This window comes from Cervus elaphus, chromosome 18, assembly GCF_910594005.1.
Source record: "Cervus elaphus chromosome 18, mCerEla1.1, whole genome shotgun sequence".
Classification (NCBI taxonomy): Eukaryota; Metazoa; Chordata; class Mammalia; order Artiodactyla; family Cervidae; genus Cervus; species Cervus elaphus.
In genome coordinates, this window is record NC_057832.1 from 104,494,237 (window position 1) to 104,566,325 (window position 72,089).

A 72,089-nucleotide genomic window follows, 5' to 3' on the forward strand; every position below is an offset into this window, starting at 1 on the left:
GATAGAACCAGGACTGGAATCCAGGCAGACTGACCCTAAAGCCCACACTCTTACCCACTGTGCTACTGAATTTTCTTTGATCCTCCAAATCATGTTTTCCCCCTGCTGGACAACAACAAATCCCTAGGAACACACTTATGTTAGAGATTTAGTCTGGGAATTATGAAAATTGGATCCATCTTCTGCGCTTTAACCACCTGCAAAGAAAGAGCATGCTAGGTAGGGAAAATGCTTGTGCAAAGTTCTAATGGCCATAGGGGAGAAGAAAGGCCAGTAATAGGGGCAGTGGGAAGCCGCTGTGGCGTTTAAAGCTGGGGGAAGGAGGGGATTAGCTGTACCACAATGACAAAGCTCATCCTGTCTTGCTAAAAGGGAGCAAAAATGGATTCCGGGAGATTTGTTACTGATCAAATCCAGCCATGAGGTGATGGTAGCTTCAGTTAGGGTATTGCTATAGTGTGTGTGGCGCCGGGAGATTTGTTACTGATCAAATCCAGCCATGAGGTGATGGTAGCTTCGGTTAGGGTATTGCTATAGTGTGTGTGGCGGGGGTGGGGGTGGGAGGGCAAAAAGCTATCTTTTTTAAAAAAAAAAAAAAGGTATTTATTTGGCTGCACAGGGACAGCTTGCAGGATCTTTAGTGCAGTATTTGAACTCTCAGTTGAGGCATGTAGGACCAAGTTCCCTGACCAAGGACTGAACCTGGGCCCTCTGCATTGGGAGCACGGAGTACTAGCCAGTGGACCACCAGGGAAGTCCCCCAAAAGTTATCTTCCTGGTTAAAACTGTGATTTGATGATGCATACAGCCTTTAACAAAACATTCCAGAAGTTACACTTCCAAATATGTGTTACTGCCTTCAAAGTGTCATATTGGGAGGTGATACACCCATTTTAATGATGCTGCATGGCTCTAAACAATTTTGTAAAGCCTTTTAGAACTTCCTTCAGAACCAGTTTATAACCAAACCAGAGAAAAAGACATTACTCTCTATACTATACAGTCATACTTCATAACTCCCCAAAGCTAAGGGAACTATGTAACATTGTTAAACTGATGCAGCTTAAAAGAACTTCCCTTTATGAGTCTGACTTCCCAAAATATAGAGTGAGAACACTTTAGTAAGAAAACAAGCAAATATATGGGGGGGGTGGTGAAGCTAAGTTGTCTGATTCTTCATCAAAGAATGAGGATACATTCTTGAGGCAAAGAAGGAGCCAACTTGGGAAACTCAGAGGCAGAAGAAATTCTTGGACAGTCAGGAGGATATTTTTTTTTAAAGGGAGCAGATAACCAATAAATCTTAGGAGACTGACAACATATTTCTCACAGGGAAAAAAAAGAAAGAATGAAGTTATAGCCATCAGTTTTTAGAAGTAGGAGCATGGTGGGGAAGAGTTCAAATTTCAGAACCAAGTCTAGGAGTCAAACTCAGATGCTCTAATTAGCAGGTTTGCATAGATTCTCTCTGTGCCCTACTTTCCCCATCTGTAAAATGAAGACACATATGTCAGGAGTTGTGTAAGGTTTTATTAGTGGAGCCCAAGTCAACCACTCCCCCAATTTCTCTCATCTCAACACCTTTTCTTCAGGTTAAAGAATAGGAAACTGGAGAGAGGGAGGCAGGGGTGAAGGGGCAACCCTCTAGGAACTTTCAGGCTTCTCTGGCTTCAGCCTTCTTAGCTCTGCAGTGCCAGGGAACAGAGGGAAAAATGCCTGGCAGCTTTACCAGCCTCTTTTCAACAGACATTCCCAGAGCACCCTGTTATTTAAGGAAAGCAGCAGCCCGTTTAAATCCCTGAAACTTTGAAAGTAACTGAAACAACCTCAACGCACAAGAGTAGGAGACTGGTTGAATTGTGAGACGTAATACCCAAAGGTAGTCACATGACGGAATTGTAATTGGAGACTATTAAATGACATGGGGAGATGTTCATAATGAATTAAGTAAATACTGCCATGAAACAGTATATATACTACAGATTCCCACCTTTTTAAAATAATTGGTTTATAGGGGAAAAATTAGAAGGAAATAAGAATTGTTAACAATTTTACAAATGTCAAATGTAAAGAATTTTAACAAATTCTAAGTGGTAGGAATAAGGATGTTCAAAACTTTTTCCTTTATAAGCCTTGTACAATGAACATAATATTTTTAACATACAGTATTATATGTAAATCTGACATGGCATTTGAAAAATAACTCCACAGGGAGAAATTATGACCACTTTGTTCACCCTACGACGCTCCATGTTGAGACATATAGTTCAGACTTCCTAATACCACAGCCACACAGTGGGTTTATACCCTCTTCAGCATTCACATCTTGACAGTCACCTCTCTGGTTTGCAGCAAGATTAACAAAGGAAATTCCTGTCCTATAGCCTCTGCAGCAGGCCAGATCTCCACTTAAGTAGACAGTGGGAAAGGGGAGGAAAGCATATGGCCCAGACTTTCTTGAGTTTGTAAAACAGGAGTATAGTGTGAGTAGTTAATAGTGTGATACATTTTATCACTGCTGTAGCTGTTAAGAATAACTACCATTTACTGAACACTTCCTTTGTGCTGGATGCCTCCTGCATCATCTAATTTTCATGATGGCCAATTAAGTATTATCCCTATTTCACAGATAAAGACACAGATAAAGAGGTCAGACAATGTGCCTAAGTTCCCAGTGCGGGGAAGTGACAGACGTAAGGTGCTTCGGAGATTGCAAAACTGTTTCAAAATGGCCTCCATCATTCTTTGCACTACTCTGTGAGATGAGCATTCTATGATTTAACTTGAGAAATGGAAGGGACAGATGGCTTCAAAGGCCTTTCTGAGGTTCTTCGTGGCTGATCTCAAAGGCCATTTCCAGTTTTTGGCTTCAGTAGAGGAGTCGTGTACTGAATGGGTCAATGGTGAAGCCAAACATTTTGGGTATGTTACCCCAGATGATGAGAAGCAGATTTTAATCTGACCTTGAAGAAGGCAGTGTGTAGTGGGAGACCAGCAAACAACCAGATCATGGTGGTAAGATTGCTAAGGAGATAATCCTGTACAGAGGATATAGGACCAGCTACTTTAAAGCTTGCTGGTAGAAAGAAGAGAGCCAAGACAGAAGAGCTTAGGTTCTTGAATGATTGGTGCACCAGCTCAACCCTACCTGTAAAAGGTAGTGGCTCCATTCACATAGTGGTGAAATTATTTTGGCCCAGTGTGTAGGCTATCATAAAACTGTATTTTATTCAGGTCCTGAATAAGACACTCTGCTACTAATTCTTAAAGTACTATATATGCTAATATTTACTTTTTGATATACTCACATAACAGAAAGAAAGACAACATGGCTATAATAATTTAGTGCATTTTCATTTCTTATTTGGGACAACACCAAACATTGTTTGAAGTAGTGAACTGGGACATTAAGCTATTTGCATACTACGCTGCAGCCGCTGCTGCTAAGTCACTTCAGTCGTGTCCGACTCTGTGTGACCCCATAGACGGCAGCCCACCAGGCTCCCCCGTCCCTGGGATTCTCCAGGCAAGAACACTGGAGTGGGTTGCCATTTCCTTCTCCAATGCATGAAAGTGAAAAGTGAAAGTGAAGTCGTTCAGTTGTGTCCGACTCTTAGCAACCCCATGGACCGAAACCTACCAGGCTCCTCCGTCCATGGGATTTTCCAGGCAAGAGTACTGGAGTGGGGTGCCATTGCCTTCTCCGACTATCTATACTATTTGTTATATCAGAAGTAAATGCTCATGACTGGTCTTAATGGAAGTAAATTTTCAAAATTTTTGTTGTTTAGTTGCTAAGCTGTGTCCACTGTTTTGCAACCTCATGGACTGCAGCCTACCAGGCTCCTTGGTGCATAGGATTTCCCAGGAAGAATACTGAAGTAGGTTGCCATTTCCTTCTCTAGGAGATCTTCCCAACCCACGGATCGAACTCACATCTTCTGCGTTGGCAAGTGGGTTCTTTACCACTGAGTAACCAGGGAAGCCCCAAATTTTCAAATTAGTGATCTTGGCAAATTTTAAACTTAGTAATCTTGATTTTTTTTTTAAATTGCTTTGTGTGTGTGTGTGTTAGGAGAGAGGGAGAGGCAACAGAAGAGGAAGCATTTTCCAAGAATTATGATTAGCAGCCTTGGATCCTTGTCACTCCAGTATCCTTGCCCAGAAAATCCCCTGGACAGAGGAGCCTGGCGGGCTATAGTCCACGGAGTTGAGAAAAGTCGTGTTGGACTGAGCATGCACTTGCAGATCCTTGTCTAGGCTCTGCCCTCACCTAGCTAAGTAATTCCGAATAAACCTTTTAATCTTCAGATTACTCACCTGTACAATGAGATTCTAAAAGGCAGGTGATGTTTGATGTTGTTAATATTCTGTGTGACAAGCTAGCATTCCACAGGTATCCATAACAACAGTAAATAGACCTTAAGTCCAGAGTAAGTATCCCTAAATGTCAAATGCTATAAGACGGATATTTGTGAATGGCTGTCTTTATTCTCCAGGGTATGGATAGTGGGCACTCTAAGTAGAGAGCTTTGATGTCAACCTGTAGGAAAGTTTCCCCTCACTTTGTCCTCACCTGGTGTGGAGAAAAGGAAGAGGAAGTGGGTAAAAGTATAGGATTTGGAAGCTGCATTCTTGGGAGTCCAGACTGGAAGTTGCCTTCTCCAGTTGCTCAGACCTGACCTCTAGTTAATGACAAATACAAGCTGAATTCAACTATCCTTGGATGGTATCAACCCCTTGCTGGGATTTGTCAAGCCTTGGATTTGTGATCTTCCAGAAGCCGGGATGAATCTGTTCTTTGAGATCCTAGGAGAAACTGTTATGCTCTGAGGATAAATAAGATAATAGAACTAACTACAAATGCTTAGGTCTTAATTCAATACAGTGGATCACAGAGTTTAAAATGTAGAAATTACCTTTTCAAATGTATGTTTAATTATTCTGAGGATCTGGTTGCCTGTCAGATATCTACTGGACTTGTTATGAGGATGAAATAGGAAAAACTCAAAAAGAAGACACTAAACACTAGGAAGGACAGCTTTCAGAAATACGGGAAGGGAAATTTCCCATGTGGTCAGGCAAACACACCAATCCTTACTATCTTTCTTGCCCACCAAAGAGCTCTGACAGTAATGCTTCAAAGGCTTGTGTGGTGGTTCAAGCCTACTTAGAAGTTTACAGGGCCCTATGCTATGCTTCGGGTATCTTTATAGGTTCCTCTTGTTCAGTAATTGTGGCCTCCAAATTTATAATTCTCATTTCACTCCACACTCCCTTTATCTGTCCTCTAGGCTTTCAGTGCCTTCCACGAAACATTTTTCTACCTCCAACCAAAATAGCGTAAGAGGACTGCCTAAGTGAAAGTGATAGTCGCTCAGTCGTGTCCGACTCTTTGAGACCCTATGGACTGTCCATGGAATTCTCCAGGCCAGAATACTGGAGTGGGTTGCCATTCCCCTCTCCAGGGTATCGTCCCAACCCAGGGATGGAACCCAGGTCTCCTGCATTGCAGGCGGATTCTTTACCAGCTGAGCCACAAGGGAAGCCCCTGAGTGCCTAAGGGGAACCTATAAAAGTATTAGGAGAGAGTGAGGGCCAGTTACTGCTCATAAATCGGGCACTTTAAAGGCTTTTACTTTAATCACCGTTTAGGATTTAAAACACCAGGAAAGCGAGGAGTGCCCACCTTCATCCCCAAGCTGCAGTTTCCCATGAGTAAAGATAGGCATCACCTCATCACTTCAAGATTCCGTCGACACTTCTCTACGTTGGCAGATAGTTCCTCTTCGACGCGTAAGCGCTTTCAAGCACCTCAACCGCCTAAGAGCTCCTGAGGCTTACCTATTGCCCAGGCGACGCGCCGTGTTTTGTTTTTCTACGTCCCCGCCGGAACAGGCCCGCCCACTAGCGTCAGAGCTAGCTCTTCACTGGTGCGGAAGTGTGCTCGTCTCCTCAGAGAGCCAATCAGAGCCTCACTTTCTACTCAGGGGATTTGAAAAACGGAAAAGACCTTGACCTGTTCCTGGGAGTAGGGCGGGGGTGTGAATGATTGACAACTCGACTTTCCAATAATCAGAGCTCTAGGACCTGCCCCTTCTGGCTCCAGGGCTAGAAAAGAGAGTCGATGCCGGCCGCAGTGATGAGTTCTGGGAGGCCGTGGCTGCTCCGCGGTTCCGAGGAGCGGCTGCTACTGGTGGCCTTTTGGCAGGTGAGTGGCTGCTCTTGTTAATAGTGCTGTTGCGAAGGTTTTGCATTTGTCAGTGATGTGGTGGTTTATTTCGGCGCGCTGGAGGGCCAGTTTCTTTCCTCCCCAGGTTCAGTCTGTGGTGGGAGCCTGGCACTCGCACGCCCACCCCTCAAGCTCCGACCCTCACTTATCCCCTAGGTCCCGCTCAGCTGTCCCTTTCTCAGAATAAGCCTGTTTAGTTTGCTGACGGAAAGGAGGACCCCGCGTTGGTAGTGGTGTCTTGACGGCAAGAATAAACAGGGAGTCGAAGGGAGTGATAACTCCACTCCCCTGGACGTCTCAGGTACCGGGTGTCAGTCCTTCGTAGGACTCCCCCTGAAAGGGCGCTTCCCTATGTTCTCAGGGCCTTGGCGCTATATTGAGGGCGATGGCAGACTTGCCCCTTGAAGGCTCAGCAGATAGAAAAAACCTGAACGTCATGAAAGGAGAAAGGTAAATATCTGCAGTGGTTTCATGGAGGGTTCAAATCTGGAACTAAATCACAGGTTCTTTGAACCACTACAGATGAAAAAGTAAGTGTATTTCTTCTTCTTTCCAAGGGACGAGGGCCATGTTACTGGAGAAAGAGAACAGAAATGTGAATGGAAGTGAAATTCACAGTTGAGTTTTGAGGAGTAATTGTTTGTTGGCTGACTTACTATAGCTCTCATTACCTTACTGCCTCCCAAATTATGGAGGCTTAATGGCTTGTAAGTAGTACCAGAATGTTAACTGCCCACTTTGGGGGGAAAAAATCAGATGCAATCTTTCACCAGTAGTTTCTAGGGTTTTCTATAATGAAAGCAGAACACATGGCATTTTGTCTTTTAAAACTGTCTCCCCTGAGGCCAGGGGACTAGGTTTGTTCCATCCTTGTATTCCTATGCACTTCACATACCGCAGATGCAATACTCAATTGTGGTGGGGTTTAGAGAAGCATAATTCAATCAGATGGTGTTGTGGAAGGAGCTCTGAGTTGGCAGTCAAGACACCTGGTTTTAGTCTTGAAGTTGTGTGATCTCAGTGAAGTTAAAGTCACTCAGTCATGTCTGACTCTTTGCACCCCCATGGACCATACAGTCCATGGAATTCTCCAGGCCAGAATACTGGAGTGAGTAGCCTTTCCCTTCTCCAGGGCATCTTCCCAACCCAAGGATCGAACCCAGGTCTCCAATATTGCAGGGGGATTCTTTACCAGCTGAGCCACAAGGGAAGCCCAAGAATACTGGAGTGGGTAGCCTATCCCTTCTCCAGGGGATCTTCCTGACCCAGGAATCAAACCAGATTCTTCTGCATTGCAGGCATATTCTTTACCAACTGAGCTACCAGGTATAATCTTAAATCATTTCAACTCTCTGACTCTTAACTTCTGTCTCTTTAAAAAGTGAATGTTGCATTAGATTATTTCTGAGGTCCATGCCTGTGTTCAAAGTCTGTTTTAAACTAAAGATTCTTAAACATTTTCCACCACAAGTACATCAGCAAAATCTCATTACAGTAAATTCCTAACCAGTCTGTTAGCAAACGAAAGCTCCCAGCTACAAGGGTCATACCTGGTTCTTTTGTGTCCATATTTAAACCAAACCAAGTGGATCATTGTAGAACATTTGGTCATTGTCCAGAATGAACATTGTACAGAAGTAAAACATGGCAGAAAATGTCATCCTTTATTCCACTACTCAAAGACAGCTGCTGTTGGTGTCTGGGTAGATCTTTCAGTCTCTCTTCCTCTTTTGCCTTCTATGGTTGGTTGAAATTACGTGGCACATTTCATTTTAAATTAAGTAATTTAAGTAATGACATCTAAATTCATTAAGTAATGACATCTAAATTCATCCACACCTTCATCTTTGTCTTGTGCCTAGAGCACAGAGGACATGCCAGTGTCTGAACTGATGATGGGTCACTTGAACATCCTTGGAATGAAATCTGGTGTGAAGGGATATTTGTATGGGGAAATAGGACTAAAAGTATCACTGAATAACAAAACTCTTTAACTGAAACGTGGCCACAAATATGATAAAAACATAGTCTATAAAATGTAAAATAAATGTTAGCCACTTCACCAAAGCATGTGAATTATAGAATATCACTTAGTATTTGGTATGCTTCTAGGACTGTATCTTACCATCAACACCCCTGCCCTGAAACACATACAGCATTTGATTGCATTTCTCCTTACCCTATCTAATTTAACCTTTTCTCCTTACCCCCACCCTCATTTTATTTTATCCCCAGCTTTTGTTTCTGCTCATACCATCAGCAAGGTAGGATCACTTTCAAGGGCCTGAGGTCTGTATCAGTCTTCATGTGTTAGTCAAACTGTGTGCCATTCAACCCAGAATACCTTGCATTCTTTGGTAGGGTGCTCCACCATCATCTCATTTAGTATTCCTCAAAGCCCCTTGAGAAACAGTAATTTCATTATCCTCATCTTTATGGACAAGGAACCTGAGGTGCAGCAGATAACTTAAATAGTCAAGATGACACTGTCATTAAGTAGCAGAGCTGGGACTAAAGTCCCATACTTTTGGGATTTGGTGGAAATGGTTTGTTTTGACACAAATGCTATTACTGTTGGGGAATAAGTAACCAGAGATAGGAAGGAGACATCTTGAGTGGGTATTCCGCACATGAGTGATGCCATGCCGGCTGGAACAGGCCACATGCCCCATGCACACACATCTCATTGCTGGACACTTCCCTGTGAATAAGGGTCTACCTGCTATGGTTTGTTACCTCTGTAACATGGGGTCAGTCAGGGCTGTTAGAAGGTATAAAGTTGGAGAATGACAGGGTAATAGTGTCTGGAAAACACCTACAAGTAATAGAGTTTGCTCCTGGTAAAATAGTTGTTCTTATAATGCAAATACAAATGGAAAAATTACCATCATGCTTTCGGAAAAGTAATAGATGAGGAATGGGAGGTACTTTTGGATACAGGCGTGTTTGAACTTTTCATATTGAGCTGGGCTGGGAGAATCTTAGAAACTGAGCTCCAGATGTCATTTCCCTTAAGAACTGTTCCTTTTTAATTTATCAGAAACTTGGTTAACCTCTCTTTTTCCTATCCTCAAGTCTAGCCAGTCTATCTTCTGTAGAGCTAGATCCCTAATGCAGTGGGGGTTGAGAGTCATTCAAAGCTGCATAGTGAGGATTTAGACCTCCAAGTGGTGCAAACATGGAAACACTCAAATGGTCTAGGGTAGCATTTGAATATTTATTATTGAAGAGAAAGCTTTGGATTAAAGGAACTCTGTGGCTCTGCATCCCTTATTTTATATTGCTTCAACATTCTATCATTGATCACATTTCTTACTCAATTTTTGGAAACAGAAAACAAGCTGAGACTGGACTTTATCCTATAATTTTCCCCACCTGTTCATGAGTTGCCAGGTATGTATTCACCTGAAGTGTGAAGCACTGTGACAATTTATAAAGATGTCTAATAAAAGTAAAGCATGTCAAAATGACAGATTATATTTTTGAAGTTGGTTAACAAGATGAATAATTTTTTTCCCTATTGTTCTATCTTGAACCCATTATTAAGTAATTTGATGAAGCAAAATAAACTACTCAGACTGATTTAAATGTGCTCAGTATTGTCTTTTATGAAGGATTAAAAACAGTTACGAATGGGATTCCATTATTCAAAGTACTTGCAGTGCTGGCCAAGAATAAAATCAGGTGATTTTAATAATGTTGGGATTATCCTATGGCAGGATGCTTAAATGTTCAAAATGCTGATGTGATTAGTAGATCTGAGTAATCTCAGCTAGACCAGGGTTTAGGAAGCTAAGACCTTCTGGCCTACTGTCTTTCCAGCCCACAAGCTATGAATGACTTTTACATTTTTTTAATGGTTGAAATAAGTCAAAGAATAACAATATTTCATGTGCATGGAAATTATATGAAATTCTCATTTCTTTATCCATATGTAAAAGACAAAAAGTTCCAATATGTTTATTGGAACATAGCCTTATTTGTTCATATATGCATTGTTTATGATTGCTTTCAGCTACAGTGGCAGAATTGAGTAATTTTAAGAGAGACCATATCACCCACAAAGCCTAAAATATTTACTCTTGGACCTTTTAAAGAAAAAGTTGCCCCCCCCCCTTTTTTTTGCCTCCAGCTAAGCTGAATGTCTCTCACATCATTGCCTTCATCCCATTTCAACAGCAATTATGCTGCCCCAGGTCTTCATTAAATGTTACGAGAATAGTTGCAAAAGATTCACAAGTATTCACATCCATTTCCCTTACTTGTAAGTACTGCCTGATCCTCCTAAAATACACAGTATTAGAGCTTTAATGATGTCCCAGTACTTGCAGAAGAACCTATGTTCTTTGGCACAATGTCCTTTCAGGGCCACTATTCAGCCTTATCTTTCTAGACTAGTGTCCTCCTTCTTCCTTATTATACCCTATACTTAGTACAGGATGATCATATAATTTTCCAGATGGGACCTTCAAGTGTGAAAGGGGCCCTATAATAATTATGTTGGGGAAACAGGTCTAAAGCAAGACTGTTCTTGGCAAACCAGTTTGAATGGTTCTCCATAAATACCCATTCCCTTAATTCTACTCACTGTTCCCTTAGACCAGAATTCCTTTTCTTTTTTCTATAAATCTTAAACATCTTTTCAAATCCAGCTTAAATAGTGCCATGTCCACGAAGCATTATTCAAAAAAACAAAAAAAAAAAACCTCCTTTTCCATCTCTCTTATACATCAAGTGCTTTCTCGTGCTGTGGATTACTTTCTGCTGTCATGATACACACCCGTCCCTTTTCCTCCATTAGTCCCTTGGAGGCATCATTCATGTTCGATTCTCTGTTCCTCCCAGGCCTAGCTATGTGCCGTATTCAAATGAGATTTGCAGCACATGTTTGAAGAATGAGTTGTTTGACCAGACTGGGCAGACTGATGAGTATCTGGGGCTGTCAATGGATACATCATCCATTTTAATGTAATTAAAGTCGTGAGAAAAGTGGGGTTTCCAGGGTAGGAAGACAGAGCCTTGGGTGCCCATATGGTAGTGGAGCAGAGTGGGTCAGGGCATATGTATATGCTTTAGGGTCCAGGCTGGCCTGATACTGAACTCCTGCTCTGCCAGTTACAGTCTCTGTCCTCTTGGGCAAGTTAGCCTCTTCTGAGTTTCTGCATCTGTAAAATAGGAGTAATTGTAGTAACCTGTCCATAGAATAGTGGTTGAGAATTCGAATCGTCCCAAGCACACGATGAGCACTCCAAGAAAGGTAGCAGCCGTGGCGTCTTACAGGCTTCCCTGGTGGCTCAGATGGTAAGGAATCTGCCTGCAGTGCAGGAGACCCATGTTCGATCCCTGGGCCGGGAAGCTATGCTATGATACATGCTTCACCATCCTAGTACTGTTGCCAACAGGTAGGCAGCACCAGGACGTAACAATAGAAGAGGTGGGAGAAATGCAGCCCTGAAGTCTTAGAAGAATTTTTCTTCCCCTGATGGAAGTGCTCAGCTTCAGAGGGATCAAAGCAGTGGGAGTCCTGAGTGAAGATGGTCTCCACTTACTAAGAAGTGACTAATCAGCAGTCTTTTGAGAGACTGTTTCAGTAGAGTGGGCAAGGTACAAGGTAGGTGTCAGACGACTAAAAAAAATAATGGCCAGAAGGAGGGAAAAACAGCCAAGAGGAGGGGGCAGGAAGAGGAGATGCAGAGTCATGTAAAAGATATGTTTGCTTAGTATTTTTTTTTACTTTGAGCCACATCATATTTTAAAAAGGAAGGCACCCTGAAGTGTGGTCACTCAGTGACCTGTGTGGCCCCTTGGGGGTATGAAGTAAATCATTGACTAAAATCAGCACTTAATTCAAGTGCCAATAACCCTTGCTGAGAGGATAAATGAGGACCCTTAAAAATCAACTCCAGCATGGTAAGCTTTACCAAAAGCAGCACACACCACCCCCCGCCCAAAGCTTGATTTTTAAAAAGAATAGTTTTTAATTCTTGTCATGGCCCCCTCTTTCTAAGTCGGGAGTGTCTGTTGCCTGATTCGACGTTGTGCCTTGAGGTTCTCATGGGCAGTCACACCCCAAGCCCTCCTTTATACTCACTTTGTTTGTGAGCAGCTCATGAAACGTCTGCCTGGGTTGGAAAGACAAGCTGTGACTGGAGATGCTCCTGTGAAGCGAAGCCAAATGAGCCTAGATGCTCACACCCAGACTCGCAAGTCTTCCATGGTGAGGTAGAAAGAGCATAGGTGTCAGAGGCACAGGGCCTGGACAACAGGTCCAGTTTCATTTAGTGCCTCTGTGTTTTTGAACAAATCAATCTCTCTTTTCTCTGTGCACATTGTTAAGGCCATTTAGGAACACACTAAACTGTAACAGATACAAAAATATGATGGATGATTGTTCTTGGCTCTGCCTTTGCCATCAAATACATTGGAATTCTTGAGTTAAAACTTCCTGACATCTTGGACCTGCCAACTGACTGTTGATTTGTTTTTTTGGCCATATCGTGAGATCTTAGTTCCAACCAGGGATGGAACCCACACTACCTGCAGTAGAAGGGTGGAGTCTTAACCGCTGGATTGCCAGAGATGTCCCCAGCTGACTGTTCTATGCTTTGGCAGTTACCACTAAAACTATTGGACTTCCCAGCTGGCATAGTGATAAAGAATCCACCTGCCAATGCAGGAGATGTCAGAGATGTGGGTTCAATCCCTGGGCTGGGAAGATCCTCTGGAGTAGGAAATGGCAATGCCCTCCAATATTCTTACTGGGAAAATTCCATGGGGAGTGGAGCCTGGCAGCCTACAGTCCATGGGGTCGCAAAGAATTGGACACGATTCTGAATACTCATTGCACCATGCTTAGCCTTATTAGCACAGTCTAATCATTTTTGCTTGTCTTTGATTCAGTCAACACACCTACTAAGTACATAGTATGTGTCAAGAGTCATGCTGGGTTCCAGATAAAGGCAGTGAGTCATCAGCTCTAATGCAGTTTACAGGGCACACAGACAGGGAACAAGTGATCTGTCACAGTGACCCATCACAACTGCACCCAATGTCATAAAGCAGGGGGCTGTGGGAAGGCACCTCATCACTTTCAATGGGTGAGAAAGAAGGGCATACCCAGAAGTCTGAAAGCATTATCCTCAAACCTGCAGCATCAGCATCACCTGGAATCTTGTTAGAAATATAGTCTCATGCCCACCCCAGACCTACTCATTCAGGCTGTGGAAATGGGGCCCAGTAATCTGAAACAGTTCTCTTGGTGATTCCAATGCACATTAAAGTTTGAGAAACCACCAGCCTAGAGGAAATAACATTTAAACTAAGCTCTATAGTCACACCATTCAATATAGTAACCACTGGTCATGGGTGGCTATGGAGCCCTTGAAACTTGGCTAGTTCAAAGTGAGTTGTGCTTTTAAGTATAAAATGCAGATCAGGTTTCAAAGACTAAGAAAAAAAGAAAATACCTCATTAATTATTTTATATAGATCATATGTTAGAATGATAATCCTTTGAAACTAAAGGGTTAAATAAAATGAATTATTAAAATTTCACCCACTTTTTTCTGCTTAATATGACTTTTAGAAAGTTTAAAATTACCAATTTTAAAAAGCCGATTATATGTGGCTTGCATTACATTTTGACTGGACACAGCTGATGACTAGTGGGTCCAAAAAGCAGAGTGGGATTGAAGTGGCAGTTGGAGGGGAGGTGATGATGGGCAAGGGTTCTGTGTAGGATACAGAGTGTGCAGAGTTCCTGAGGCCAGAAAGAACATGGTATGTTCAAGGAAATAAAAAAAACCAAAGCCTTACTGGTCACATTAAGGATTTTGAGTTTTGTCCTAAGATCAACAGGAAGTAATTTGAGGGTTTTAAACAGGGTACTCAGTTTTCAGGAAGTTTGTAGCTAATGCATGAGGGTAAGAGAACTAGGCTGAATGTTGCAGGACTCTCAGAATCAAAGCTCCCTGCTCCTGCCCAAAAGATGGTGGGGGTGGAGGCATTCGGTCAGGCGGTACCATCAAGAGGGAGGGAGCAGGACCCTCACCATCAACTGCCCCCACCCCAGGATATGAGGCACAAATACCCCTGCTAAAGGGAAGAGCAGACACCTGGGAATAGTTTTGTGCTCAGTTCATTTTCAGCTTGGTCAGTGTTGAGAGCTAGAGGAAACATTCCAGAAGAGTCCAAAGTTGAGTAGGAGTTTGATTACAGATCTGTGACTCTGCAAGGCACTGGCAAAGGTTTGGTGAAGGGAGGGTCAGGGACAAGGAAGCCCGGCATATGTGGGGATTAGCGGGTCTGTCCTTTGGAAGAGTGCGCTGGGCAACCACAGAGAAAGGGCCAGGGTTAGAGCCTGGAGGCCTGGGCTCTGGCCGGCTCCAGGAGGTGGGGGTGGGGCTTCCCATTCACCTGTGACCTGGAGGAGCTTCCCCTTTAAGTCACGGGTCCTACACTAGCAGACTCAAGCTACTCTCAGACAGGTCTTGTTTAGCTCATATTTTTTAAAATGTATTCTAGTTAGTTGCTAGTAGTTATATCAGATATCACATGAAATTCACATTTCCAGTTCTTTTGAAGATTGGAAAATTGAGGACCTCAGTTCCTCAGTCTCACAGAGAAATGGGCTGGAGCTAAGTAGTAGCTACTCCTTTCATTTTTCCTATGAACTTTTAAGCTGAACTGATCACATTACAAAAAGAAAAAAAAGACATTTTTGTTACTCTCAAGAACAAAACAGAATCCACAGGTTCTTTCTGGTCTGAGTCTTGCATTCTCTCCAGTCTTGTTTCCAGCAGCTTGCAGCTTCTGTTTGTTCTCCAGAAAAGTTCTAGAATGGTAACCTTAGCTCAGTGAGACTAGATTATACAGATGCTCCATCCGTGTGTCAAAGTGCATGAGTTGCATCCATCAGAGAAGCACCTATGTTCTCTGCAGTTCAGCAATGTTCCCACCACTCACGCAGCCCCACATGGATCTGCAGCCCCTGCCTGAAACTTTAAATGAAACTGACAGCAGTGTTGCATTTGTTGGTAAACACTTGGCATACCAGCTCCTATGGAGACTGAATCATAAAGATGCAAGCTGTAAACCTCAGCAGCTCCTTTGTAAATATTCAGCCATTAATTAAATGGCAAAGGTCAGTTGATAGCAAGGAGGAGAGAGGGAAGGGACTTTGTTGACCTGAAGTAGATGCTCCAATTTGCTATCTTATCCTGTGTTTGCCCTCTGTGCACCATAATAAGGGGCTGGTGTATTTGTAGAGTCTTTGTGGCTGTAGCACTATTTTCTCTGCTTCAGGGTATTTATTTTGAGAGGGAAGAAACAGAAATTGTCTTATTTCTTAAAGTAAACAAGTAGAACTGATTAAAATACTATAAAGCTTCGTGATAGGTACCTGAGTGTTCGTGATGTTATTGCTACATTTTTTCCCCCCTCAGGATAGTTCATCATCAAAAGATGATGGAGAGGTGCATCTGCCTATAACATTTGTGCATCACACCTTCTTCATTTGAAGTGAAAAATAGCTTCTTTGCTATAACGAGCTTCTTGCTTGACAAGACACAGTAAGGGCTGAGGTAGAGAACAATCGACAGCTTCTCTTTTCTCCATCCCCCTCCACCACCAGAAGCAGAGCAGTGAATAAAATGTTGCATGGGCAGGAATCCAGGTTTTGATGGGCCTGAAGCTTCTAGCACTTAGTGGAATTGGGGTGGGCTCTTCAAAAAATCAATACCCAAGTGTCTTTCTTTTGCTGATTAAACACACATACACATTCTCATCCATGTGAATTCATTATTTGGTCTCTCCCAATGCCTTAGAAGGAGTTTGTTCAAGTGAGGGGCCCTAAATCTTGAGCTTCATTCATTTCATGAGTACTCCACTTCCAGGCACCAGTAATCACCTAGCCAAACACTGTCTAGCTGCCTTTCATCCCATTTTCAGTTTTCTGCCCCTCGCTGCCCATCTGGGTTGAGGGGAGAGGCATCTTTCTCCCTCTGGAAAGCCTCAGCTCTGCAAGGTACCTTCACCTGCGTCCTGAGCCCAGGCTCTTCCAGTAACCTGATGCTTCCCTGTTGCACATTCACTAAATAAAGGTCAGACTTCATTGATGCCCAATGTGAAGGGAAGGTCATAAACCTAACTGCTGTCACCTCTCAACCACTTGCAGATCATTTCCATCTGCTTCCTCCCTCAGGTCCGCTCTTGGCCCTCTGAAATCGGAAGCTTTGTTGTAAAGACTCCCCTCCCCCCCCGCCTCCACTTGAGAATCTCTCGGGATTAACTAAGGAAAGGAAGAAATTAGATCCAGATTCCAATTAACTTCGTCACTGATTATTATAGAACTGTGGGCGAATCACAGTTTAAGTGGGACAGAGTATCTCCAGTTCATAGAAGTTGCCAAGAATGGCAGAAGACCAGGCCCTGATGTTTGTATAATCTGTACCCCTTGGTGTGGAAAGTGCTGGGCACGTAAACCGAGTAGCCTTTGTCAGTGTGGATGTGCCCATCAAAAGGCCAGTGAGGCAGGCTGGTGCAGCCAGGCTGCAGATTTTCTCCAGGGGACAGAGTGGGCCCAGATTTCTGCTCCAGCAGCTTCAGTTAGGGGGTTCAGGAACACTCCAGGGTTGCCTGTCCCACCTTACTAGAGTCTCCCTCTGCGATGTGGCTGGCATGTATAGGAAAGCTGAAGGGTTGAGAGGAGGAGATGTGGCCTCCTTATCTGTGTGCTTCCTCTCACTCCTGCAGACCACCTGCTCCTGGTAATCTGGTTCTACAGGCAGCATCTCTCAGCTGCTTAATTTGATAGCTTGTTTGGCATCCAGATTTATTTCTGCCAAAAACTGTCATCTTGAGTCAGGTGAGAGATTATTTAAGTGACTACCGTATTGGATGCCAAGGTTGATTGAAATCATCTTAGTATTGTTTAAATATTGAAACTTAGATTTTCTTGTGTGTGTGGTGTAGACTATGGCATTAAAGAGCCGGTTGTCTCCATTTGGTGATTTACATACCAGGTGAATGTGGTGGTTTATAGAATTAGCATGTTTAATAACTTCTGTAATAAGATGAGACTGTAAATATTTCTTTCTTCACCAGAGGGAAAACAGAATGAGAAGGGTGTTCCTTCAGTCTTGAGTCAGCTTCTCAAAGCTGGGAGTTCCCAGCTACAAGTCATCATTTTAGACACGTACAACTCATTCTATTAAATCCTCTCTTCTGTAAGCAGGAACTGCCTTTTTATCTGGTGGACTTGTAGCATGCCATTAGAATAAAGTGTTCTGTTGTTTTACGTCATACAATTAACATATACTATCTAACCATCAGAAAATTAAGCCAGCTAACTAGGTTCCCTGTAATTGTCTGTAGACTCTGCCCATATGTGCCATAGTGTGTATGAGTTGCTGGATGCCTGATGTCAAAACGGTTCAAGGAATCATTCCAGTGTATTTTAGAAACTGACTGTTGGAAAGTTGTGCTTCCACTCCCAGGTAGTCAGTTGAATGAAACATATAACTTCTTGTTTCTTCTCCATGTAGATATATTGTTGTCACTGAACACCAACCCTTTGGAAAGCCCTAGGAAAGCTCAGCCATCAATATGTCCAAGTACAAACTGATCATGTTGAGACATGGAGAGGGTGCTTGGAATAAAGAGAACCGCTTCTGTAGCTGGGTGGATCAGAAACTCAACAGTGACGGCCTGGAGGAAGCGCGGAACTGTGGGAAGCAACTCAAAGCACTAAACGTTGAGTTTGATCTCGTGTTCACATCCATCCTGAACCGGTCCATCCACACAGCCTGGCTGATCCTGGAAGAGCTGGGGCAGGAGTGGGTTCCCGTGGAGAGCTCCTGGCGTCTCAACGAGCGTCACTACGGAGCCTTGATCAGTCTCAACAGGGAGCAGATGGCGTTGAATCACGGCGAGGAGCAGGTGAGGCTGTGGAGAAGGAGCTACAATGTGACCCCTCCTCCCATCGATGAGTCCCATCCTTACTACCACGAAATCTACAATGACCGGAGATATAAAGTGTGTGATGTGCCTTTGGATCAGCTGCCACGATCCGAGAGCTTAAAGGATGTTCTGGAGAGACTCCTTCCCTATTGGAACGAAAGGATTGCTCCTGAAGTATTACGTGGTAAAACCATTCTGATATCTGCTCATGGAAATAGCTGCCGGGCACTCCTGAAATATCTGGAAGGTACCATCTTCACGCTATTACTAACCGGGTCTTAGTCTAGAAAGAACATGGTTTCTAAACTAATGATGCACAGTTTACATTATAGACTTTCGTTCCCTATCACCTTTTGTCACTTCAGTCGTTTAAGGATTGTTTTGTTCCATCAGAAATCCTGGGTCTTTTACATTTGTATTATTTGCTCTAACTTCGGCAAGCCTCAGAATCACCTGGAGGGAGGGAGCACTTGGACCACCCCTGGTTTCTGGCCCCGCTCTTGGAGCCTGTAGGCCCGGGGTGTGGCTCCATAATTTGCTTTTCCAAAGAATTTTCAGATGATGCCGATACTGCTGCTTGGGCTTCTCCAAGTGCTTGAGAACCACTGATTTAGAAGATTATGTGGCTTTTGTTACCAGGTAAGAGGAGGCTGGGGAGAGAAGAGGTTTCTGTAGAAATGGTGTGCAAGGTACATTTTTGTTGTTGTTGTTTGTTAAGTGTTTCACGATAAGTAAAATTATATAGATTTTAGTCTTGCTCATGTTCTTCCAGCTTTAAACAACCATTGCTGTATTTTCAGACCTAGGTATCCTGGATAATTGTTTTGTTCCAGTCTTCTCTTTCCAGACCAGATTTAGTCATCAACTGGGAGAAAGTTCAGGAGAAGGAAAAGAAAAGGATGGCTTATTAGAGATAATCAGTAACTTTAATTTTAATTCCTTGATGTTGTGTTCTAGACAGTACTGTTGTTACCTATCTCTTTAAGCAACATGAACTCTTTGGAAGACTCGAGCTCACCAGTTTGGGGTACCGTGATTGCACTGTGACCCCTTCAGGGGTTTTTTTCTCTCCTTTCTCCGTTCACTAAATAATCCCGGTTGTTGTTCAGTCGAGTCCGATTCTTTGTGACCCCATGGACTGCAGCACGCCAGGCTTCCCTGTCTTTCACCATCTCCTGGAGCTTGTTCAAACTCAGGTCCATCAAGTTGGTGATGCCATCCAACCATCTTGTCCTCTGTTCTCCCCTTCTCCTCCTGCCTTCAATCTTTCCCAGCATCAGGGTCTTTTCTAATGAGTTAGCTCTTCACATCAGGTGACCAAAGTATTGGAGCTTCAGCATCAATCCTTCCAATGAATATTCAGGACTGATCTCCTTTAGGATTGGCTGGGTTGATCTTCTTGCAGTCCAAGAGACTCTTGAGAGTCTTCTCCAACACCATAGTTTGAAAGCACCAATTTTTTGGTGCTCAGCCTTCTGTATGGTCCAACTCTCATCCATACATGACTACGGGAAAAACCATAGCTTTGACTATACGAACCTTTGTTGGCAATGTCTCTGCTTTTTAATACACTGTCTAGATTTGTCATAGCTTTTCTTTCAAGGAGCAATCATCTTTTAATTTCATGACTGTAGTCACCATTTGCAGTGATTATGGAGTCCAAGAAAATAAAGTCTGTCGCTATTTCCATTTTTTCCCTATCTATTTTCCATGAAGTGATGGGACCAGATGCCATGATGTTAGTTGTTTGAATGTTGAGTTTTAAGCCAGCTTTTTCACTTTGCTCTTTCACGATCTTCAAGAGGCTCTTTAGTTCCTCTTTGCTTTCTGCCATAAAGGTGGTGTCATCTGCATATCTGAGATTATTAATATTTCTCCCTGTGTTCTTGATTCCAGCTTGTGCTTCATCCAGCCCAGCATTTTTTTGCATGATGTACTCTGCATATAAGTTGAATAAGCAGGGTGGCAATATACAGCCTTGACGCGCTCATTTCCCAGATAATCCCAGATGGTTGTGCATTTTGTGTGATGGGCTCTGCTGGTGTTTTCCTGTCTCTCCTGTCTGTCAGCAGTTAGCTCACTGGCATTAGAATGCATTTCTCCAACATTCCCTTTTCATTCTGCTTTGCTTTTCTATACGAGGCTGTGAAAAATGAAAAGGTTGACCTTGCACATGAAATAAATGAAATAGGTTATTGTTAACAAAATGAAGTGATCTTTATGAGATTTTAATGTAAACCTTTTAGCATGTGTTTTTTTCCCCCTCTAATTTTTATACCATGGCCAAGAGCCAAGTCATTACTCATAAACCCGACATCCATTCCTTATGCAGAGATCTGAAATCTATAGACTTTATTAGCTGTTAAAAACTTTATTGGCCAGGCATGGTGCTTGATCTGTTTATGTGTGGATATGTGTGTGTATCTTATTTACTCAACTGTATAAAGGGTTTTATTCTTCCTTGTTCAGAATAGTCAGATACTTGATTAAATATGTATATATAACTTCATCATTACTGGGTTTATTATAGTACTTTATTGTTTGAAGAAGAGTTGAGGCTCCTCTCAGGAGAACAACAAACTGAAATTCAGAATTTCAAAGTTTCTGCCAGAAGATGTATTCTCTTCTCCCCAGACTAATTCCTTTTTTCCAGAGATGGAATTTAGATCTCTCTGTGGCCAGATTCCCTTCCTTCAGGAAAATGCCATCATCTCCTTATGGATCCTCTTCTCTTCCCCATCTCAGCTCAGAAATCCTCCTTTTAAAGACAATTTCCTAAAAATAAATAAATATAAAAAAATAATAAAGACAATTTCCTGCTGTCTGGTACTATTTACTCTTTGCCTGTCTTCAGGTTTAGAGCGCTTAGATTATTCTACAACCCCAACCATAGCTTACTCTAATACCCCTTTCTGTTAGTGCATTGGTAATTTAACCATCTGTTATTGTTCTTTTTTTGAAAAATATAGGAAGGCTTAATAAATGGTGGTGAGGAGGATTGCCATCTTGGTGGGGTTGGAGAGAGAATTACTCTTCAAGGGCAAGGTAATACATAGAAGAGCTGACTGTATTTGAAGGAGGTTTTGAAATCACTAATAATTTGTTGAAAATAACCAAATGATACAGCTTTTTGAGAAAACAATCTGGCAGTTCCTTTATGGCGAACAGTGACCCAACAGTTCTACCCCTAGATGCATTCCTGTATTCATTTCCTAGGGTGTCTGTAACAAAGGACCCCTAACTGGGTGGCTCAGAAAAACAGATAATAATTGTCTCACAGTCCCAGGAGCTGGAAGTCCTAAGTCAAAGTATTGGCGGGGTCCTGCTCCCCCTGATGGCTGTAGGAGAGAATCCTGTCTTGCCTCTTGTAGTTTCTGGTGTTTGCCAGAAACCCGTAACATTCCTTTGTTTGTAGATGCATCAGTGCAACCCTCCGTCTTCACTTGCGTTTCTCCCTGTGTGTCTCTGCATCTTGTCCAAATTTTCCTGTTTATAAGGACACCCGAAATATTGGACTGGAGCCTAACCCAGTGACCTCATTTTAGCATTATTGCCTCTATAAAAACTCATTTCCAAGTGAGATCACATTCTGAGGTGCTGGAGTTTACCTTCAACATATTTTTTGGGGGGAAATACAGTTAAGTTCATAACAATACCTAAGAGAAATGAAAACATATGTCCAAACAAAAACTTGTACACAAACTTTCAAAGCAGCATTATTCATAAAAGACAAAATATAGAGGCAACCCAAATGCCCATCAATGGGTGACTGGACAGATGAAATATGTAGTATGTCCATACAATTAAATAGTATTTAGCATTAAAAAATAATTAGTGAACATGCTATAATGTGGATGAGCTTTGATATCATTATTACATGAAAGAAGCCAATCACAGAGGATCACATATTGTAGGATTGTATTGGTATAAAATCTCCAGGGTAAGCAAATCTATATAGACACAAAATAGATTGTTTGTCTCCTGGGACTGAGTTGGAGGGGAAGAGGGTGGAGTGAAGGGTGACTGCTGATACATGCAGGGTTTCTTATTGGGGTGGGGAAGATGTTCTAAAACTGATTGTGGTGATATTTGCACAACTCTGAATATACTAAAAGCCATTGTATACATTAAATGGGTCAGTTGTATGTGGTATGGTATGTGAATTACTAAAACTACAAAATAATTTAATCAATGAGATTTAAAAATGAGAGGATTTGATATAGCCCTGGAAAGCAGTAGTTTGGGGCAAATACATGGAAGTGACAGGTAACAAAGGAGATATGCATGGATGTGGAGTATAGAATAAATAAAAAAATTAAACACAGCTTTGACCACGGGGGCAGAAATGGATTTATAAGCATTACTGAGGCTTCCCTGGTGGCTCAGATGGTAAAGAATCCGCCTGCAATGCAAGAGACCTGGGTTTGATCCCTGGGTTGGGAAGATCTCCTGGAGAAGGGAATGGCAATCCACTCCAGTATTCTTACCTGGAGAATCCCATGGACAGAGGAGCCTGGTGGGCGACAGTCCATGGGGTCACAAAAGAGTCAGACAGGACTGAGTGGCAGACACTGACTGACTGAGAAATGAGTGGGCATTTGTTCTTAGGCTTCATTTAACTTTTCTTGTGAAGGTTTTTCTTCCTTTAATTTGGAGTGTATGGAACTAAATTACCTTTCAGAGATTAATGATCTAGGAGCGACCTTAAATTATAACTCCTATCCCTGTCAGTGTAAACAGGCTGTATAGAAAATGTTTTCATTTGGGGAATAACTGATTTAAAATAGCAGTGTTCATGCTCGAAGAGGTCAGTTACACGAAGAGTAGAAGGTATGTGTAGAGAAAGGTATAAGGCTGGCAGGTGTCTGCAGGGGAAGAGAAGGGAGGTATCTGGGAGGGAGACAGGGAAGGTAGAAACGGTAGGGTTGGTGACCAGGAAGTATGGCAGACATTCAGGGGGAAAAATGGGCAGAAAAACCAGAATATACCCTTAGGCACAAGCCAATAGCTGGGAAACGAATGAGTGAAAATTGCAGTTTGTCCATAGGAAGTCTTTTAAAAATTTTTTAAATTATTTATTTTAATTGGAGTCTAATTCCTTTACATTGTTGTGGTGGTTTTTGCCATACATTGGCATGAACCAGAGGAAGTCTTAAGAGTGGTTTGTGATCTTGGCTCCCCCATCCTTGGGAGGAGGGCAACTTTGTTCCCTTTTGGTCTATAGTACCCCCTGGTGGTACTGTTGTTAAGATTCATCAAGGTTCTTTGCTGTTGTTAAGATTCCCTGTAGTAACTTCCATGCCTAACATGGAAGAAAATGACTTCATGTGCTGGAAATAGACTGGACTAGATTTTAGGAGCACATCATAAATTATTTGTTATCTGTTGTTTTAGGAATCCTCTAAATGCCAATTCCCTCTACTAAAGTTTCTCTTACAGTGTATGTTGAAAAATAAGTTCCAAGTATTCTATGCCACAGCTCCAAGAATTAAGCATAAGTCACTTTTTAAAGATCAGAGGAAAGTGTTTATTTCTTCCATGTCATTTCTGATAATTTAGTGAGATCACAGCCCTTTAAAAACTTTATTGTAGATGTATATACTCACTGGAATAGGAATACCAAAATTAGTTATCTTATATGTCATTAACCTTCAAGAGTCCATGTGTGAAGGCTACATGTGTTATTATGTTAGTCACTTCAGTCATGTCCAACTCTTTGTGGCCCCGTGGACTATAGTTTGCCAGGCTCCTTTGTCCATGGAATTCTCCAGGCAAGAATACTGGAGTTGGTAGACATTCTTTTCTGCAAGGGCTCTTCCCAACCCAGAGATCTAACCAGGGTCTCCTGCATTGCTGGTGGGTCTTCTTGGAAAGTTAGGAAACCTAATTTTCATTTGTTACTTGATAAATTCTCAATCTAAAAGAAACCTTCTATTGAATTTGGAAAATATATTGATTCTGGTAAAGATAGAAGGCAGGAAGAGAAGGGTATGACAGAGGACGAGGTGGTTGGATGGCATCACCGACTCAGTGGACATAAGTTTGAGCAAGCTCCAGGAGGTGGTGCAGGACAGGGAAGCCTGGTGTGCTGCAGTCTGTGGGGTCACAGAGTCGGACACAACTGGGCCACTGAGCAACAACAAATTGAATCCAGATACTGACTTTCCAAGATTCCAAAAATTAAGTGAATCTTGCTTACTTTAAGGGCTTCCCAAGGGGCACAGTGGTAAAGAATTCGCCTGCCAATGCAGGAGATACAGGAGACGAGGTTTCAATCTGTGAGTCAGGGAGCTTCCCTAAAGTAGAAAGTGGCAACCTACTCCAGTATTCTTGCCTGGAAAACTCCATAGGCAGAGGAATCTGGTGGTCTACAGTCCATGGGATTGCAGAGAGTCAGACATGACTGAGCAAGGAGCACACACACCCTTACTTTAAGGGGGAAAGTACAAGATTTTTCTAATATAAAAAGAAGATTGGCCAATTTATTTGTGTGTATATGTGTTTATTGTGTTAAAAAAAATGTAAAGGACTTCCCTGGTGGTCCAGTGGTTAAGAATCTGCCTGCCAGTGGAGGGGACATGGGTTCAATCCCTGGCCCAGGACGATTCCACATGTGGTGGGGGCATCTAAGCCCATGCACCACAACTGCTGAGCCCATGTACCTAACGCCTGTGCTCTGCCAACGAGAGAAGCCACTGCAATGAGAAGTGTGTGCACCGAAACGAGAGAGTAGGTCCCACTTGCTGCAACAAGAGAAAGCCCTCACGCAACAATGAAGATATTTTTTAAAAAGACCATAAAATTTGCCATCTTAATTGCTAATTTATTTTTACTGTGGATTTATGCTACTGTACATCCCCCTGTTTTTGGTTAATGTCTGTTACCCTAGTACAGTTACTCACAGCATCTCCTTTCACTTTCTAAAGTGCCCCAGTTTGGATGATAAATTATATGGTCATCTTATTATAAAGGTTATTCATCTGTATTAAGAATGAATCTTTGAAATGGGTGTGACCAGATTCCATATTCCCTTATAAGTACACAAGTTGCTAAATTCTTTGCATTGGTCACAAAGGTAAAAATGAATGTTGTTGTAGACTGATCTGATTCCTAGTCCTGTTTTCTAGATATGTTTATGTAAAATTCTCCCCTACAAACAGGGTCTTTCAAGGAAATGGGCAATTTCCCCCCATACTGTTCTTAAGTTGTTTGACATACTTAAAGCATCTTACCTTCTGTTGGGCAGAATACGGTAACTGACAGAATCAATGACAGCATACTGTCTTATAGAAATACCTTATTGTAACTTTGGATTGGAAAGAATGATAAGCCATCCACGGAACTAATTGGGAAATCAGTCTGCCCTGAAGTCTCCAAGGGCCTTAAGATCGTTTGGCTCAGAGTATACACCTGTTACTCATCTGCTCTAGATTCTATATACCCCAACAATGGAGAAAGTTCCTAAGATGTTATTTTGTTTCTCAAATATTTGGTGCTATGATTCTACCCTGCTGCTGCTGCTGCTAAGTCACTTCAGTCCTGTCTGACTCTGTGCGACCCCATAGACGGCAGCCCACCAGGCTCCTCTGTCCACAGGATACTTACCACCTGAGCTGTTTTATTTTTTTTCCTGAAAAGTAGCCCTCCCTTGATCTATTCTGTTTGAAATACTGTTATGAGAAGCTGACTCGAGTATCTTTGGCATGTAAACTATAAAAAGGTAATTTCATGCAACTAATTGAGTCTTATGGTTTTTTACATTGTGGTTTGTGAATGACACCCCCTGGTACAGCTATACAAGATGGCCCTTTTTTGAGTGCATACTGTGCGCTAAACACAGTACTAGGCATTTTGCATACATGTTTCTGGTAGGAATTAGAACAAGTGCTTGAACTTACTGGAAAACTGTGGTTCGGTGTTTTGTTTTGCTTTGTTTCTGTGTCTTCCTCTGCTATTTAGTGTAGTCAAGTCATGTTTTTTTAATGTTTAAAATTTATTTTCGGCTGTTCTGGGTCCCTGCTGCTACATGGGCTTTCCTTTAGCTGTGGCGAGAGGGGCTACTCCCTAGCTGCAGTGTGTGGGTCTCTCATTGCGCTGGCTTCTCTTGCGGAACACAGGCTCAAGGGTGCGTGGGCTTCAGTAGTTGCAGCATGTGGGTTCAGTTGTTGTGATGGATGGGGTTAGCTTTTCCACTGCATGTGTGATCTTCCCGGACCAGGGATGGAACCCGTGTCTCCTGCATTGGCAGGTGGACTCTTTACCCCTGAGCCGCCAGGGAAGCCTGTAAGTCAGGTTTTAAAATTTTCATTTGAACAATCATTGATTGTTTTCATTTTGTTTTGTTTGTTTGGTTTTTTAGATTTCACATGTAAGTGAGATCACATGGTATTTGTCTTTCTCTGCCTGATTTCGCTTAGCGTAATACCTTCTAGATCCATCCATATTGTCACAAATGGCAAGCTATCTTTTTTAACACTGAGTAATGTTTCATTGTGTGTATGCACCACATTCTTGTTTATCCATTAATTTATCATTGAATACTTAGGTTGCTTCCATTTCTTGACTATTATAAATAATGTTCCAGTGAACATTGGTTTGCGTGTATTTTTTTTTTAATTAGTGCTTTTGTTTTCTTTGGATAAATACCCAGAAGTGAAACTGCTAGATCATATGGTGGCTCTATTTTTAATATTTTGAAAAACCTGCATATTGCTTTCCAGAATGGCTGCACCAGTTTACAGTCCTGCCAACAGTGCACAGGGTCCCCTTTCCTCCACATCTTTGCCAGCGGTGGTTATTTGTTGTCTTTCTGATGATAGCCACTCTGACAGGTATGAGGTGGTATCTCACTGTGGTTCTTGTTTGCATTTCCCTGAAGTTTAGTACACTGGAGTGTCTTTTTATGTGTCTGTTGGCCGTGTGCATTTCTCCTTTGGGAAACATTTATTCAGGTCCTCTGCCCATGTTTTAATCAGGTTGCTTGTTTGTTTGTTTTTTGATGCTGAATTGTTTGAATTCCTTGTCTACTTTGGATATGAACCCCTTGTCGGATGTATCACTTTGCAGATATCTTTCCCCATTCAGAATGCTGCCCTTTTGTTGATAGTTTCCTTCTCTGTGCAAAGGCTTTTCAGTTTGGTATAGTGACATGGATTGCTTTACTTTTAACTTGATGGTAGTTCTTAATTCCTTCAGAAGAAAGAAGACTTAAATATGTGAAATACTATATAGTAAGAAAACCTCTACGTGAAGGACTGCTTTATTGATTTTTAACAGCATAAACAACTACCCATGCTGTCCTAAGAAGTCTAGATGACAGCAGAGCCCACCTCTCACCACCTACCACCATGATGACTCCTAGCCCAGGCTTCGTATCCAATAGCTCCCTGCTCCTTCGCATTCCAGACGGGTGTGTTTCTTTCTCTGTGGTTGGCAGAGCCACTTCCTGTTTGTTTCCTGCCGGCCCACATTGGAGGAGAAGCGAGGTATTGAACTGAAGCATTGGATGTAGTCTGCATTTTGCCAGCGGAAGTGGATTGTTTAGTCTGGGTTCAAGAGAGGACTAGGCAGTTTCAAGTTTGGAGTAAAAGTGGCATGCAAGACGGGCTTGCCCCACTGAAGAACTTTGTGCAGCTACACACGTATCAAGGCAGAGAAGTGATGAAGTGAAATTAGAGACTTAAGGAGGAAAGGTCAGCTAGGACTTGCTGTGGGGACGGGGACTGACTGACCAGTCACCTTTGGCATTTTGTGGGATATTTTCAGAAGTAGCAAAGTCAGGCCTCTCTTCTGTGAAGCAAATGCTTATCTAGTGGTATGGTTAAGCTTTCTCTTATTATAATTGATTTATAGAAACCTTCCTTTTTAAAAGTTGTAAACCATTTAGCTATAAAATTAGATGTAGGATGGATTCTACTCTCTGCCTTATTCTGAATCAGAGGCTGTTATGTTATCATCATGTTACCTTACTCAAATAACCAATTTCTAATTGTCCCCTGGCCAGTCTTTTAAGTTGTACATGGATAGCATTCAAACCTAAAAGAAATAAAATTAAAAGTAGATGGACCATATATGAAATTCAGAATCTTGTGTCAGCTCTTATTTTGGCAATAGAAGAATACAGAACTCTCATCACTAGTCACTGTCAGTGGGGTTTTAATTGTGACTGATGTGATTGGGAAAAGGAAGTGGGGCACCTCACATTTGTATAATTTGATCGGAGTTTTGCCCTCTTTCTCTAATTCCCAAAAATATGCATCATGGAATTGGGGTTTCCCAGGGCTTCCCAGGTAGCGCTAATGGTAAAGAACCCACTTGCCAATGCAGAAGACACGAGAGACTTGGGTTCGATCCCTGGGTCAGGAAGACCTCCTGGAGGGGGACATGGCAGCTCAGTCCAGTATTCTTGTCTGGAGAATCCCATGGACAGAGGAGCCTGACGGGTTACAGTCCATGATCACAGAGTCAGACATGACAGAAGCAACTGAGCATGCACACGCACATCGTCCTGTAGAGATCTGTCTCCCCAAACACCTTTTCTCTTGTTTCCTGATACTCAAAGATTTTGGCAAACACTTTGGAGAAAACCAGAGAAAATATATAGAAGACAAATTTAATTTCAGTTGTTTGCTGTTTGTGTACTAAATACAAATGGCTTTTTCTTCAACCTTTTTGACCGTCTCTCTTTTTTCCTTAAAAAGGTAATAAAGGAATCACAATCTTTAGTCAGAGCTTCAACAGTAAGGGACCAGATTTAATTTGAAAGCTTAGAGAGTTCAGGTTCATTCATTTCAGCCTTGTGCCAAGGGTCCATTAAGTCAGGTGCCGTATATTCTTGGTACAAGGATGCAGCACCGGGACGTGGACGTGCAAAGTCTGTACTTATGAGGCACACTGTGAGTCTCCTTTTCAATCTCCTTCTGAAACTTGGCTGGTACCGTACCTCCGACATAGTCCTCTGAGTGCTTTCATGTACAGACTGTATGTCTTAGAGCTTTTGCTAACATTCTGTTCCTAACAGCCTTTACTTAATTCATATAGTTGTAATATCAGATCATTAAGCTAAAAAAATTCTGGATTCTAGCAGCCAACACATGATAAAATTCCTTACAGTTGAACAAACATTACTAAATTCTTGCATAAGGCCCCATTCAAAAGCATGAGCATCACAAGAGTGGCTAAAACATGGTCTTATAATCCTGGTGGGAGAAGTGAGTATTTGCTCAGCCACCGCTGATAGAAGGCAGAGAGGTAGTGCTGTATATATGTGTGGGGATCTTCATGACTGTCCGTGGTTCCTGTTCCTGTTCAGTGATCAGGGGAGTCATTGTAGACACAGTCTGGATTTTTGGAAGTTGGTCCTGTGTGCAGAGAATTAAGTTGTTTGGATTTCTTCCCATATTGGCTTTGAGTTACTCCTTTGACTCACCACCAAACTTTCATTATTTCTTACTTGAAATATCCCAGTCATTAAAATGGATTGCAGTTAACTTTCAGATGCTTCTACATGGAAGATTCAAGAATTAAAGACAACAGTCGGGAGTTGGTGAAGGGGTTGATGCGGGATTAGATATTTCCCTTCCAAACATTCTTAGATGCCGTTTAAAACAATCTAAGCCCATTATCAGATGGAGGATGTGATATCTGGCCACTCATTATAACTTTCATATGATATTCCGGTTAATGCATTTGTAATATGATATTGCATAATATAGTATTGATTCGGTTTGATTTAATCCAATGCAGATGCATTTTTTAGCCTTAGGAGTTCTGCTTGCTTAACTCTCTTAGGACAAAGAATGTGGTTTATGCCAAAATTGAGTAATGAGTAATGGCTTCATTGTGGTTTTTCCTAATTTGCTTTTTTAAAATGTCAGTCACTAAGTCTTGACTGATTATTAAGCAATCTAAGTATTTTAAATATTTGTAAGTAATTAGTCTGCTCTGTGAATGGCTTGAGTAGTCATTACAGTGGAATGTCAACTTTATTTATTGGAAATATTTCTATTTCTGTTGAAATCTCCTTTCTTTATAGGTGAAATATTGTAGTTCTCGTGGCCTTTGTTTAGTTTGCTCTTTCATGTGGTCCCACACAAAGCCGGGTTGTTATCTAAGCCATAAGCATGAGCTTGAGAGTAACGCGCTTTAAAATAACACTTGTTACACCTGGTTAGATCTGAGGCCATGGTCAGATGAGTTCCATGTGTGCCCCTTGACCCTTGCCAAAGACCTAGCACTTTTCTCTGAGGTCACATCATAACCCCTAACCCTGGCCCATGATAATCCTCGTGTATTAGCTATTTCAAGGGGGATCAGACAAGTCAGTTCATCCCTGTTATTGTTTAGTTGCCAAGTTATGTCCTACTCTTTTGTGACCCCATGGACTGTAGCGTGCCAGGGTCCTCTGTCCATGGGATTTCCCAGGCAAGAATACTAGAATGACTGCCATTTCCTTCTCCGGGGATCTTCCCAACCCAGGGGTCGAGCCCTGGTCAACAGCATTGCAGGTGGATGTTTTACTGCTGAGCCACAGGCAAAGCCTGTTCATCCCTGTACTAGTCTCGAAAACATGAGACCACTAGATTCTGGTGTCCAGTTAGCACCCAGCCCTTCACAAGGGCAGAACATGGACATAAGCATTCTCCTCTCTCATAGTACCATATTTCCATAGAGGTGGAAATAGCCATCGACGAGTCAGATGACCAGAGCTGAAGTCCTGGAATTTGGAAATTTTTTTAAAAGTCCAATTTTACTACCTTAACTGTCTTGTGATTAGAACCACAAACTTCTCTGAATCTGTTCAGTAGTTTTTCAAACATCTTTCTAGAGTTATAATTCATATGCCATACAGTTTATCCATTTAAAGTGTATAATTCAGTGGCTTTTCACAGAGTTGTTTATTCACAGAGTTGTCCATCTATCAGCACAGTCAATTTCAGAACATTTTCATTACCCTAAAAAAAAAAAAAATCCCCATGCCTGGCTGTCACTGCCCAGTCCTCCTATCCCCTCTGGCCCTAAGCAACCATACATCTATTTATGTCACTGTTAGATTTGCCAGCCCTGGCCCTCATGCGTGCTTAGTTGCTCAGCCGTGTCCGACTCTTTGTGATCCTTTGGATTGTAGCCTACCAGGCTCCTCTGCCCATGGGATTCTCCAGGCAAGGATACTGGAGTGGGTTGCCATGGCCTCTTCCAGAGGATCTTCTTGACCCAGGGATCAAACCCACGTTTCCTGTGCCTCCTGCATTGGAAGGTGGATTCTTTACCTGCTGAACCATCTTGGGAAGGCACCATTTGATTTAAATGGAATCATGCAGTATATACTCCTTTGTGACTGGCTTCTTTCACTTAGCATACTGTTTCCAGGGGTTATCAATGTTTAGCATGTATCAGCACTTCATTCCTTTTTATTGCCAAATAATAATCCATTGTCTGGATCTACCACATTTAATTCATCCATTCATCAGTTGGTGGACTTTTAGGCTGTTTTCATCTTTTGTCTATTATGAATGATGCTGCTCTGAGGGTTCGGGTATAGGCTTTTGTGTGGACATATGTTTGCATTTCTCTTGGGGATGTACCTAGGAGTAAAATTGCTGGGTCCCATGGTAATTCTGTGCTTACCTGTTTGAAGAATTGCCAGACTGTTTTCCAAAGATTCCATAGGATCTTATACCCTAATTTACAGTGTATTAGGATTTCAGTTTCTCTATATCCTCAGCAGTCACCTGGCTCTAACCATGTGCTGTTGCATTCCGCTCTGACTGTCTCCAGGGGTTGCGTGTGGCAGCTGCTGTGCGTCCAGCTGACAGATCTGACCTGATGGAGCCCGAGCGCTCTTAAAATCCAAGGCAGTCATCTCCCCACTAAACAGCTGGCTGCTGGTCTGAATTTATTTGTTCTTGCCAGCTTTAGTTTGGAATGGTAATCTTATGTAGGGTTGCAGTGTGAGGGTGGGGGCTTCGCCCACCCTCAGTGTGTTAGTAGCTTTCTCTTTAAATCTTCAACCTAGAAGAGAATTCCTAGTAGAGAAAGAAGAAATTACTTTTCGTGCTGTCCTTCTTCATGTCTGTTCTCTTTTTAAGTCCGTTCCTTCTACCTCACACCCTTGGTAATGGTGGTAAAGAAGAGTGTGTGTTTCTTTTTTTAATTAGACAGAGGCAGTGGAGGCCCAGAGAGGGCCTCTGAGTTATGACCATTGGTTAATAAAAATGACAAAATGCATTGATAACTAACTGCCACTAACTTATTCTGCCATTCTCACCTTCCAAGTAAAGGAGGACCCTTGAACTTGCCTCAGAACTTGTTCTACCTAGATCCTTTCTGTTAATATAGCACAGAAGCATATGGTTAGAGTTTAGAAGTCTATATAATAAATGTCTGTTTTTAAAGCAGATAATTTGAACACTTTCAGTTGCCTTTTAATTAGCTTAACTCCATCTCTTCAGGTCTCCTCTCTTCTCCTTGTCCATTTTGAATCAGAGAAATTTGAAAAACATTGTATTCTAATTGCAGACACCTAGGGTTCAGTTCAGTCCAGTCGCTCAGTCATGTCCGACTCTTTGCGACCCCATGAAACGCAGCACACCAGGCCTCCCTGTCCATCACCAACTCCCGGAGTTTACTCAGATTCATGCCCATCGAGTCGGTGATGCCATCCAGCCACCTCATCCTCTGTCGTCCCCTTCTCCTCCTGTCCCCAATCCTTCCCAGCATCAGGGTCTTTTCCATTGAGTCAACTCTTCACATGAGGTGGCCAACGTATTGGAGTTTCAGCTTCAACATCAGTCCTACCAATGAACACCCAGGTCTGATCTCCTTTAGGATGGACTGGTTGGATCTCCTTGTAGTCCAAGGGACTCTCAAGAGTCTTCTCCAACACCACAGTTCAAAAGCATCAATTTTTCAGCGCTCAGCTTTCTTCACAGTCCAACTCTCACATCCATGTGTGACCACTGGAAAAAACCAAAGCCTTGACTAGACGGGCCTTTGTTGACAAAGTAATGTCTCTGCTTTTCAATATGCTCTCTAGGTTGGTCATAACTTTCCTTCCAAGGAGTAAGCATCTTTTAATTTCATGGCTGCAGTCACCGTCTGCAGTGATTTTGGAGCCCAGAAAAATAGTCAGCCACTGTTTCCACTGTTTCCCCATCTATTTGCCATGAAGTGATGGGACCAGATGCCATGCTCTTAGTTTTCCGAATATTGAGCTTTAAGCCAGCTTTTTCACTCTCCTCACCTAGGTTTAAATCCAGGCTTTGCTATTTACAGCCTGTGTGATCTTGAATTGTTTGCTTAACCTCTCTGTGTTGAAATTGTTACATGGAAAAATAATAGCGCATATCTGATTTTAAACAAGTTAACACACATAAAGTACTTTGAAAAGTACCTGGCATGTGGAATGTACATTAGCTATTTATCGTTTAAAGCACTCATAAAAAAAAAAAAAAAAACCCAAAACCTATAACCACCATGCTTGCTTCTACCCTTGCCACAGCTCCAGCTCTTCTGGTCAAAGTTGAACAACCTATGATTCAGGTTACTTAAAAAAGATCTGATGGAATTCCCTGGTGGTCCAGTGACTAAGGACTCTTGGCTTTCATTGCCAAGGCTGTGGGTTTAATCCCTGGTCTGGGAACTCAGATCCCACATACACCTTGCTCTCCCGGCAGTTAGAATGTTAAAGGACAAGAGGAAGATGAGACCTGTCAATCATTTAGTTAGGAAACAACCAGGAACAGGTTGCCCCAAAACATATTTTCCTAAGATTTGATGTAATGTAAATTTCTGTCTCATCTTTCTTTTTTTTTTTTTTAATCTTCTGGGATGTCCTTGGCTTCCAGTGACCATAGCTGGAATCCTTCAGTATCTGGCATGGTTCCAAACACACAGTTAATATGGGACTAAATAAATGTGCACTTAAATACGTAACCAGAGCTTCCTCCTGTGTTGTCTTTAACGCCTTGTTTCTCCCCCTCTTGATCTCCAGGTATCTCGGATGAAGACATTATCAACATTACTCTTCCTACTGGGGTCCCCATTCTCCTGGAACTGGATGAGAACCTGCATACTGTTGGGCCTCACCAGTTCCTGGGCGACCAAGAGGCTATCCAAGCAGCCATTAAGAAAGTTGAGGATCAAGGAAAAGTGAAACGAGCTGACAAATAAAGTCTTTCCCACGTGCTGGCTAGGAATAGCTGCAGAAGGAGTGGCATGCAGTGTGTTATGGGTGCTCATCTTGCTTTTTTTTTTTCTTTTTTGGTCTCCCTGCCTGATTTTTCCAGATCTAGGCTGTGGGGTAGAGTTTGTAGAGGTAATTAGGTAACTTAACCTTGGCCCAGTTAAAGGCTTTAGGATGCCCAAGTGCTTATGTCATAGCCTTATGCGCTAACCCCTGCCGGCCTCCTTTTAATTAGTCACTAAGTTAGTCACCAGTGGGGCTTAATCAATGTCCTAAGTTTCTGAGATGGGAAAGCAACAAATGAAGGTCAAGTTCAAGGTCGTCCTCATTCAGTAAATCAGTATTGAGTCACTACTGACAGACCTTCACTTCAATAAGACGTTTGTGTTTATAGAAAATTTCTGGGATGATAATAAAGGATATTAGATAATATGCTCTACTTAAGTATTTATTACTAGTCTTTTCCTCAAGGAAAAGGGGTATTCTCATAGGTAAGACCAACGGCCCATTAAATGGGAGAGTCACAGATGGATTCTTCCAAAGCAGCCAGCTACAAACAGCAAGGCCCTTTGCCTCATCTCTAGTCCAGAGACATCCTGTTTGACATCTGGTGGAATTCCTTTCTGGCTGCTGGAATTAGCAGCATATAGATAGCCATGGCTGTTCATGTTCTCTTTTGTTTTTAAACATTAATCGTGGGCTCCTTAAAATTGATTTAAAAATAAGTTCTGTGTCTGAAAATGGTACCCCCAAAGTATTTCCATATGATTCGTAAGTATTAAGTACAAGCTTCTGGATTAGTCTCTGCTCTCATCTTCCTGTAACACAAAGAGTTGTACTGGTTTCAAAACACAGACATGCTTAATTCTCTATAAATTGAAGGTTGGGTCGGGGTGAAGGTAGAATACAGTAGGTGTAATTTCATTCACTTGAACAGGGGAAATGGTAGACTGGCACTTGTCACGTACATTTGTTCTTTATCTGCTGAGGGCAAAACATTATGGTACGTAGTCTGTAGTCCTCAGGATAGACCACAGACTGATTGATTGATTGCTCATCGATCTTAATGATACAGGATGTCTTTAGATGCTGTATAGACAGGTACGTCATCATTTCTTTAAGCTACTGCCTTATGTCAAAGCAAGTGACATACGTTTCAATGATAGACTCATCTTAACAGTTTACGACTATAATAGCTATTACAGGTATCACCAGTTTTTCACGGTTTTCCATTGGTGGATTAGTTTATTTGTATCCATTTTATAGTAAAATTGGTATTAGAAGGAAACTAATTATAAAACCCTTGCTACTGCTTGGTCTCCACTGATCCTTAAATCAAGACTTAGAGGGACTTTCCTGGCAGTTCAGTGGTTATGACTCTGAACTTCCAATACAGGGGACACGGGTTCCATCCCTGGTCAGGGAACTAAGACCCCACGCACTGTGCAGTGCAGCCAAAAGATAAAGAAGACTTAGAGCATCAGCTGATAAAGGTGGCTGAAAAGAACATGGTTTGCTCACAGCTGGCCACATCTGCAATGCGTAAGGACACGGAATGTGGCTGCTTGGCATTCCTGACCAACTACTGTCTTTTCTGCTGCCGTCCTTCTTTTCACAGTCCTGTTGCCCAAACAAATAGCACTCTTTATGATAATTCAGAGATCAGGGCCGCAAATACAACTATCGTCTCTTCCTAGAATTCCAAACCTGTGGCTAAACTTCAACTCAGACCATTTTTGAACAGCTTCATCTCTGGAACTGGCATCTGAATTTTCCAGCCCAAGTGCTGACCTTGTCTTAAAGCAGCTCAAGAGCCCAGATTTGGATTTTCCCCTCGTCCCACCTCTAGACGTCCACCTCCAGAGCACCCCCAGCAGCATGATTGCTCCTATGCACAAAGCTGTGCTCACGCTCAGTCACTGGAGCCTCACAGACTTCCGCAGAGAGGGATGATTGTTGCTGACACATTCTGGTGCAATTTTGGTTTTATTGTTTTTGACATCTTGGCTGAAATAAATGAGATTTATGAAAACTTGATGTACATTATCTTTAACAACTTTAGCACGTCAACCTTGAGACCACCTAGCGAACCTGTTTTCTTTGCATGGTTTGCAAAGTATTCAGGATTTTTGATGTAGGTACCTTGAAGTATGCCTAACCTGGATCCTTATCTTGGTATCCTCTGTACTGTGTCAAGCTGGGACCATAAAAAGGGGGAATTTTTTAAATGTAAAAAATGATAGCTTATCTAGAAATTTGGTCCTTGGCGGGCCAGGTTTGGCTTGCCCTGTAACCACCTAGCCAAGTTTCTTCTACCCAGGCTGTAATACTTGTTATATGCAGGTCCAGTGTGGTAAGATAATAGCCATAACAAGATGCTATGAATTTTAATTTTTAAATATCTCAAATGAATCCTGGATCCCAGTACATTGACACTTTGTTTTTCTGAAAAAAACAGAAATTCTGCCTCAGGAAAAAGGTTCTTAAAATCATCCAGTGCAAATTTGAGCACTGAATTAACAAAGCATCCTCTGTTAGGATACGTTACATCATGTATGTTTCCTTGATAAAGATGTGCAAGGAAAATTTCTCAACATGATCTGGCTATTTCCATGCTTAACCAGATTCTTTTGCCCCAAATTTGCAGACTATTTCTCATCTTGGGTCATGACCACTTTTATTAAAATGCAGCCCTTCGTGTGCACATTAATGGCAGTGGTTATTTGTCTTCTAGCCTGGGAAACCTCCCCAGAGGCTCTGTAGCTTTGTTGCCAGATGCTTTTTTTCGTTAAAGCCAATCCCTGTTGGGCTGCAGTTGGCCAACTTGGTAGCCAGAAGCAGAAATCCTTCCAGGAAAGAGAAGTCAGAGATCACATATGTTTCCCCGCTTCCTACCATGTAGTTATAATTTTTTATTTTTCCAGCCCCTCTCTGTTTATGACAGAATAAAGTAGGGGAACCAGCTTTACTGGACAGAAAGTTCATCATCCCCAACATCATTTTTAATTCATTTTTATGCGCTTACAAGTGGCAAGTCTCTCTTCAAAGTTCAGATTCCCTCTCACCTGGAAAGTCTTTCATGTGTTTCTCTTCCCTCAGAAAAACAAAATTGCCTCAACATTTCAGACTCTGATCACTTTTCCTGCTTTTGTCTTCTGCGTGGTTGGATTTTGCAAGTTTGGAACTCACTTCTATAGCACTGTTCGTCTTAATAAATCATGCATTGCCTCTCAGCAGATCTGACTGTGGCAGATGCTATGTTATGCCGTATCCTGAGGGTTTCCACATTGGACTGTGAGGGAAATTTTGTCCCAAGGGGAATATGAAACGACTGTACTGTAAGAATATTTTAATCATGCAATCTCTCTTTAGTGCCAAAGCTATTTAGCAAAATGATAGGCAGAATTAAAGTCACTCTTGCCCACAATTGGCGAAATTTTATTTATTGGAGGATAATCTCACTATATAGACTAGCTTTTAAGCCATGGAGTTTAAGTCCAAAAAATGTAAGTTCCTTAGACAAAATCTTAAACATGAGCCAGATTGTCATCATCACTTTTGACTTTCACATAATAGAGCCACATTTTATTTGCCTTCTATTTAGTTGGGGCTGGCCCTTTAAACTTATGCTTACTCTGATTTAACAGGAATATATTTTTAATATCTTTTTATTATAAAACATTTTAAACATCCACAAAATCTGAGACTGTAAATAGCACAAGCAACACTCATTTACCGATCACCCACTACCACTTCATTAACTCTGTTGTTGTTTGGTTACTAAGTCATGTCTGACTCTTTGTAACTCCATGGACTGTAGCCCACCAGGCTCCTCTTCTTCCCAGGCAAGAATGCTGGAGTGTGTTGCCATTTCCTTTTCCAGGGGATCTTCCCAACCCAGAGATCGAACCCGTGTCTCCTGCTTGGCAGGCAGATGCTATACCACTGAGCCACCTGGGAACCCTTCCTTAACTTGTGACCACCATCGTGTGTGTCTTCTCACTCTGCCCACTGGATTGCTTTGAAACAAATGCTGAATGTCAAACAGGATAGATTTTGAGAAAGAAAACTCCTCTGATAGTCTTCAACCAGTTAAAATGAAAGCCCCAGTAATCTCTTCTGATATTTGTCCATTTTGGTACTCTCAAGAAACAGCCGTTGCTAAGTTGTCCAATTCAGGTCCTAAATACAGTTGCATTATCTGTCCTTGCTCTTTAGAGAGCTGTTAGTCTGTTCTGTGTGACTTCTGCAGGATAATTTGGAATGATTGGGTAACACTGATGTTAAATTCAAGTGTTTAAAGATGTAAATATTCCTGAGACTATTTTGAAGAATTACTTAAGTAATTCTGAATTTCATAGGTTTAAAAATTGAGCATATTTGTTGATGTTGTTGTAAATTAGGTTACTCACAAAGGGAGAAGAGAGATAGAAGGTGGAGGAAGATAAAGAAGACCACCATGTTACTAGTTTTGAACTGGAGATATTTGTATGAATGTGTATGTGACTTCCTCTCTCTTCCCAGCCCCACCTCTCCTTTTCCCCCACCCCCAGCTCTGGCTGTGTGCTCTGAAAGAGCCTGGAAGCCATAACCCAGTAATAAAACACACCTAGTTACCTTGATCTTGTTTAATAAATACTGTTCCACAGATCCAGCGATGTTTGGGAAAACTGTTGATTCCAGGTTGGAAGCAGATAAAGTGAACTTAGAACACCCTGAGTCAGAAAAGAAGAAAATGCCCGAATACTGGTGGGGCATAAACATTGGCTTCAGGTGCCAAATTTGGGACAGTTTGAGTTTAAAGAATAACAGTGATGGATTATAAAACATTTGTTTTAGTCTGTTCAGGCTGTTGTAACAAAGCGCCACAGATGACTTAAATAAACATCTCTCACGGTTCAGGAGGCTGGGACGTCCAAGGTCAAGGCACTGGCAGATTGATTGTCTGATGAGAACTGTCTTCCTGGTTTTCAGACTGACATCTTGCTGTGTCCTCACACGGTAGAGAGGGAGGGGGCTCTGGTCTCTTTCTTTTAGAACACTATTCTTATCATGGGGGATCCACCCCCATGACCTCATCTAAACCTGCTCACCTCCCAAAGGCCCCACCTCCAAACACCATCACCCCAGGGAGCAGGGTTTTACCAATTAGGTTTGAACCTTAATTGGATATTTTGATTAAAAGTTATAAAGGACATTTTAGGGGCTGAAAAATTTGAGGTTGAGGTGTCATGATGCCTGCAATTCACCTTCAAGTGGTTCAGCCAACACAGTGTTCATACATATTTAAAGAGACACAGAAAGCAAATTAATAAATTACAATTGATAAATTGAGGAAAGAATTTATAATGCTGTGCTATTCTTCCAGCTTTCCTATAGGTTGGATATTTTTCAAAATAGAAGCAAAGAAAAAGTAACAGGGGAAACATTGATAAGCAACCAAAACAGCCTCGTATTAAAAATGAAAACACGTTTTTGCTATATGCAATGACTGGATAAATGTGACTGGTTTCTGTACTTTTTAGTTCTCAAAATTTCAGTCTTGTTAGTAAAGGAAAACCTTCTTAAGTCTATATTATATTGTCAAGAGACAAATAGTTGTATGCTTATTTTACTTCTGCTAGGTCTAGTGCTACAGTTACATATCAGACCAACAATTATTAATACCTTATCTGCTAATACAAGTCAGAAACAGGATTATGATTGCCATCACCTTGTAGCTGAACAAAGAGAATTTATTTCTTCTGATGCAAGACCTTAGGCTTTAATCTTTTCCTCCCTGAGACTGACATCCCTTCTTAATGACACCTGTTTGACTCCTAAACTCCACTTAATCTCTGGGCCTCCATTTCCTTGGAATTTGGCTCCCTGAAGCAATCATCTCCCGTGTGCCTTGTTTCACTCAGCTCAGGGTCACACCTCAGGTTGGATACGTGTGACCTCGAAGCAGCTATGGTTTTCGACTGCTGCTCCATGCTTCCTTCTACTGAGACTGCTGGGGGTCAATTGCCTGTAATGAATGCTTTTCATTGGCACCAAAAACCAGCCTTTTATTTATATTGTGGTTGGCCACTTAAACCTTCAGTCTATTCTTACTTTAAAAACAAGGTTCATGAAAATAATCCCTGTTTTCATGAAGGAAGCTCTACCTTTTCAAGACGGCTTCATTTAATTCTCTGCAATGCCAAGCTCTTAAAAACTTCAGCATAGACCAGAATGCAACATAAGCTTGTGTCCAAAGAGCCAGTGCCTCACTTCTAGTCTGCAGAAAACAGATGCCATCTGATAGCAACTGCAGCAACCATAGACCGAAATGTCAGGTGGTGCCTTTCTTTCCCTGAAGCACTTGCACCTGAAGGAGCTGTTTTGTTTCCGAGTTTTTACTCAAGAATATCTCATGAATTCACTCTAGCCACACACATACTGAAAAGGGCACATTAGCCAACCACATTTCCCTGTATCCACTTGAGAGGAAGCTTCATTTGATGTAATGTTGACCTAGTGTCCGTCGCTCAGTTGTGTCTGACTCTTTGTGACCCCATGGGCTGTGTTCACCAGGCTCCCCTCCAGTCAAGAATACTGGGGTGGGCTGCCATTCCCTTCTCCAGGGGATCTTCCCAACCCAGGGATGGAACCCAGATCTCCTGCATTGCAGGCAGATTCTTCACCATCTGAGCCACGAGGGAAGGTCAACGTTGACCTAGGTGGAGAGTAAAACACAGCTGGAGTTTGTTTCTGTCAAATTAATTGTGTAAAAATCTCCTCTCTTACCAAAAAGACTTTGAAGCAGTTAAACCTGGAACTTGGAGCAGAGAGGGTCAAGACCATTATATAGTGTACACTCATGATTGAGGTCATTTAATTCAGTATGACACTTTTTCTATAGACCATTCACTGGCGTTCTCCAGGCTGCTACTAGCCATTGGTATAGTAAAATACTAGTCAGTATTTTTATTTCTGATGCACCCCCAGGATTCTGGATGGTAGGAAACACTATTTGGAGCTGGAATTCCAGGTACTCTCCCGAGAGTCTTGGTATTTTATAATCTTTATTTAATCTTTATTTCTGCACCTAGACACTGGGGGTCAGTATTTATTCATAAATGCCTCTCAATTTGACTGTAAGCCCAGCTCTGGCTACTTATGAAAGGTGATGTCTAGAGAGTCCTGGAGTTGATGGTGGGATTTCTCTCTCTGATTGTGTAACTACAGAGCCCAGCCTAGGTAAACATAAAATGTAAATATAAACATTGTGGATCCCTGTAGGACTGTAACCAGGGAAGGAGGCAGACAGTTTTCAATCTGAAATATAAACTAACACCAGATCCTTTTCCTTTCTGGAGACTTGTCTGACAACATTGGTCCAACGGGCGCACTCAAATCCTCAGGCAGAATTTGGCCATCACCCCTGACTTTCCTTCTGGTTACTTATTTTTTGTTGATTCTCCCTCCTCCTAGCTGTCAAATTCATCTCTATCCCCACCACTCAGGCCTTGAGTCACATCCCCACCTTTCCTCTCTTTATGAGACTCGCATGCTGCCTACTGCACTAAGAAGGCACGTCTCTCTCTTTAGACATTTCAGCAGTCTTCTAGATGATCTGCTTTTACTCTCCTTCAGTCCTCTCCAGGGTGACCTTTCAAAAGGTCTACCACACAGTACTTCACACAAACTTTTAGGGACACCAACCTTGTTTAAGCCTCTGCCTTTGTACTCATTTCTCCTCCATCACCACCCCATCTTTTTATCTCCTGCCTAATATCTGCTTATCTCTCAGGGCTCTTAGGCTCTCAAGGATCCCTGTGATTTACCTCTGCTGGATCTCATCTGTCTCTTTGTCTTTTCACTGGCAGGAGAATGGAATGAAGTTAAGTTCTCTGCCTCACAAAGCTGGGTGCCAGGCAAGGTCATGCAAACTTACTCTCCAGACTCCCCCAAATTTACCTCCCATGAGCATTAAACCATCCATTTTTTATAGATATATTCTTTAAAATAGTTCTTGTCTAGAGATATTTGATCTTAAGCTGTACTATGCTTTGTGGCAGTCTTCCCACTGTGTGAATTCATGGAAGCAGAAATGGAAACCCTGCTGCTGGTGGAGTGGAACACAAGTGAGGCTGAGTAGCCCTTCAACCCAGAGCACTTCTCCATAGGCAGCTGCTATAATGGTGAGAAAACAGGTTAATGAGTTGTGTTCTTGCTTTTTATTCAAATTATATAGTTAAATATATCAGTCTAAATATGTTAAAAATAAGTAAACTCCTTAATCCTGCAATCCAGAGAGCTATTTCTTTTCCTGTATGAATTTTCACATAGATATATTCTTAATTTGTATTCAATTTTGTATTCTTTTCTTCATCATAAGCATTTCTCCATGCTTCATAGACTTCAAACAATTGTATTATATGGATAAATACCATTCCATTATTTGGATAAAATTTAAATGTCCCAAAAGGAGGCAATTAGATGCTTTCAACATTCTGCTCTAATAATCAATTCTGTCCCTATAACTTCTCTCCCAGACTCTTTTTGAATGTTTATGAGTTCCAATGCAAGAGCACAGTGGAGGCCCACTTGCTTTTTGTCCAAATATTTTAAAATATCAATCAAGCTAACAGACATTTTATGTACCTTGCAAATATACCTTCATAACAAAAATATTTTAAAGTATATAAAGGTATTTTTTTTTTTATAACTGAAAGCCACCACACATGGGGAATGGTTATGGAAGTCTTCTCTGAAAAGAAGAGTGGTCCAATGTCCCAAGACCTTGTTGCCACTGAAGAACTTCAGCTACATGACACACAGTCTCCCCAAAGCAACATTTAGATTCTACTATTGAGAAATATAATCCCTATAAGAATCATAAATCCTATACTATTTTAAGAGAGATTAAGGCTCCCAAATATATGAATCATTGACAGAACCAAAGGGAGAAATGAACAGCAACACTGTAATAGTGGGAGACTTTAATTCCTCTTTTCAGCTAGGGATAGAACAACTAGACAGAAGATCAATAAGGAAACAGAGGACTTGAACAGCACAATTAGACCAATGAGAATTAACGGACATATACAGAACATTTCCCTCCAAGCAGCACAATACAGTCTTCTCAAGTACACATAAAATATTCTCCCACAGACCACATGTAATCTACAAGACAAGTCTTCACACATTTGAGAAGCTGAAGTCATATGAAATATCTTCATCAACCATATAGAATGGAACTAGAAACCAACAACAGAAAGAAAACAGGAAAATCCACCAAAATGTGAAAATAACTTCTACAACCAACAAGTCAAAAAATAAATCATGAGGGAATTTAGAAGACATCTGAAGATAAAATGAAAATGCAACATACCAAAATATATGGCATACAGTAAAAGCAGTAATAAGAACATGTATAGTGGCAAATGCTTACATTAAGAAGAAGAAAGCTCTCAGATCAACAACCTAACTTTACAATTCAAGGAATTAGGGAAAGAACAGCTAAAAGTTAGGAAGAAGAAGGAAATAATAAAAATTAGAGCAGAGAGAGAGAATAGGAAACAACAGAAAAAATTAAAATCAAGAGCTGATTTTTCTAAAATTTTTATTGGAGTAGGCTTAAAATGTGTTAATTTCTGCTGTACAGCAAAGTAAATCAGATATAGATAGATAGATAGATAGATACCACTGTTCTTTAGATTCTCTTCTATTTTCCTATTTCAGTGTATTGAGAACAGTACAGTGTTATACAGTAAATCCTTAATAGTTATCTATTTTACATATAGTAGTGTGTATATATAAATGCCAATCTCCCAATTTATCCCTACCCTACATCCCTCCCCCCCCGGTAATTATAAGTTTGTTTTCTATATCTGTGACTTTATTTCTGTTTTGGAAGTAAGTTCATTTGTACCATTTTTAAAGATCTCACATATAAGCAATATCATATAATATTTGTCTTTCTCTGTCTGACTTATTTCACTCAGCGTGACAAACTCTAGGTTGATCTATGTTGCTGCAAGTGACGTTATTTTATTCTTTTCTATGGCTGAGTAATAGTCCGTTCTATAGATGTACTATGTCTTCTTTATCCATTCCTCTGTCAATGAATATTTCAGGTGTTCCATGCCCTGGCTATTATAAGTAGTTCGGCAATGACTATTGTGGTGCATGTGTCTTTTTGAATTATAGTCTTCTCTGGATATATAAGCTAAAGACAAAGGAGAAAAGGAGAGATATACCTATCTGAATGCAGAGTTCCAAAGAATAGCAAGGAGAGATAAGAAAGCCTTCCTCAGTGACCAATGCAAAGAAATAGAGGAAAACAATAGAATGGGAAAGACTAGAGATCTCTTCAAGAAAATTAGAGACACCAAAGATAGGCACAATAAAGGACAGAAATGGTATGGACCTAACAGAAGCGGAACATATTAAGAAGAAGTGGCAACAAAACACAGAAAAATTATACAAAAAAACTTAATGACCCAGATAACCACTATGGTGTGATCACTCACCTAGAGCCAGACATCCTGGAATGTGAAGTCAAGTGGGGCTTAGAAAGCATCACTACAAGCAAAGCTAGTGGTAATGATAGAATTCTAGTTTAGTTATTTCAAATCCTAAAAGATGATGCTGTGAAAGTGCTGCACTCAATATGTCAGCAAATTTGGAAAACTCAGCAGTGGCCACAGGACTGGAAAATGTCAGTTTTCATTCCAATCCCAAAGAAAGGCAATGCCAAAAATGTTAAAACTACCACCCAATTGCACTCATCTCACACACTAGCAAAGTAATGCTCAAAATTCTCCTACCGAGGCTTGAACAGTGCATGAACCGAGAACTTTCAGATGTTCAAGCTAGATTTAGAAAAGGCAGAGGAACAATAGGTCAAATTGCCAACATCAGTTGGATCATCAAAAAAGCAAGAGAGTTCCAGAAAAACATCTCCTTCTGCTTCATTGATTATGCTAAAGCCTTTGACTGCGTGGATCAGAGCAAACTGTGGAAAATTCTTCAAGAGATGGGAATACCAGACCACCTGACCTGCCTCCTAAGAAATCTGTATGCAGGTCAAGAAGCAACAGTTAGAACCAGACATGGAACAACATTTTCCCAAATTGGGAAATGAGTACATCAAGGCTATATTTTGTTACCCTGCTTATTTAACTTATATGCAGAGTACATCATGTGAAATGCTGGGCTGGATGAAGCACAAGCTGGAATCAAGATTGCTGGAGAAAATATCAATAACCTCAATTATGCAAATGACACCACCCTTATGGCAAAAAGTGAAGAACTAAAGAGCCTCTTGATGAAAGTGAAAGAGGAGAGTGAAAAAGCTGGCTTAAAACTCAACATTCAAACAACTAAGATCATGGCATCTGGTCCCATCACTTCATGGCAAATAGATGGGGAAACAATGGAAATAATGACAGACTTTATTTTGTGGGGCTCCAAAATCACTGCAGATGGTGACTGCAGCCATGAAATTAAAAAATGCTTGCTCCTTGGAAGAAAAGCTATGACTAAACTAGATAGAATATTAAAAAGCAGAGATATTACCAACAAAGTTTCATCTAGTCAAAGCTATGGTTTTTCCAGTGGTCATGTATGGATTTGAGAGTTGGACCATAAAGAAAGCTGAATGCCAAAGAATTGATGCTTTTGAATTGGTTGGAGAAGACTCTTGAGAGTCCCTTGGACTGCAAGGAGATCAAACCAGTCAATCATAAAGGAAATCAGTTCTGAATATTCATTGGAAGGACTGATGCTGAAGCTGAACCTCCAATATTTTGACCACCTGATGGGAAGAACTGACTGATTGGAAACCTGATGCTGGGAAAGAGGCAGGAGGAGAGGGGATGACAGAGGATGAGTTAGTTGGATGGCATCACTGACTCAATGGACATGAGTTTGAGCAAGTTCCGGGAGTTGGTGATGGACAGGGAAGCCTGGCATGCTGCGGTCCATGGGTTGCAAAGAGTTGGGCATGACTGAGTGACTGAACTGTATAAGAGCTGTTTTGTTTTTTTTAAAGACCAACAAAATTGGAAAGCCCTTACATAGAATAACTAAGAAAAAATGAGACTCAGTAAACTTAACTTGGAAATGAAATAGGGGACATTGCAACTGATGTCTCAGAAATAAAAAGGTTTATAACAGACTACTGTGAACAATTATATACCAACAAATTAAATAACCTGGAAGAAAATTATGTATTCCTACCAACTGACCAACATAAAAATCATAAGAAATAAACAATCTGAAGAAACCTATAACTAGTAAGGAGATTAAAGCAATAATCAAGAGCCTCCCAACAAAGAAAAATCCAGGGCCGGATGACTTCACAGCAGAATTCTACCAAACATTTAAAGAAGAATGAATACTAATCCTTCTTAAACTCTTCTAAAGAATTTAAAGGGAATGCTCCAAGCTCATTCTATGAGGCCAGCATCACTCTGATATCAAAAGAAGATATAAAAGGCACCCAAATTGAAAAGGAAGAAGTAAAATTATCTCTGTTCACAGATAACATAATCTTAAAGAAAACCCTAAAGATTTCACACAAAAAATGGTTAAAAGTAAGAAATTATTTTAACAAAGTTGCAGGATAGAAAATCAACATATAATGGTCAACTAATAATGACCAAACTGAAAAGGAAATTAATGAAATAATCTCCATTTACTATAACATCAAAAAGAATAAGATACTTGGGAATCAATGTACTCAGGGAGATGAAAGACTTATATACTGAACACTACAAAATATTACTAAAAGAAATTGAAGAAGATACAAATAAATGGAAAGGCATCTGGTACTCATGGATTAGAAGATTTAATGTTGTTAAAATGTTCAGACTACCAAAAGTGATCTGTAAATTCAGTTCAATCTCTATCAAAATCCCAGTGGCATTCTTTGCAGAAGTAGACAAAAAAAAAACTTAAAACTGAATCTCATAGGACCTTCGATAGCCAAAACAATCTTGAAAAAGAGGAGCAAATTCAGAGCTCTCACACTTCCTGATTTCAAACATACTACAAAGCAACAGAAATCAAGACCATTGGGACTGGCAAAGAGACAGATGTAGAGACCAATGGAACAGAATAGCGTCCAGAAATAAACCTGAGCACATACGGCCAAATGATTTTTGACAATGGTGTCAAGACTACACAATGAGGAAAGGACAGTCCCTTCTTAAACGGCACTGGGAAAACATTGTCCATCAGGACACTGAGTGGAGCTCGTGAGCTGAGTTTTTTCAAACAAAATTGAAGTGTTTGCTTTTCAAGTTGGAGGAAATAGTTTGCTTTCCTTCTTTTCTCAAGCCATCTTCGATATTCAGGGAGTCCAGAGCTTGTGTATGAAACCTAATTGGATTATATGAATGCATACCGAGGAGTAGGTGAGCTAAACATTTTATTTGCAAAAAAATTAAAATCAAACATTGTGCCTTCTTCAGCATAGGTTATTTAAAGCCACAGAGCCCCAGCCTTAGAAAATAGCAGTGTCAGAATCCTTAGTCAGGAACAGGAGAAGCCACTCTAGTCTAAACAAAAAAGGAGTTTCTTAAAGGATATCAGATGCCTCACAGATTCTTTGGGAAGGCCAAAGAGTTAAGTTTGGAAGTCCAGTCAGTTGAGAATAACACCCAAAGCCCTGTGTGAGAATAGCTCCAGAAAGAACTCCCCAGTACCAGGCTCAGTCACTGCAGCTCCCACCGATGATGTTGAAAAACAGTATAGAGGGTCCTTTAAAACCTAAAACTAAAATTACCATGTCATAGTGTGAGAGCAGCCATATACTATATGAAAATGAATGGGTGTGGCAGTGTTCCAATAAACTTTACTTACAAAAAAAAAAGGCAGTGGCCCTGATTTAATTCAGAGACTAGAGTCTGCCAATCTGCACTCTAGAACAATGTCATTGGTGGTCTTATTTAGACATTAACACCATTTTTTAAAGGTGAGCAACTTGGATGTCTTCACTGGGTGCTAGAAATACTAATGTTGCTGTCCTAATTGGCAATGGTCTGGTAGATGGCAAAAGTGGCCACACTCTCTCCTTTCATCCATGCTTCTTTACCTGGAACTTTGTATCCCCTCCCACCTGATTCTGGGCTCAGCCAATGAAGTGAAGTGAAGTGAAGTGAAGTCACTCAGTCATGTCCAAACTTTGTGACCCCATGGACTGTAGCCTACCAGGCTCCTTAGTCCATGGGATTGTCCAGGCAAGAGTACTGGAGTGGGTTGCCATTTCCTTTTCCAGGGGATCTTCCCAACCCAGGGATTGAACCCAGGTCTCCCGCATTGTAGGCAGACGCTTTACCACCTGAGCTACCAGGGAAGCCCCAGCCAATGGGTTATCAGAAAAATGTGACACAAGCAGAGGTTTGGAAATGTGCACAGTGGGGCTTTTCTTTTCTTAAAACCCCTCCTGGATGATGTAACACACGTGGCCCAGTCACTCCTGTTACCTAGACCTACAGATTGACGAACACCAGCCCTGTGATGGAACTCATGCTAGACTGCCCATCCACTAGCCATTTTGCCAGTTCATCGTGAACACGTGAGTGAGCCTAGAGATGATCAACTAAGCTGGCCCAGATCACACAGTCCAGCCAATTCACAAAGCCATAAGCTAAATAAATAGTTATTATAAGCCACTATGCTTCCCTGGTGGCTCAGATGGTAAAGCATCTGTCTGCAATGCTGGAGACCTGGGTTCGATCCCTGGGTCGGGAAGATCCCTTGGAGAAGGAAATGGCAACCCACTCCAGTATTCTTGCCTGGACAATCCCATGAACAGAGGAGCCTGGTAGGCTACAGTCCATAGGGTTGCAAAGAGTTGGACACGACTGAGCGACTTTACTTACTTACTTACTTATGTTTTAAGGTATTAGCAGCAAAAGGTCCGAGCTATTAGTTTGCTAAATTTTTTTCACTTACTTTACCTCACCTTACTCCCATAATGCAGGAGGAGCAGATATGTAATCCCATGTTGCAAGGGAGAAGAAATTGAGCCCCATAAAAACTTAGTGACCTGCCAGATATCAGTGAGAGTGAAAGTTGCTCAGTTGAGTCCAACTCTTTGTGACCCCATGGACTGTACAGTCCATGGGATTCTCCAGGCCAGAATACTGGAGTGTGTGGCCATTACCTTCTCCAGGGAATCTTCCCAACCCAGGTCTCCTGCATCGCAGGTGGATTTTTTACCAGCTAAACCACCAGGGAAGCCTGCCAAATATCGAACTGCTAATAAACAAAAATCTGGGTCTAGAATGAAGTTTGCCTTAACCCCCTAGTCAAAATGTACACATTGATTATATTGTTTTGTTTGTAGCAAAGTAATAGAACAAATATTGCTTCAGCTCAGTCAATAGTTCTGCTAATATACTCTTATCTCCTCCAAATATCTTCTAAATTCTAACAATTCAAAGGATGGTCCCTCATCAAAATTTGTCCTATCATTTACAAGAAATTATCAAGTATCCAGACTTGGCTAGAGAGACTTTCAGTTGATTGTAGGGAATAAGCAGCCAAACATCTCCTGTGAAAAGTGTAATTTGGAGGAAATCAATGTCTCTTAATCTCTGCAGATCTCTGCTATGACTTCACACTTGCTGATAACTGTTACAGGTAAACGTGCTCAGCACATTATAGGCAAAGGTCTTTGGAAATGTTTCCTGTGAAGGGCTGGCTAGTAAATATTGTCAACCCGTGAGTCATACAAACTCTCAAAACTACTCAATTCTGCTGTCATCTGTCGTTTAAGAGCAGCCACGGACTATTTAAAAATGAAAGGGTGTGGCTGTGTTCCAATAACTTTATTTACAAAAACAGGCAGGGGTCTGATTTGTTCACTGGTCCGAGCTGACCAATCCCCACTTTAGAGCAACGACTTTGGTGGCCTTATTAGGATGTGAATGTCCATAGATATTAACACCATTTTTAGAAGGTGAAAGACTTTCATATCTAGTGCACTTTAGTTTAAGGGGACCAACCCACACTCAGGTCGTGTTATTCAATCATTGCCCTGGCAAAGAACACATTAGACCAGCCTATTGAGTGCATGGACTGCCTTGCTGTCAAGCATCATCTGCTCCCTCTAGCACTGTGCTGGCACAGGACACAAGTGGCAGAGGTTACTGGCTGCCCACTAAGACTCATTCTTTCCTCGTATAATAAAACACTGCAGGTAGGGGCATAGCCAGCCAGCCAGAAACTGCTTTTCCCAGCCTCCCTTGCAGCTTGAGTGGCCCTATTTCTAAGTTCTCACTAGTGGAATGTGAGCTTAAATGAAGTGTTCAGCTTCCCACCCCCACATCCTTAAAAGGAAATTGCTGCCCTGGATTTACTTTCTCTCAGGGTCCTGGCTTTGACTTTGTGAATGAGGACAGTGCTAGGAACTAGGGCTTCTCACACCTAACGGCATTAGCATCATCTGGAAAGCTACTCATTTGCAAAAACAAAAAACAAAAAACAAAAAAAAACGCAGTTAGACCTCTACCTAATACTATATTTAAAAACGGGCTTCCCAGGTGGTGCTAGTGGTAAAGAACCCACTTGCCAGTGCAGGACACCTAAGAGACTTGGGTTCAATCCCTGGGTTGGCAAGATCCCCTGGAGAAGGAAATGGCAACCCACTCCAATATTCTTGCCTGGAGAATCCGTGGACAGAGAAGCCTGGTGAGCTATGGCCCATAGGGTCTCAAAGAGTCAGCGACTTAGCACAGCATAGTATATATAAAAATTAATTCAAAATGGCTCAAAGACCTAAGCCTAAGACCTAAAACTGTAAAACTCTCAGAAGAAAGCTTCATGACATTGAATTTGGCAATTATTTCTTCATATGACACCAAAGGCACAGGCAACAAAAGAAAAAATAGACAAATTAGATTTCATGAGAATTAAAAGTTTTGTGTATCAAAACACAGTATCAGCAGAGTAAAAAGACAACCCACAGAGTGTGAAACACTATTTGCATATCATATATCTCTAAAGGATTCATATCCAGAATATATGGAGAACTCCTAAAACTTAACACAATAAATAATTCAAAAAAGGACAAAGGACTCGAATAGACATTTCTCTGAAGAAGATATACTAATGGCCAATAAACACATGAAAAGATTCTCAACATCACTTATCATTAAGGAAATGCAAACCAAATCTATAAGGGTATGCCACCTCATACTCTTTAGGATGGCTACTACCAAAAATAAAACAGAAACCTACAAGTGTTAGTGAGCATGTAGGAAAACTGGAACTTGTGCACTGTTGACAGGAATTTTATATTTAGCAGCTGTTGGAAAATGTTCAGTGATACAGCAGCTGTGGAAAACAGCACAGTGGTTTCTAAAAAATTAAAACTAGGATCACCATATGATTCAGCACTTCTACTTTTAAGTACATACCCTTAATAACTGAAAGTGAAGTACTTGAAAAGATGTTTGTATACTCATGTTCACAGCAGAATTATTTAAAATAGGTAAAACATGGAAGCAACCGAAGTGTCCAGAAGAATGGATAAACGAAACATGGTATGTCCATACTCTGCAGTATTCAGCCTTAAAGAGGAAGGAAATTATGACATATGCTACAATGTAGGTAAGCTTTGACAATATTATGCTAAGTGACATAAGCTAGTCACAAAAAGACATGTGCTGTATGATTCCACTTATATAAGATATTTAGAGTAGTCAGTATCATAGAGACAGAAAGTGCAATGGTGCTTGCCAGGGGCTGGGGAAATGGGAAGTTACTGTTTAATAGGTTTCAATTTTGCAAGATAAAAAGAATTCTGGACATGGCTAGTGGTGATGGTAGTACAACATTGAGAATGTATTTAATACCATTGAACTGTATGCTTAAAAATAGCTAGAATGATAAACTTATGTGTATTTTACCACAATTTAAAAAAAAAGAATTACCTGGAGAGTCTAGTGAAACACAGATGCGTGGGCCCCACCACCAGTAGTACTGGTTCAATAGCTCTGAACTGGGGCCTATGAATTCAACTTTCTTACAAGTTCTCAGGTGATGCTGATGTTGCCCATCCCTGGATCATACTTTGAACAGCACTGCCCTAGCAGAAAACAGGTTAACAATAGTTAAGGAATTTGGGTCCTCGACTGATCTTATGTAACCGGGAAGAGAGAGAAACTTTCTTAAGCCGATGTCAGTGTAGCGCATGCCTCGTTGTCACAGCAGCGTGGTTTCTGTCCTCCTTCAGTTGGTACTCAGTAGTTGTTTGTTGGATGATTAAGTAGGCAAACCATTGCATATATGGTGGTAAAAATTACTGATTGGTCTGGGAGGCTTGGTTCTTCTGGTCTGCTTTATTCTATCCTTAGGGTTGGTCTGAGGTGCATCCTACTCACTGTGAGGACTAGAGAGTTGGACCATAAAGAAGGCTGAACACTGAAGAACTGATACTTTCAAACTGTGGTGTTGGAGAAGGCTCTTGAGAGTCCCTTGGACTGCAAGGAGATCAAAGCAGTCAATCATAAAGGAAATCAGTTTTGAATATTCATTGGAAGGACTGATGCTGAAGCTGAATCTCCAATACTTTGGCCACGAGATGCGAAAAGCAGACTCATTGGAAAAGCCCCTGATGCTGGGAAAGATTGAAGGCAGGAGGAGAAGGGGACAACAGAGGATGATTGGATGGCAGAGATGGGGACCACAGAGATGGTTGGATGGCATCACCGACTCAGTGGACAGTGAGTTTGAGCAAACTCCAGAAGATGGTGAAGGACAGGGAAGCCTGGTGTGCTGCAGTCCATGGGGTTGCAAAGAGTTGGACTTGACTGAGTGACTGAACAACAAAAGAGTCCAATAACTGGGATGTGGGCAACTGCAGAAGTGTTGCTCTGCAGGGAGAACTGCTGCTCCCCAGAGCCAGGCCCTTAGCTCAGAAAGCTGCTCCAACTTCACATGCAGGTCCCCTGTGCAGGGCCGGACGGCTCCAGCTCCCCTACGCCTCCAGCCACAACTCAGTGTTTACCAACCGTTCTCACACAGAGTTAAAGAATGGATTATCTTGCGGGGAATGCTGGGTACACAGGCTTGCTGAGAGAGCTGGATTCCAGGTTCAGGAGATGAAGAGCCAGATGGACAGCGTTAGACAAGGGAGGTGCTCGCGTGGTGGGAAGGAATGCTGGTAGTGACCACTTCCTTCTCTTTATCCTGCATCAGAGTTAAGTGCTGGCCTTGCGCGAATCTCACGCTGAGACCTGGACCTCAGTAACTCCAAAACACACACCCTTTTCAGAAATTTGTCATTTCATCATTTCTTAACCAAATGACTCCAACCGCAGAAAGGCACAAATTTTCCATTGGGACTTATTCCACTGCTCCCTTTTGGTGGGTATACTTTCCTGCTTCCTTTAAAAACCCCATTCATTATATGAAGTATAGGTTTTTTGAAACTGCTTTTAAAGTGAACTGGTTATTAAATATTCATATCTTGTCTTCCAGGCTTTCTCACTCCACTTTATAGATTTGAGAACTGAAACACAGAACTGTCTATGGCTTAGAAAAGCTAAGTTCCCTTTTTATTTGGCCCAAAGACCATAATCGGAGCTTTGAAGTCTAAAGATCTAGGATTACCCACCCTCTTCCCCACCCTCAGTATAGCCCGACCCTGATGCAAAAAGCCAGGAACCTCACTCCACAAGTATGGGCAATCCAAGACTTCCAGTTTCTGGTTGCAATTGAAGGCCAGGAAATTTGGAGAACAGGCTGAAATTGTTTCTTGTACAGGCAAACAATTTGTAATCATTAAGAAGTACGAAGCTAATGAAAAGCAATTCATCCAATGGCAAGTGTTGCCATAAATTTCATTCCTAAAGTTAACACATGATACAGGCATGATTCTTGATTTCAGATAAAGAGAAAAATGTGGAGCTATTATTAAACACAAAGTAAAACAACATGAAAAAAAAAAAATGCCAAAAGATAGAAGGAATGCAAGCAGGAGCCCCGGGGCAGAGGGAGGGGAGGGCTCAGTGAAGGTGGGATGTGTGAGAGGAGAGAGGGCCCTGAGGTGGAGCTGTGACAAGTGGAATCCATCTCCAGGCTGGCGAGGCCAAGGGGCAAGGACAGAGCCCACCCTCCCCCGGGAAGCCCTAGCAGGGCCTCTGCGGGCTCCGGCTGAGCCACTCACCCTCCCCACCCCGCCGCCCCCTGCCACAGGGAGTCACGTGGGGCCCTCCCCCTATGAAGCAAGAAATAAAGAATGACTCCTCATTTCCTGGAACACTTGAGACCACAGGGGAGTTGGCAAAACAGGCAAAGTATCAGATTTTTGGTAGCATAGGAGGGGAGGTGGGGGAAGAAGGCACCAAAGCTACCTAAGTCTCTCTCCCCAGGCAGACATCTGGCAAATATACCTGTGAGGGCTTTTGAGGTAGCCTGCAGCTGAGAAAAATCAGCCAGGGATACTGCAGGTTCTACTCAGATCCAGAGGACCAGGTAGAGATTTCTGCCTTTGAAATATCAACACATCTTTTGCTCTTCAAAGTCCACTTAAGGGTACCTTGAATGAATACCTAGTATGATGACAAGATCTTCCCAACCACTAAGAAAAAGTATCTTTCCTTTTTGCCACCACAGATGCCTGAAATTCCTTTCATAAGGGACTAAAAATCTCTATGAAATCATTAGAGATAAAACTTTTTAAAACAAATACCACTAAGGAACAGCGCACATTGAAGACACTCATTCATAAGGAAAAGGTAAGCAGCAAACGGAACCACGGGCTTCCCAGAGGACGCTAGTGGTAAAGAACCCGCCTGCCAGTGCAGGAGACGTAAGAGATGTAGGTTTGACCCCTGAGTTAGGAAGGTCCCCTGGAGGACGGCAGCCCACTCCAGTATTTTTGCCTGGAGAATCCAATGGACAGAGGACCTGGCAGGCTACAGTCCATGGGCGTCTCACAGAGTTGGACACAAGCAATAGCACACATGCAAGGAACCACTGCTTAGACAGAGGGAAGGGGGTGCTAAAGCAGAGGAGGGCTTCCCTGGTAGCTCAGGTGGTAAAGAATCCGCCTGCAACGCGGGAGACCTGGGTTCAATCCCTAGGTTGGGAAGATCCCCTGGAGGAGGGCATGGCAGCCCACTCCAGTATTCTTACCTGGAGAACCCCCATGGACAGAGGAGCCTGGTGGACTGTGGTCCACGGGGTCACACAGAGTCGGACACGACTGAGTGACTAAGTACACACACAGCTGAGCAGGGACTGAGGACTGAGGACTGTGGTCCAGTGGTTAGGACTTCGCCTTCCCGTGCAGGGCGTGTGGGCTTTACATCTAGTCAGGGGGCTGCATTTTCAAGTGATAGTGAAAGTCACTCAGTCATGTCTGACTCGACCCCATGAACTATACAGTCCATGGAATTCTCCAGGCCAGAATACTGGAGTAGGTAGCCTTTCCCTTCTCCAGGGGGTCTTCCCGACCCAGGAATTGAACCCAGGTCTCCCGCATTGCTGGTGGATTCTTTACCAGCTGAGCAACCAGGGAAGCCCTACAATCCCAAATGCCTATCAGCCAAAAAGCCCAGAACATAAACAAATGATGGAAGCAATATTGTAACAAATTCAATAAAGACTTGAAAAATGGTACACATCCAAAAAAAAAAAAAAAAGAAATCTTAAAAAAAAAAAGCAGAGGAGGGACTTATGTTGAAGAAAGACCTGGAAAACAAAGTTACTGACTAGCTGATTACACTCAGCGTTGACTTTGTTTATCTTCAGCTTGGGGTGGGGAGGGAACTGGGTGTGACGATATCTTTGTCTCATGGGTCTGTTGGCAATAGATAGTCTTGTGCATGCTTTATGGAGATTTCCGTTCTTTCTTTTTTTTTTTCCCAATAATTTTTGGCTGTACTGGATCTTTGTTGCTCTGCGGACTTTCCTCTAGTTGTGGAAAGCGGGGACTATTATCTTGTTTCGGTGCTCAGGTTTCTCATTGTGGTGGCTTCTCTTGTTGCAGAGCACAGGCTCTAGGGCGTGTGGACCTCAGTAGCTGTGACTTGCAGGCTCAGTAGTTGTGGCTCCCCGGCTTTAGAACACAGGCTCAGTAGTTGTGGCACACCAGCCCAGGTGCTCCGAGGCACGTGGGATCTTCCTGGATCTGGGATTGAGCCCAAGTCTCCTACACGGGCAGGTGGATTCTTCACCATTAAGCCACCAGAGAAGTTCCGGTACTTTCTTTCTTAATGCTTTTTAAAAAGCATTATTTGAGCATTCTATAGAATCAATGGTTGGGGTATCCGTATATGAAACAGTTGTTGGTACAACCTAGTGAGATGCAAAGGACCTGGGCACTGGGACCCCAAGATTTGGGTTCTATCCCAGGCTCTGCCACCCACTAGCTGAGAGACCTGTGGCCACTTGCTTCATCTTTGGTGCTTAATTGCCTTGGGCAGCACTTTAGATGGTGGTTCCCTTCTTTCTCAGTTGGAACACTTTGAAAGCAGAGCTGCCCATTGGAAGTGCAGGAGGGCCTCAGGACCCTGCCCACCCTGTCCCCCTTCCGCCCACGGCTTGTGTGGCACCTCCTCCACACCTTGGGGCAGCGTCAGCTGCACTGGCTCAGATGGGGGCTAAACGCTCTTTGAGTTCATCCAAAGGTGGCTTCCGCCAGAAGAACATCACAGACAGACTTTGAGACTCAGCGGTCTGGATTTAGAGCAAGGCACGTGCTTCATGAGCCTTGTTCTGCTGAGGAATTGTGCTTGGGGGCCAGAGGATGTATATCTCTATCTCTGTCTCCATACGTAGATCTCAGGGCCCCACTGTCCCATTTGTTGGCAGTAAGCATTTCTTGAACACTTTTCCTTTGGGAAAGTAAGTTCTTAACCAGCAGAGAGAATAAGAAGTCACATAAAAAATGAGAAGCAGTGAAACGGGTTCGTTACCTCTTTATGAAAATCAGTGCCACGTCACATAGGGGAGAGAAGCTCTGCAGATCCTTAAACACTGGAGCACAGTGAGAAAAAAATTGTATTTGAACAAAACTATCCCTGCAAAGAAACGTAAAAGAGATCAGAACAGGGAAGACTCAAACGGGGAGACTCAGTACTTGAGGACTGGGTGTGATGAGGCCCGGCGGGGAGTGACTGCTCTCCCCTCTGAGAGCAGCTCCAGGCGATGGGAAAAACTTGGTCTGGGGACCTGGGGACCTAGGGGCTGGTGCTAGGTGTGTTCTCAGCTTGTCGGTCAGAGGCTCTGGAATGAGAGGTTAGGGCTTGAGCGTCTGTGAGGCCCACGTTCATCCATAAAGTCTAGGATGCTCTCCTTCAGCAGCCTTTGTGATCGAGAGGGGCCGTGAATCACTAGGCACGTTTCCCTGTGTTCTCTGCATACATTTTAGTGGGTCCTTCGAGACATTCTCCATGTTGATGGTCAAGACATCGGAGCAATCCGCAATGGCCAAAAGCACTACCTTGTGTAATAGCAACTAGCACTTGTATGGAACTTATTCTGCTCAGGCTCTTCTTAACTGCTTTATATATATTAGTGAATGCAGTGGGTGCTATCATCATTCTCATTTTATGAATACGGAAACGCAGGCACAGAGTGGTTAAGCAAATGGCTCAAGGTCACACAGCTACAAGTGGTAGAGCTGGATTTCAAACCTAGGCAGTTTGGCTCTGGAGCCCACGTGTTAAACCACTATATCTTGGTTATAAGACAGACAATAATAGCAGTGGCATCTAATACCACATATGGGAACTTCTGGCCATTCTGAACATGGAGAGCTTTGAGGCCATACATTAAGGAGGCAGGTGGGAGTGGGGTGTCAGGGTACCTCAGAGGGTGCTAAGGGGCTGTGGAGGATCACAGCTACTGTATACATGTATTGCTACCACTGTATCTGTTTCTCTCTAAAAATTAACGGCAACAAAGAGACATGATCTTCTGCAACTTTGAAAAGAAACTAGCAGCTGTAGGAATCTGGAAATAATATCTCCTTAATTCAAAGAACTGAAGCATTGGTTTAAAAGGGGTTGACTTTAAAGCTGGTATGTGAGTTTACTGGGGCCACTGGCAGGGATGTTAGCAATTTATGGAATGCATTTTTGGAAAGGATTAGGGGATAAAACATGTTGTGTCTTACAAACCCAGAGTTAGGAACACAGCTCTAAGGGGTGAGCATTAAATATCAAGCTTTCAGTATGCATAGTTTTTAAGAGACTTGGTTTGCCTTCCCTCTTCTTTCTTTTCTTTTTCAGATCTTACCCAAAGGATCAAATTCAGGCCATACCGGATATGTCCAAATCATTTCCATCTGACGCCCAGGACGGCCCAGGAGGCCTGGCCTTGAGAAACAACCCCCAGTGAGTGCTATTTGTGAAGCGACCAAGATAGAACCCTGTCAGTCGTTTCGGCTCAGCCTGGTCCCAGGCCCTCCAGCATTGGCTCGCTGGTATTCCTCTGTCAGCTGAGTTTTAGAAATAGCCTGCTGTTTACATTCTGGCCATGAATTGAAATAAGAAAAAAGAAGCCCTTCCTTTTATTCCAATTCCCTCTCCCCTTCCCCCTCCCACTGTACAAATGACGTGCTTCCCACAGAAGAGAGGTGGATGTATGACAGATGGGTAAACTGAGGCATGAAGAAGGTGATTGATGTGACCTGACTCTGCTTGGCTGTCGTAGAACAAAGAAAGTCACACAGATCTCTCAGACCAGAGGAAAACCTCTGGCCGCAAAGAGAGTGTTCAGTCAAAAGGAAAACACCGGGCTTTTAAAAGAGTCCCTTTGTTGCTATTTCTGGGAATGGTGCTTGGAGCCCACCTGCCGGCCCCAGATTTTCACAACTCCCCGAAACACAGAGAGCCTTTTAGTTCTGTTTTCACCTCCTCAATGACTAAAATGATTGGACAAAATACACCTGGCAGAAAGGATTTCCAGCTGCTCCTGAAGGCAGCAGTGATTGCGTCAAGGGTGGAGGTTGGGCACACTAGTATTTACCAGGGAGGCGGTGTCTAAACTGAATGGGACAGGAGACGGGGCAGGCAGACCCCAGCAATGGGCCAGATGTGCACACAACCTCTGCTTCTGCTGGGAAAGAATCTGATGGGGGAAGCTTCTTCTATTGCAGACAGTGGTCCTAGCCCAGGAAGGGCCCGTAGATCCAGGCTTCCAAACCCTACATCCAGCCTTCTAGGTTGTTTTTCTTTTTGAAGATTGTATTTTAAAAAACCATTTTAATATATTTCTTTATTTTGGCTGCACCGTGTTCCATTGCTGCATGCAGGCTTTCTCTAGTTGCCGTGAGCAGTGACTACTCTCCGTTGTGGTGCACAGGCTTCTTATTGCGGTGGCTTCTCTCGTTGCAGAGCACAGGCTGCAGGCAAGAGCTTCAGTAGTTGCAGCTCGCAGGCTCAGTAGTTGTGGCACATGGGCTTGGTTTCTCTATAGCATGTGGAATCTCCCAGGACCAGGGATTGAACCCATGTTCCCTGCATTGGCAGCTGGATTCTTATCCACTGTGTCACCAGGGAAGTCCTACTGTACTTTTTAAGAGCAGTTTCAGGTTCACAAAAAAATTGGAAGGAAGGTACAGAGCTTTTCCGTATATATACCCCTGCCCCTACACATGTATAGCCTTCCCCAGGATCAATATTACTCATCAAACGGATACATTTGTTATCAAGGATGAACCCACATTGACACATCATAATCACCCAAAGTCCATAGTTTACCTTAGGGTTCACTCTTAAGAGTTGTACATGTTCTATGGATTTGGTCAAATGTACAAAGATATACATCCATCAGTAGCATATCCTAAGGAGTCTTTTCATTGCCCTAAAGATCCTCTGTGTTCTGCCTATTCATCCTTCCTTACCCTCCGAAACCCCTGGCAACCACTGATCTTTTTACTATCTCCATAATTTTGTCTTTTCCAGAATTTCATAAGAGTATGTAGACTTTTGGAATCATACAATATGTGACCTTTTCAGATTGGTTCCTTTCACAGTAATATGCATTTAACTTATCTACAGGCCCTTTCATGGCTTGACAGCTCATTTCTTTTCAGCGTTAAACAATATTAAGCTGCCTAGATGTACCACAGTTCATTTATCCATTCACATACTAAAGGATATCTTAGTTGTTTCTAAGCTTTGGCAATTATAAACAAAGCTGCTATAAATATCCCTGTGCAGGTTTTCGAGTAGACGTAAGCTTTCAGCTATTTTAAGTAAGCATCAAGGAGTGCAATTGCTGGATCATAAGGTAGGAGTATATTTAGTTTAGTAAGAAGCTGCTAAACTATTTTACATAGTTGCTCTACCCCACTGGTACATTCCCACCAACAATATGTGAGAGTTCTTATACAGGATGTGGAGCATGTTTTCATGTGTTTACTTTCTATCTATGTATCTTAGAGAAGGAAATAGCAACCCACTCCAGCATTCTTGCCTGGAAAATTCCATGGACAGAGGAGCCTGGCGGGCTACGGTCCATGGGGTCTCAAAGAGTCAGGCATGACTGAGCTCACACATACACACATATGTATCTTTGGTTAGGTGTCTGTTAAGATCTTTGGCCCATTTTTAATCAAATTGGTTGCTTATTGTTGATTTGGAAGATTTCTTTGTATTTTTGGATAACAGTCATTTATCAGATACGTGTTTTGAGAATATTTTCTCCCAATCTATGGCTTGCCTTCTATTTCTCTTGACATTGGCTTTCACAGAAAAGAACTTTTAAATTTTAATAAAGTCCAGCTTATCAATTATTTTTTCATGAATTGTGCCTTTGATGTGGTGTCTATAAATGTATTATCATGCCCAGTATCATATAGGTTTTCTCCCATGTTATTTTCCAATAGTTTAACAGTTTTATATTTTAAACTCTGGTTTGTGATCCATTTTGAATTAATTTTGTGAAGGGATATAATGTATGTGTCTAGATGCATTTTTTTTTTTTGCATATAGATGTCCAATTTTTCCAGGACCACTTTTTGAAGAGACTATCTTTGCTCCATTGTATTGCCTTTGCTTCTTTGTCAGTGATTAGTTAACTATATTTAAAGGGATATATTTCTGGGCTTTCTATTCTATTCCATTGAGCTATGTGTGTATTCTTCCACCAATGCCATACGGTCTTGATTATTGTAACTTTAAAGTGTCTTAAAGTCAGGTAGCATCTGTCCTCACACTTCTTTCTTCTATCTAATTTTGTGTTGGCTCTTCTGGGTCATTTACTGCTCCATGTAAACTTTAAAATTGGTTGGTTGATATCCATAAAATAATTGCTGGAATTTTGATTGGTATTGCATTGAGTCTATAGATTTAGTTGGAAAGAGCTGACATCTTGATGATATTAAGTGTTCCTATCCATGAACATGGAGTTCATTTCCTTCATTTTCAAGGATGTTTGAAAAGGACTGGTGAGAGAAGACATCTTTGCCTTGTACCTGATTTTAGTGGGAAAGCTCCAATTTTCTCACCATTAAGTATTAATATAGTATAATGTTAGTTGTAAGAGTTTTGCAGATAGTTTCTAGCAAATTGAGAAAGTTCCCTTCTATTCCAATTTTACTGAGAGGTCTTTTTGAATTGTGTTCAAAAATATTTAATGACTATATAAGAACATGGAAATGTAAATGGTTAGCTGGGAAAATATTTATAATACGTAAAACAGTCCAAGAATTAAAATACTAACAAGATAACCCACAGGAGGGTTGATTTCCAATATTATATAAGCTTCAGGTGTACAATATAGTGATTCAAAATTTTTAAAGATTATACTCCATTTATAGTTATTATTAAATATTGACTATATTCTGTGTGCTGTACATTACTGAGAGTTTTTGTCATGGGTGGATGTTAGGTTCTGCCGATTTCTTTTTCTGCATCTATTGATTTGATTGCATGATTTTTTTCTCTTTTAGTTTGTTGATGTGATGGATTTTTTAATATAAAATTTTAGTTGCATGAAAAATGTTATTTTAAAGAATGATGTGTTTCAACATCTAAATTACTGTTCTTGCTCCATAAATCAAGACTTTACAGAGAGACCTCTATGTTTTGTATCACACACAGCATTCTGCTCCATACTGGTTACATTCCGCTTTCTAGAAATCAAATCAATCACATCAGTAAGCATTTATGAGCACCATCTGTGTGCAAAACACAGTGCCTGACATCAAGAAAAATGCCAAGTTGCTTATCCCTACAGTAACGTTTAAACGTTCTACTTTGAGATCATTTTAGAAGTTCCAGAGGAGTTGCAAAATTAGTACTTAAGGTTGCTGTATATGCTTCACCCTGTTTTTCCCAATGATAACAGTATACATGGCCATAATGCATTGTCAAAACTGGGAAACAACTCTGTAGTTTTATGGATGAAAATATGGAAGCTTGGGAAGGCTGGGCTTCCCGCAGAGGCATGTGGTGAGGGAGGTAATCTGGTGTCCCCCACAGGCCCACCTCACACCCCACTGGGGCAGGCATACAGTAGTCAGGAATATCAAGGTTTGCTTGAGTCCAGCTTCTGACACTGATGAGCTGGGTGACTTTGGACAGGTTTGTTAAGCTCTCTAAGCATCAGTTTTCTCTAATAGTGCCTACCTTGGGGGATTATTCTGGAGACTGAGGAAGTATACACCAAAGGCTACATATAATGTCTGACTTATAGCAAGGATCTACTTTCTTTGGAGGCTTCCTCTGTTTCTGGCACTGCTGCGGGTGCTCTGTATGTTCAAGTGTGTGGTTCTTAGAACAGCTCTAGAACACATCAGCGTCATTTTACACATGAGGAAAGTGAAGCACAAAGACGTCACAGACCTAGTGAGGGACAGCGCTGGGACCCAGAAGTAGGCATTCTGGGCTGAGGGCTGTTGCTTCAACATCCCGTGGCCAAGACTTAAGGAGCAGAACCGCCACAGTTGCTGTTCTAGCGCCCTGCCTCTCGCCCAGACCCACTGGTTAGCTGGGATGGTTTCCCTAAGCCATCTCACTGGTGCCACCTGCATGTGAACTTGAGGACAGGCACTTAGCATTTGGCCACCATAAGCTAGTGGTTAATAAGCTACTGGGCTGACTTCACTAAGCTCTTCACTAAGGCCTTGAAGGAGCTCCGCAGCCATCCAGTCTGAGGATTCCTGCCTTTCCATCACCATTTTCTCCACCTCTTAAGTCCCCTATGTCTCAAAAGATTTTGCTATCAAAATCTTATATTTGTTAATTAGTTGAGCTATATTTCCATTTTTTAAAAAAATTAAACAAAGATAATTACAATTAACAAATAGAGATATTGAGCAGCAAAGGATAATCAATGTCATCATATTGGTTTAAGAGAATTCTGGATAAAACCAAACAAACTTTGACATTTTAATGGGCCTATGCAGGCTTAGCAGGCAGTGTGACTTCTAAAAATACTGAAAATAACTTAAGGATTCCTAAGGGTTTAGGAATCCCAAGGACTTAATCCAGTCCCAAAAGACCCAAAAGATTCCAGAAAGTCCCCTACAAAATATAAATATGCTTTGTTATATGTGCTTTATGTTGGCCTAAATCCCCATTTCCATATCTTAATCTCACTCTACCTCAAAGTTTGATATTTACATGGGAATCTCTAAAATTTAAAGATATCCAATTGCATTAAAATATTTCTATGCACATATGGTACCCAGGTGCATAATAAATGTAGAAATCATTATTTCAGAAATAGTGGCATGTAGTTTCTTTTCTGGTCATGCAATCTGCCTACCTTCCCACACATTTTCAGCCATTTTCCCTCTTCTATTCAGCTTTTTGCCCACTTGCCATATTCCTTTTTTTGCAGTTAAGTCTGAGGTCTAAACAAGGACTGTATTATTAGGGTTCCCCACAGAAACAGAACCAGTACTTTATATGTGTGTGTGTGTGTATGAAAAAGAGAGAGACAGACAGAAGACAGCAGGAGAGAGAGACAGAGAGCAAGAGAAACAGAGAGACCGATAGAGACAGAGACACAGAGGGAAATGGAGACAGAGAGAGGCAGAGCGTTTTATTTTGAGAAATGAACTTACACGATTGTTGGTGCTGGCAAGTCCAAAATTTGCAGAACAGGCTGGCAGCCTGGAAATTCCAAGAGTTTGATGTAGCGACTCAAGTCTAAAGGGAGTTTGGAGACTGAATTCCTTCCTCTTCCAGGGACTTAAGCCTTTTCTCTGAAGGCCTTCAACTGATTGGATGAAGCCCATCCATACATGGAGAGTAGTCTGTTCTACTCTAATTGTATTGATTTAAAAGTTAACCACATCTTTAACATATCTTTACAGCAATATCTAGATTGGTTTTGACCAACAACTGTGCCTCATTGTGCTTATCTGTATCCTACTCTCTGCAGCCCTATGGACAACAGCCTGCCAGGTTCCTCTGTCCATGGGACTTTCCAGGAAAAATTACTAGAGTGGGTTGCCATTTCCTACTCCAGGGGATCTTCCCAACCCAGGAATTAAACCCACATCTCCTGCATCTCCTGCATTGGCAGGCAGGTTCTTTACCACTAGCACCACCTGGGAAGACATGTTGGCACATATATGTAACCATCATGTGTAAAAGTACTGTAGCACTGGGGCTGAAAGATATATATATAACCTTGTCCCTGACCTTAAGGAGTTGATAATCAAGTGGAGAAGTGAAGAAGTGATTTTGACAAGTATTATATTCAGGAGTGAACACGAAACTAAGACCAGTATGAGAAGGTTATGCTTTAACAGGTACGATTTGAGCTGAATTGTAAAGGCTGAGAAGAGGCTGACAGAGGTAAGGTGTCCGTCCCAGTGATAGAGTAGTGAAAGGAAGTAGGAGACTGTGAATGCCTTGGCGTGGTGGGGGGTGGAGTGTGAGGGTGTGAGGGTGGAGCCTCTAGGATGAGGATGGAAAGATGCTAAGGTACAGACTGTGAAGTGAGGGTTGTAGAGGGTTTTATGGAGGAGGTAGAAGCCCCGTCCACCTCTGTCTGTTTCTATCAGAAAATGGTGTCAAGGTCACCACACAGCAGGTGGTGAGGCTTCCTGGGACTATTCCAGCTGGAAAGTCCCTCAGAAGTGACCTCTGAGGATTTTCACCTAAGGAGGTACCCCTGGCACCACTGCGGGGGTAAGGGGTGGGCAGAACTCTGGGGGATCCCCACACCCTTTTCAAGTTAAGCACTCAAACGCTATACATTATCACCTGGGGATTTTCGGCTTCCAGCCAGCAGCTGTTTTCAGACTGGCACCCTTTCCTGGGTAGCCTTCACACGTGCCTCAGTACAGGACCGGTTGGGGGGTGGGCACTGGGTTGTCTGAACGTTTCAACCTCACCGCTGGTTTACACTTTCCCACTCCGTCCTCCTCTAGGTGAGACAAAATAAAAATAGTGCTGGAGAGGCTCACACCTTAATGTGATCAGATAGCACCTTAGCTGGGACCATTTGTTATCCAGCTGGTTCTGCCTGATGAGCCAAATGCCCTGGCCAGAGCCCCAGGCTGGGGGTAAGGCGGCAACCGCAGCTCCATGGAGAGGTCTGAGCCAGGGGGTGGGGGAATAGGAAGAGCTCTCTCATGCAGGACATAGCTTACCTGCCTCAGTGAGGATCTGGGGTGGAAGGAGGGTGAGGGTTAATATGCAGAAGACCCTTCATGCATCTGAATGTAGGTGTGAGGACCCTCTTTCCTCTGATGCATCCTGGTGCAGTTACTGTAGAAGGAGTTCTTCCAGAGGAAAAACAAAAATTAAAGCAAGCCAAACACTCAATCTTCTTTCCTCTTTTCTTCTCCCAAAATTTTAGAAACAATCCTTGTTTCCTCATGAGCTAAAGTTAGGTCCTTCACATTAATGCCAAGTGAAAAGAAATAACATCAATTAATGGTTGACTACAGCAATGAACGTTTTCAATTCTGGATAGGGAAATTGACATTTTAAGGAATGTATATGGCAAACTGTGAAATTAAATATTTTTTGAATATAATTTTTGCTCTCTTAAAGTATCAGAAAAGCAGAAGAACAAAGACATCCTACGCTAAAAGGTAAACTTTAAAAATAAGCAGGGATCAAAGGTACAGGATCAGTGAGCCTGGAAGACCTAAGAGATCATTCAGCCCACAGATGAAGACCTCTGCTCAGAGAGGCTGTTTGCTTTACTAAGATCACACAGCTAACAAGTAAAATTGAGAGAAAACCACATTTATGTCTTGATAACACTTGTTCCTCTACATAATGTTGCCATCTAGATTTGTGACCATTGCTTCTCCATTTTGGAAGAATGTGAGGGAAGTTTCTGGAGTCCATACAGCAAAATAATGAGCAAATTTAATCCCATTTTTTGTTGGCTTGTTTTGGTGAAATGTATATAGAATTCACCACCAGACACTATTGGGTAGTCTGAGAGGAGTAGGGAATGAAAAATTTTGTGTTCCATCTCTTGGTAGAAGAAAGCATGGTGGCATGCATCCCCAAGGGTATGACTGCGTTATTTGAGGTTTTAGGTGTATTAGTGGGGTGGCTTAGCTGGTAAAGAATTAGCCTGCAATGTGGGAGACCTGGGTTCAATCCCTGGGTTGGGAAGACCCCCTGGAGAAGGGAGAGGCTACCCACTCCAGTATTCTGCCCTAGAGAATTCCATGAACTATTATAGTCCATGGGGTCACAAAGAGCTGGACACAACTGAGCAACTTTCACTTTCACTTTCAGTGGGATTTGTAGTGTGAAAAGAGACAAAAAAGGAGTTAAAAGAAATTGCTGCTCTCTGGAGATCAAGAATGCCCTGAAGTCAGACATAACTACACTGAACTCTTATCTACTCTTCTTACAAAGGTAGATTCTATCAATTGGTTACTTTTGTGAGAAAGGGGTGTATTTGACCTAAAAGGGACTAAATGACTCTTGCTGCAGACTGAATGTTTATGTTGGACTAAATGACTCTTGCTGCAGACTGAATGTTTATGTCCCCCTGCCCCAATTCATATGTTAAATTCTAATGCCCAGTGTGATGGTATTTTGAGGTAGGGTCTTTGGGGGTGCTTAGGTCATGAGAATGGCACCCTCATGAATATAATTAGTGCCCTGATAAAGGAGACCCCAGAGAGATCCTCACTCTTCTTACCATCTGGGGACACAGCAAAAAAAAAAAAAAATGTTCATCTATGAACAACAAAGATGGCTCTCACCAGACACCAAACCTGCTAGCATGTTGAACTTAGACTTCCAAGAGCTTCCAAATAAATTTCTGTTGCTTATTAGCTGCCCAGTATATGGAATTTTTTTAATAGCAGCCTGAATTAACTCAAGACAACACTTTGTGAAGGCATGTTGTATCAAGTCAACAAAGAAATATGAAAAAAAAGCTGGACTATGCAAAAAATACCTGCATGTTTACAATGATATTTATTGAAGTGGAATTTTACCTGGCCAGGGCATAATGAAGACACAGAAGTTCTTTCCTCTGGAGCAAATAATTTATTGGGTTTTATGCAGCCTTAGCCTTTGACACAGGTCTTCATAACTTTTCCGTCATGAAACCAGGATGGAATTTGTCTCCCTACCCCAGGAGATGGGAGAGATGGATACTGGAGAAGAGATGAAATTGACTAACTATTGGTGATGAAGGGACTGTCGGTGAAAGGAGGCAGGGACAGGGTACTTTCTGTTTCCTCAAAAACACCCCAGGGCACCCCAGACAACCCAAACAAGGAGCAAAATGAGTGATCCTTTACCTCCAGCCAGATATCTGTACAGGTTGGGAGGGCAGCCTCGCAAGAGTCAGGGAGATAGGCTGTCCGCCTGCCTCATCACCATGAGGTGACAGGGTCAGAAGGTCACTCAGATCTGTTTGTTGAGTCTTTGAGCCCCCAAAACTCCAGAGTGACTTCTTAAATGGGAGGAGAGCAGGTGGATTCCACAGAAGGCAGCCTTATCAAGACTCCGGGAGTCCCCAGCTGGCTCTGGTCCTATGCACAGCCTGTATTATTCAGCAGTATTACTGAACACCTACCTGTCATTGGCAACATTCTGAGGGGAGTTAGGGGGCCTGTGAAGGCTCTCACCTTTCCTAAGAGTATGAATTGACACAAACCAGTCAACAGAAATGCTAGTGACCAAGACATTTACCCTGAACCTCAGCTGCCCAGAGGTGACACTCTCACCCCTGCCAGCTCTTTGGTGGGACACACATTCAATCGTAGAACTGGAAGCAGCCTCAGCAATCACCTTGAACATCCTCTTTCCAAATTACAGATGAAAGAATAGTGCCCAAAGAAGGGAAGTTCTGCACCCAGTAGAGTTAGGAGCAGACAGAGCTGGAGCAGAGCCCCAGCCTGCTGGAGCTGACAGGCCTCTCTGTCCTGTCTATGATACCTGCCTCTTCTTGCGAGTTATGGGAAAGAATGAAACGATGGAAGCCAAATAATCCAACAATTTGGGTTTTAATCTCCTCTCTGATGTAATTAGTGCTTCCAAATGGTCGAGACAGTGTGCAGCTTTGCCTCTTTTTCTACCTGACACCCTGACGGAAGAACAAAATGACAAAAATAGCAGGATACCTTCATCCTTGAACTCTGCCTGTGTCTTCCCAAAATAGTTATGCCAGCCTACCTTCCAGTCAACTCAGCTCTGTCACTAAATCTGTGCACCAGGACTTCCCTGGTGGTCCAGTGGCTAAGACTCCATGCTCCCAATGCAAAAGGGCCTGGGTTCAATCCCTGATCAGGGAACTAGATCCCCCATGCTGGAAACAAGAGTTCGCATGCCACAGCGAAAGATCACACATGCCATAATGAAGATCAAAGACTCCACGTGCTGCAGCTAAGACCTAAGTAAATAATTTTTGTTAAATATGGGAAACCCTTTAATTAAACAAATGTATGCCCCATAGAGCATGGAGGTTACAAGCATAAGTTCTGAAACCACACTTCCTGGATCCGAATCCCACCATTGGTCCTGCTGGCTCTGTGACCTTGGTCAAGTCCCTTAACCTTACCCTCTCCTTTAGTTTCCTTACCTGGAAAATAAGGAGATAGGATCAGGTCCTTTCAAAGGTGCTGCTTACCCTGACATGACTGTGCTTCTATTAATTTACTAAAAATACATATGAAATGGCCAGCGTGCCAGTGAGAGGAGGGGATGGGTCCAGGGAGCAAGCATTGGTAGAGAAAGATGGACACAGAGTCCCTTCACTCCACTGGAAAACACCTGCTTTTGTTTCTCTTTGCCTTGCACTGGGGTGGCCCTGACAACAGAAGGAGAAGAACACAGAAACCTTGAGTTGTTGTTACATAGAAGGACCGTGTGTTCAGGTACACCAAATAGCAGTGAAGCAGTGACTGGCTAAGTGTCTGATGAAGACTGGATATTTGGCCCCAAGCTGGGACTCAATGAAGTCTAAAGCCTTGGGATGTATCAGCTGGGGCGGACTAAGTGATCACCAGGGTTACCCTGTAACTAGTCTGGAAGTCATTGGCAGTGGGCTTGGAACTAATGAATCAGAATTGCTGGTAACAGGGCCCAGAAATCTGCATTTTAACCAGCACCTCAGATTGGCTTTTTTGGCTTAAATTTTTTTTTTTTAGAATTTCTTTCGATTTTTTTGGCTGCATCATGGTATGTGTTGAGTTTTAAGTCAACTTTTTCACTCTCCTCTTTCACTTTCATCAAGAGGCTTTTTAGTTCTTCTTCACTTTCTACCATAAGGGTAGTGTCATCTGCATATCTGAGGTTTTTGATATTCCTCCTGGCAATCTTGATTCCAGCCTGTGCTTCCTCCAGTCTGGCATTTCACATGATGTACTCTGCATATAAGTTAAATAAGCAAGGTGACAATATACAGCTTTGACGTACTCCTTTCCCGATTTGGAACCGGTCTATTGTTCCATGTCCAGTTCTAACTGTTGCTTCTGGACCTGCATACAGGTTTCTCAGGAGACAGGTCAGGTGGTCTGGTTTTCTCATCTCTTGAAGAATTTTCCACAGTTTGTTGTGACCCACACAGTCAAAGGCTTTGGTGTAGTCAATAAAGCAGAAGTAGATGTTTTTCTGGAACTCTCTTGCTTTTTTGATGATCCAACGGATGTTGGCAATTTGATCTCTTGTTCCTCTGCCTTTTCTAAATCCAGCTTGAACATCTGGAAGTTCACGGTTCACAAACTGTTGAAGCCTGGTTTGGAGAATTTTGAGCATTACTTTGCTAGCGTGTGAGATGAGTACAATTGTGCGATAGTTTGAACATTCTGAGTTTGAAGAAGCTCTGGGAGTTGGTGATAGACAGGGAAGCCTGGCGTGCTGCAGTCCATAGGGTTGCAAAGAGTTGGACATGACTGAGCGACTGAACTGAACATGGTATGTGGGACCTTAGTCCCCTGACCAGGGATAGAACCCATGCCCCCTGCAGTGGAAGCGTGGTGTCCTAACCACTGGATTGCCAGGGAACTCTCTTTAGGCTTAAATTTTAAAACCGCTGATACAGTTCTTCATCTCATTTTTAAACAACAGTCAGCTAGTTATTTTTGTTCTGCTTCCTTCTACACAAGGCGCCAGAAAGTTGGCATAAGACTGTGGGTAAAAAATGGTCAGAAATTTCTCAGGTCCTCAGGCAAAGACAGATTTGATTCCCTTCAGCCTATTGCTCCCCAAAATGTGTTAATTCTGGTGTGCAAGTGGTCTCAGGTGTTGCCAAGAGAGGAGAAAGAATGGAGGCCCTTACTCTTCACAGGCCTTATGGTGCAGGGCAGAGGTGCCTTGGACTCTTGTTCTGGAAGAAGCTACCCCCTCACCACCATCACCCCCACCCCTCCCTGTCCCCACCCAGCAGAGTCCTAACCTCTCATGAAAACAGTCTCTTTGAGGTCAACGACTGAGAACAAACCGCAAATAAAAACATCAGTCTTCTTAGCAGCTGACTCACAGGACCAGCCCCAGGGAGAAGCCAAACCTCTGTATAAGGCAGGAACGGCTTGATTTGGGGCATGTATAAATTAGGAAATGTGTAGGACTACATGGAAAAATAATAGGTAGTTTTATCTGCAGAGCTGATAGACAAATTTGGAGTTCTGTGTGCTCAGGCTTTTAAATATTTATAACCGGGAACCTGCAGGGGTAATGTTCTTACAGAGACCTTTCTGACAGAATTTTGCAAACTTCGAAGAAATCTTGGCTTAATCTTTCTGCAAACCCATTCAACACCTTTTTAAATGGATCGGGATGGGGAATACGTGTAAATCTATTGCTGATTCATGTCAATGTATGACAAAACCCACTGAAAAAATAAATTAAAAAAAATAATAATAAATAAATAATAGTTAGATATTCCTGGGTCACCTTAGTAAATACCATATAGTAATACTCTAAATGTGGCCAGGGATCCAGTGGCCTGGGAAGCAGCCAAAATACAGGGGTAACTCCCCAGCAAAGAGGTAGTTTGCGGATAAGCAGGTGGAGATGCTAAACCTATTGTAATTTAACATCGAGGAACCACAGAACCTCCTTCCCAATGCGTTTTGCTTGAGGTGAGCCTTGGAGACCTAATCTGGAAATATTTCAGGATGCAGGAAAATCTCACCTTCTCTTAGAACTCAAGATGGTCTTAGGGAGTCCTGACCAAACCCCAACTCTGAGGGGGAGGTTTCTTAGGCATGTTGAGACTCTGGGGAGTTCGTGAACTTGTCCTTCTCAGAGTGTCCTGGAGATGGGGGGAGCTGACCCAAAGCTAGACACTCCATTATAGCACCTCCCTTATGCTCTCAATACACACC

At 42.2% G+C, this 72,089-nt stretch overlaps 1 protein-coding gene across 1 annotated transcript; it reads left to right on the forward strand.

The window, feature by feature from the left end:
* Positions 1-6,077: 6,077 nt before the first annotated feature.
* BPGM (bisphosphoglycerate mutase) lies at positions 6,078-36,404 on the forward strand. The gene is made up of 3 exons (XM_043872795.1): positions 6,078-6,211; positions 17,775-18,436; positions 34,181-36,404. The coding sequence occupies exons 2-3, from the start codon at positions 17,836-17,838 to the stop codon at positions 34,357-34,359; spliced, it is 780 nt and encodes a 259-aa protein (XP_043728730.1). The 5' UTR covers positions 6,078-6,211; positions 17,775-17,835; the 3' UTR covers positions 34,360-36,404.
* Positions 36,405-72,089: the final 35,685 nt, after the last annotated feature.

Coding starts and splice junctions, on each gene's coding strand:
- BPGM (XM_043872795.1), top strand. CDS start 17,836: ATGTCCAAGTACAAACTGATCATGTTGAGACATGGAGAGGGTGCTTGG. Junction 18,437..34,180: donor ACTCCTGAAATATCTGGAAG/GTACCATCTTCA, acceptor CTTGATCTCCAG/GTATCTCGGATGAAGACATT.